The 72089-nt window shown below is 43.9% G+C and overlaps 2 protein-coding genes across 4 annotated transcripts in view; both read left to right on the top strand.

Annotated features, from left to right (window-relative positions):
- Positions 1–23989: 23989 nt before the first annotated feature.
- Positions 23990–41253, top strand: Pop4 (POP4 ribonuclease P/MRP subunit). 2 transcript variants are annotated; one of them, XM_040279290.2, is made up of 7 exons: positions 23990–24247; positions 27148–27200; positions 28773–28996; positions 30419–30496; positions 30675–30736; positions 32484–32585; positions 35057–41253. In XM_040279290.2, the coding sequence occupies exons 1-7, from the start codon at positions 24241–24243 to the stop codon at positions 35158–35160; spliced, it is 630 nt and encodes a 209-aa protein (XP_040135224.1). In that variant the 5' UTR covers positions 23990–24240; the 3' UTR covers positions 35161–41253. The 2 variants fall into 2 exon arrangements, with proteins under 2 accessions (XP_040135224.1, XP_005330705.1); XM_005330648.5 differs by lacking the exon at positions 35057–41253 and adding an exon at positions 33461–33976 and having other exon boundaries at positions 23992–24247.
- A 29956-nt stretch (positions 41254–71209) lies between these two features.
- Plekhf1 (pleckstrin homology and FYVE domain containing 1) overlaps positions 71210–72089 on the top strand; it is a 9203-nt gene continuing 8323 nt past the window's right edge. The window contains exon 1 of one of the 2 annotated variants that reach the window (XM_078032233.1): positions 71210–71364. The gene's annotated coding sequence lies outside the window, so the exon portion shown is untranslated. Of the gene's footprint in view, positions 71365–71858 lie in introns of those variants that run through there. The other variant, XM_078032236.1, reaches the window with a different exon arrangement.

Below are 72089 nucleotides of genomic sequence, written 5' to 3'. Positions count from 1 at the left end.
TTAAGAGGCCACCCTCCTCTTCCTGATGCTTGGAGAATCCTATTAGACACGGACACAGCTGGATTTCCCCCAAGAACGGAGCTACTGTCTCTTGGGGGGGGGGAACAATGTTTTTTCACAAGCAGCTGTCACCAGAAGTGGCAGCCTTATTGGATCTCTTTCAGAGATGTACTGAGATATGGAAACAAAAGCCAGTGAGCCTTGGGTTGCCTGAGCCAAAGGCAGCCTGTGAACCCCTCGTGCACACAGATAAACCTCTGGACAAGGGCGGTGACATGCAGCATATGCCGAACGTTGAGTCAGCCACAGAGAGTGGAGCGGCTGAGCCATCCGACAGGCGGTGCTGGGAGAGAAGGCGCTGCACTGAGTGAATCAGAGGGCACCTGTCATGAGGGAGACAGATGTGGGGGGTGAGGCAGGCATGCCACTAATCAAAAAAAAAATAACAAGGAAAACTCCAGTCAAAGAGAACTAAAGAAATGTCGGCTCTTACCTTCACCAGAGTCAGGCTGTTCTGTGTCCAGAGACTCACCCAGGAAAACAGAACCAGGGCTGCTGTGCAGAGGTTTTGCAAATTAATAGGAAGCTCCAAGTCCACAGGATGCATTCCTTGACCATGTAGAAAAGTAAAAGCAGTCAAATAAATGAGAAGTGTGCCATTCCCCTGCCCCACCATCAACTTTTATGAGACAGGGACTAAGAAAAGGATCTATGAAGCAGGAAATATTTTAACAATTGGTTTTTACTGAAGAGATGTATGGTGTTTGCCAGGCTGCAGTGTACACTCTTTGACAAAATACAAATCACAGTAAAAAAAAAAAAAATGTATAAAGCCACAGAGAAAGTTAAGAGATTTTGTCCTTGCTTGTTACGATGAATAAAGTTCTCACATGCCCAATTCATTCTGTTGTTAAAAATGAAAAGGGGAACGTTAACTGGGAGACCATATGCAAATGACTCTGAGATGATGACCCAGGCATTCCAATCTGGGGCATCCACTACGTTCCCACAGTCTGGGTTACTTTGGCACTGAGGATACAGAGATGTGACCTTTAGGAGTGCTGTGACTTTTTATGCCATGTACGACATTCCCTCAGCCCTCTCTGACTTCAGCCACTCTAGAGTAGAAGTTACCAGACTGAGGCACCTGTAGAAGGGAGAGTCCTCAAGGGTGTGCCCTGAGTCTCTCTGCTTTTCCACTTAGGGCTTCCTGTAAGCCACAAAGCCTGACCAGCACAAGAAGGGGCACAGCAGAAGCATGTTGGGGCGGAGCAGTGGCCCAAGAATCCTGGAAGGTGACTGTCCTGCTTCCCCACCTTCAGGAGGATCATCCCTACCTCACCACGTGCAGCAGCCACCTATTTAACACATCCTTTATTGGCTCTTTCTTTTTCTTTGTCTAGGCTCACTCTCTGTGCTCCCTCCCTCCTTTCTGCTTTCTGGAACCACCCCCATATAAATCACTTCCTCCGAAGTCCTTGCTCCAGGACACAGATCTTTGCTGTTTTTAGCTGCCCCGTGTCTTCCTTCCTCATGACATTAAATTGGGCATTTCCTTGGGAATTACCATGCTTTGGGTGTGTGCACTTTTGTGGGAGGTAGATTCATGTGGGTGCCAAAGTGACCAATGATCCCTCCTTTCCTCACCCTCGGAGAAGTTCCAGGGACAAACACTGACTAAGGTTTAAGCCTGGGGCTTCCAGAAGGGAGTAATACAGGGGTGAGAAGAACACCTTGCAACCATTCCCAGGTGGCAATAGTTTGAGATGAGCAGCTGTCCTTCCCGTGTGGTCCTGACTGTGGCCTCTTTGACCTGGTTCACTTAGCTCCCTTAATGCTATCTACCTCTCATGGGCCCCTTAGTGCCTTCTACCTCCCATGGAACCTTCATCAAGAGGTTCTCTCCCACTGCAGATAAGAATGAGATTCTTTTAATGCCACCACAAATCCCAGTGGACAGGATTACCTGGGATCTCTATCAGGATGCAGGCAAGATTCGTGGAACTGAAGGACAAAATTTCAGCTTGTCCCTCAGGTTAGGGCTAGAACCAGAACATAAAAGCCATTTGCTACAATCTGAATGTTTTATGCCCACAAAATCCATGTGTTGAAATTCTAGCCCTCAAAACGACGGCATTAAGAGGAGGGGTGTCTGGGAGGAGACTAAGTCATGAGGGTTCTCCTGGGACTAGTGCCCTTCAGATCCTCACCACTTGCTCCACACGTGGAGACAATGGGAAGGCTCTATCAGTGAGCTAGAAAGAGGGCCCTCATCAGATACCAAATCTACTGGTACCTTGTTCTTGGAATTCCCAACCTCCAGAATTGTGAGAAATAAATTTCTGTGGTTCATAAGGCACCCAGTCTATGATATCTTGTTGCAACAGCTCAAGTGGATCAAGAAATCAACACAATACATCTGCTTCAATCTTCTTTCTCTACTAACTGGCTTCCTGTGCTCAAGGTCTTGCAGCTGTTTAAAAAGTGACCCACTCCTGAGTATATATATTATATACATCCAGCTGCCTAAAGAAGAGTATGTACATATTCCTATCTATCTCTCCCCCACCTGCCTCTTTTCCTCCCTTCTTTTTCTTCCTTTCTCTTATATATGTGCAAGAGAGTCATGTATCTAATATGGCTTCCAGCCCTACCCGCTGTGGCTACTGATAGAACTGTGTGCCAGTATGACCTGGTTAGACACTATAATGATGTCCCTTATAGCAGGGCTTCTCAAACATCTCTTTGCATACAGATCATGGGAGGATCTTATTAATTGCAGATATTTCTCCACTGGGTCTGGGGTAAGACTCGAGAGCCTGCATTTCCAACAAGCTCTCAAGAGGTGCTGATGAGGCTGTGCAGAGTCCATGCTCTGAATGGGAGCTAAGGGGGACATACTCATCCCCTCTTCAGTCTCATTAAGTAAGCCCATCCCTCCCACACCCAACAAGAAAAGCCTATTTCCTCAGCAAAAAGATTAAAAGGAAGCTTCTTTCTAGCTGAGATATGATAAGGAGTGAGTTGTCAATGACATTTTGATGGAGCTTTTTTTTTTTTTCTTTCTTTTAACACAGGGACATTTAACATAGCCTACAAACCAAACCATTAAACTTTCAGCCAAGTAATTACTTTCCCCAAGTAATGATCAAGTCAGATCAAATCAGATCCCAGCCCTGAGCCTCACTTCATCATCTGCCAGGGACTGTGATGGGGACACCACTGATTAATTAAAATCAGTGTTTCTACATCTTGACAGAGCACTTTTAGCTCAGTTGCATCAACTGGCCAGATCTACGTGGGCTGCTTCATCTGTTCCCCTTGTTCAGTCCCCAGAGTTCCTACAGCTATCCATCCTGGGACCCAGCTTCCTGTAAACCTCCTCCCTGAACAGCCCAGGTATCTCTTGTCTTCACCTGTCATGGGTTCTGATCTGCAGAGAACCACCCTTGTGCCTTTCCCACCCACACCCTCTTCTCTCTCTCTGCTTTTGCCCTATCCTGTCCTGTCCTCTCGATGCCTCAACTGCCACCAGTATCAGACTCTCTTCCTTGAGCTGCTCTTTCTCTCTGTGGCCAATCTTGTCCTTTGCAGACATTGTCTTTTTACTAACCAGTCAGCGGACAGCCAAGGGCTCTGTCCAAGTCACCCACAGGGTGTGGGGAAGTACCCATCTAGGATAGCAATGCAGTCTCATTGGAGACTCTACAAATTGTCTGTCTGTGAGGCTGCCAGATGGCAGGGATGAACTTGACTGAGCTTCCCTCAGAGCCTCCAAAACAGAAATGCAGGGGACAGTAGGGACAGAGGGTCACATTGCATTGTTTCGGGAATGGAATTTACAAGAGAAACCCTTGTAAATTCTGAGATAAGGATTTGAGCAAAACCCAATTTGTTTGGAAAGTCATAAAATATCTGTAGGGTAGGCGCTGGGGTTGTAGCTCAGTGGCAGAGCACTTGCCTCCCATGCATGAGGCACTGGGTTTGATCCTCAGCACCACATAAAAATAAATATATAAAGATATTGGGCTCTTCCACACCTAAAAAAAAATATTTAAAAAAAAATATCTAGGGTAGAGAGAAAGTGATACAGGGAAGGGAACCTATCAAGGGTGTGTTATCAGACTAGTTCCTATGGAGGAAGACTGGAACTAACCCAAACACAGAACTAATCCCATTGAGGAACACTGGGGAGATTGGAAGTCATCCCACTGGAAAATCTCACTGGGGAACTCCAGTCTCATGGGAGATCGAAAAACATACCTCAGAGCTGTCCTACCCAAAGGATGAGGGGGCTGGGATATTTACACACCAACTCTTACCATTGTTGAAAGCTGTTCCTGGGGCTGCTGATTCCCTGGCACTTCTGGTTTGCCCTTGGGCAAAGATATGCAGGTGTTGGCCATTGGAAATAGGACAGATATTCATTAAAGTGGGGAGGGTGAGAGAAGATGAACAGGGAGCCAACATGTGCTACACCGATTTCCAAAAAACCGAATACACTAAACTACATTGTCATGAAGGTTCTAAGGTGATCTGAAAATCTTGTAATTCCCTAGGTGTATATAATTTTCCACTGTATCAAGCCCTTGACAAAAATATGATTAGTAGAGATTTTTGGTAGTTAGACTGTTGAGTAAAGTCATTTTGGTTTTAAAAGTTAGAAATCTCTGCTAGGAGAGTGATACTTTATTCCTCTTTGATACTATTCTCACCAAGAATTTCAAAACATTTTATAAATAACATGGTCTCTAAGCCACCCTGAGAAGGAAAGACTGAATTTCAAGTTGTTTTTTTTTTTTTACTTTTCTTAAGTCAATTTCTTTTTAAAAAAGACTCACATTGGTTGCATAACCTGCTGGTGACAGTCACTGACAGATTGATTTTTGCACTTTTAACTCAATTGTTCTGACTTTTGGCAAGGTGCCACCATAGCAAATGTAAACTTTAGCCTCTCATGATTACCTTGGATAGTCCCCAGAGCTTGGTCCCCAAGTATTTTCATCCTAAGGAGATAAAACTGGGGGTTAAAAGAGGAACACTTTTCTCCCAGGAGACCCAATCTATGGATTCAATCACTGTACTTAAGAGTTATCTCGGCTGCAGGCCACTCACCCAACATTCACAGAGCACTTTACTATTTAATTTAATGTACATTATTCCACATGACCCTGTGAGATGGGGAGCATAAGGATCATGAGTTCCACCATATAGCTAAGAAGACGGAGCCTCATCCAGGCAAGGGAGATGCTGAGGTCACTAGGAGAGAGACCAATCTAGACTACACCCACCAATTCATAGTGAAAAGGTCGTTCTACCTCACCCCAGAGTCCCAGATGTTTGACTTCTCATGAATTGTAAAGTTGTTCCATTGAACCACCCAATATTGCCATTTTTCTTGGTCAAAATGGTCAAATAAGAGCAAATTTGCCATTTTTATAGGTCAAAAACAGTTGAATATTAGCAATTTCATATGGTTCAACCTAATACAAAACAATTTGGAAAGCTAATTTTAGTGAGCAGGAACATTGAAAAACTCCATTATTATTAACATTTCAAATAGAAAAGACATTTTAACCAAAAAGGCAAAAAGGTCACATCTCAGAATGTGGGACACAATTCTTTACAAAGCACTTGCTATACTGTCCATACTGAGCTCGCTGGACTAGCTTTGGGAGCCAGAGGGCCACATCACAATGGAGTCTCCAGGGATGACTTTTCACATTGAGTCAAGGAAATGCCAGGGAAGCCCATCCCGGAGCCACTATCATAGAAACACTGTGCCCAGGGATGGAGCTCTGATTCCACGCCCCTCCCCCACCACACCAACCCAGCAGCCAGTCCCATAACCCTAAGAGAGGAAAGGGGGTAAACATTATGGAGCTCTCAGCTGGTCCTCAGGAAAGGGATGGTAAAGTGCCAGGAGGTGCAAAGGTAGCAAGGGATGTGATCTGCCTGTGGAGCCACCCCCGCTCGTGGTGAGATGAGCAGAGTGGGTACCACAAGGGAACAGCTCCTCCAATACATCTCACAGCAGAAAACTGCATGCTGAATAGAAGTGATGACTCACGACCCACAACTGTTTTGAGACAATTCCTTTTACATTAAAAAAAAAATAGAAATATGTATGTTTATTCTTTCTCTGTACTGAGCTCGATATTTAAATGAAGCATTTTGGAGAATGGGCCCCACAGAGCATCATCTTCACTGCATTATTTCTAATTGCATTATTGCTTAATTGCAGAGCAATAGAGTGTGTAATTTGGGAGCTGTGATGCCTGGCGGGGGGGGGGGGGCAGGGATGATTTAACTTTCTGTGCAAAGCCCATAACTGGGGAAACTGGCCTGAAGACAGCAGTAAAGGTCCAGCCTCCTTTTCCAGCTGCTTCACTGGATATCTCATTTCTCTCCACATCTGAGAGACAGCAGAGAACAAAGACACCTTGGATCACATCTCATGCTACCCTTGTACAGAATAGCCTCATGAAGAGATGTAAAGATCAGGCTTAATGGATCAAGCAGTTACCGTACACCTGACACCAGGCTGCATGAGCACCAGGGATGCAAAGAGGAACCTGGTTTAGTTCCTGGCTGCAGGAAAGCCAGAGTCTAGTTCATGAAAAACAAACATATCAAAAGAGCCACATACAAGGCATGAAAGACATCTCGTCTCCACAGCATCTGTATCTGAAGCACTAGGGTCCATGTAGAAGAGGTGAAACCACCTGATTTTTACAAAGGAGATATGTACAGGTGGATCTCCCGTGGTTGACAGAATTTGGCAATCCAAACTGGCTCAAGCCAAAGGAGAATTTATAGGGCTGAATTCTGCTATAGCTGGATCTGCAATTCATGGCCTCTTTTCTTCACCTCTCAGGTCTTCCTGATGCACAGGTGACTACATACAGGAGTAAGCTTGTGGCAGCAGTTTCACAGACTCTTCAAAAGTCCCATCATGATCCTGGTTGGTATGACCTGGATCATGTATTCTTCCTGAGCCAATCACTGGGCCCAGGGAGAAGGAATGTGTGGGTGGTCACACAGGTTGAAAGTGGGATGGCGATCCTTAGGTGCTAAGATCGAGGAAGTTATTCCTGGTAGGATGAGCAGATGCTGGGAAGTATAAATAACTACTGTCTCCTCCAAAAAACCTAAAGGGGCTCACTCCCAGGCATGAGCCCTGAGAAGACTTCTCCAGGAATGGAAAACAATGGAACAAGGAGACATGGCCTAAACATACATTTGAGATAGAATTTAGTCTCCATAGGGTGTTCTATGAAGGAGAGAGACAGCCTGCCACAAGCTTGGGAAGTGAAAATTTCATTCTGGAAACATTGTTTTGTTATTGTTGTTTCATGGTGCCAAGGATTGAAACCAGGGCCTCATGCATGCTAGGCAAGTGCTCCGTCACTAAACTACATCCATCCTCAGTCCACACTCAAAACATTGCATTTTTCACACAGAGCATCACGTATGCTTAGAAAACAGTTTTCATTAGCTTTTTCTTGACCTTCCAGCTTGCTGCCCCTTCCATTTTGCTTCAAATGAACCCATAATTCCATCTCAAAAATTCAACTGGAACTAATTCCTTTATTAAATAAACTTCATTTAGGGGCTGACTGCCTTGGGCCCTGGGAGAAAATGCATCTTTGCTTTTGCTGTGACCAATCTAGGTCAGCAAAGCAAAAGCTTATTTTTTTAGAGATATGAACCACAGCCTCGATGAAGGACAGAGGAAGCTTCCACTCTGAAGGTGCAAAGTGGAGAAGAAAGAGTAATTGCAGCAAGAGCAGCTCAGGAGGCCACCTGCTGATTCCTGACCCTCTGCCTGGACAGCCCTTGGAAACAGGGGCAGCTATGTACTCACAAACAGAAACAGCAACATCTCCAGGACAGACTCAGAACTCTCCTTACTGCCAGGGGTCTGAGGCAGAGGTGACCAAAGTAGTTCCTGCCCAGGCACCCAGCTTGTTCAGGGGGGAAAGACAGGGAGATTTGGGGGGCTATTATTCTTCTCTTTGATACCAGATGAGAAACCCTGAACCAGAACTACCCAGTAAAGCCACTCCCAAATTCCTGACCCAGAGAAATCAAGAGCCCTTTGTCTGTTTATTAGCAAGAGACAGCCCTGCTGTAGGCAGACTCCAAAACGATTCCCAATGATCCATACTACCTGGTATTATTGTCACCTCCCATAATGAGTAGGACCAGCCCATGCCACTAATCAAAGAGTGCAGAAGTGATAGCATCTTTGGAAGGCAGGTCACAAAAATCACTGCAGCTTCTGTCTTGTTCTCTATTGGACCATCAACTCTGGAAGAATCCAGCTGACATGCTGTGAATATACTCAAATAGCCCTGGGAAGCCAGGGAAGTTGCTCAGTGAAGTTGCTCGCCTTGTGTGCAAGAGGTCCTGGGTTCAACCTCCAGCACCACAAAGAGAGAAAAAACAAATCCCGGTATTGTAGCACATGCCTGTAATCCCAGTTACTTGGGAGGTTGAAGTAGAAGTATTACAAATTCAAGGCCAGCCTGGGAAACTTAACAAGACCTGATCTCAAAATAAAAAATAAAATTTAAAAAGTCAGCTCTCTGGAAAGGTACACATGATAAGTAACAGAGACCCTCTGCCCACAGCCATGTGGGTGGATTATCTTGGGAGCAGATCTTCCAGCCCTGGCAAAGCCTTCAGATGAATGAAGTCCTGGCTGATACCAGATGAGAAACTGTGAGCCAGAACTACCCAGTAAAGCCACTCCCAAATTCCTGACCCAGAGAAATCAAGAGCCCAAAGCTATCTCCTTCTTCCAGAAATAATTCCCTTCCTCAACTCAAGATGAGAGTTACTAGTGACTACTTCAGTTAGCAGAAACCACTACAACCCAAATTTCAACTAGTTTGGTGTGACTTGGGAATGCTTTTTGCAGAGACAATAGCTACTTGCAAAAGAGTCCACAAGTCAATACAAATCAATTACAGGAAATTGTGTCTGGCAGGCAACCTGAATATCCCAGGAGGGATCTCACTGTCGCATAGTCACAGGCTCTGAACTGCCCACCCAAGAATGGGGTCTTGGCCTGTGCCCACTATATTCCTGCCACTCCATCAAGGAGTCTAACTTAGGGGCTGGGGATGTGGCTCAAGCGGTAGCGCTCGCCTGGCATGAGTGCAGCCGGGGTTCGATCCTCAGCACCACATACAAACAAAGATGTTGTGCCCGCTGAAAACTAAAAAATAAATATTTAAAAATTATCTCTCTCTCTCTCTCTCTCTCTCTCTCTCTCTCTCTCTCTCTCTCTCTTAAAAAAAAAAAAAAAGGAGTCTAACTCAGAACCCTATTCTCAGGGAACTTACTGTCAGCTAGGGGAGATGTTCCATGGAAAAATCAGCCCCACTTCAATCTGAATTTGCCAAGGATTCATTGGAGCGTCATTGACTAAAAACAATCTTGAGGGACTGGGTATGTGGCTCAAGCGGTAGTGCGCTCGCCTGGCATGCATGCGGCCCGGGTCACATGCAGACGAAGATGTTATGTCGTTGTGTCCGCCGAAAACTAAAAAATAGATATTAAAATTCTCTCTCTCTCTCTCTCTCTCTCTCTCTCTCTCTCTCTCTCTCTCAAAAAAAAGAAAAAGAAAAAGAAAAAAAAAATCTTGGAGAACTAAGAAAGCAATCTTCATTTAGGAAAAATCACCAGCCCCTATTCTCAGGGCTCAGGGCCTCAAAGAGTCCATGGTCTAACAGAAAAAGCTTAAGCAGGATTTTTAAAGGGTTAAGCAAGAAGGAAGGAAGGAAGAACAATCCCTTCTGCGTTTAACTATACTCAATTTCGAAACATTTTTGGTCCCATTAAAGATAACACCTGATATTGTAATGAAATTTTCGCTGAAAACTTCCCTAAATTATTTTAAAGTCAAATAGGCAATTGGAAAAAGGAAATGTTAAACTGCACCATGCTAAGGGCTCAAAAGACATTATTCCACTACAATATTACATCAGCCAAATATAGTAAACAGCTGAGCTGTCCTGGATAAGGGACCTCCCCAATTTAGTGTCTGAGAATCCAAAAGTTTCAGTGGAAATCTGAGCCTAGAAAAGCTACCAGAGCAATGGCCATGCCAGACTACATTCTTTGACCCAAGCTGCCCCCGATCTGCTGCGGCAAGCCTCCTGTCCAGAGCTTTATTGCAGGCCAAGCAGCAACTCAGGGCACACAGCACTGACTTAGATGAGTGAGGATCTTATAATCAGCTTTGTGATACTATAATGAAATACCTAGGATAATTATAAGATAAAAGGTTTATTTATCTCAAAACCTCATATTTCTGAAAGTTCTAGTCCAAGATCAAGGAGACCTATTGCTTTAGGTCTCTGGTGGGGGTGCCAGATGGCAATGACAGAGACCACATGGCAGAACAAACTGATCACACACCTCCCACTGAGTCTCACCTCCTAAAGGTTTCACCACCTCCCAGTAGCACAACCTGGGGACCAAGCCTTTGCATATGGGCTTTTAGGGGACATTCACATCGAACCCGAAGCCCAGGCTTCCCTGATCCACTGATCAGGGGTCAAAACACTATGCATCCAGGGCTGGGTTTATAACTCAGTGGTAGAGCACCTTGCCTAGCACATATGATCCTCAGCACCACATAAAATACATAAATAAAGGTTAAAAAAAAAAACAGTGCATCTGCCCTCCAACTATATCAAATGCTTCTCAGGAAGCTGACAATGACTTAAGTCCATCTTAAAGAAGACACAGACACACACACACACACACACACACACACACACACACACACACACAGGCATTATAAAATGCAATTGGTCAACATCTGATCTTGGACTAGAAATTAAAACGCTAGAAGACTTTGCTGTTGGACCATTTCTGACTCTTTCTATATTTGATTGAGCCAATTGTCATCTTTCAACTTAAGGTTTTCTCACAATGGTAACAAATATAGAGTTTAGGGGAAAATAAAGGAGTGCTGGGTGAGGAGCAGAAGGAGGCTCCTATCTGGAGCAGAAGGAGCAGAGGCTGCTCCAAGCTCTGCTCTGTCGTTTTTCCTTCTCACTACAGCCCAGGGAGCATCAAAGAGCATTAGTACCAAAGGACTGGAACAGCTTTCAAATCCCTATCTTCAGGGTCCATCTACCAAGTGCAGTTTTTCCTCTTTGTTATCTGTTGAATAGGTTAGTGAAATCAAATCTCCTGGACCCCCTTTGAGGGTGTGGCTGTCCTGAGTCTCACCCAGTGATAGATCACACAGCTTTATCCCTTCCAATTAGTGCCCGGTGCGGGAATTGATGTCCTGAAAATTAACATCATGATCTTCATCCAAGAATATAGTCAACAAGGCATAATTTTTTTCCTGATCAATGTTACTGATCAATTACCTAATTAAAAAAAGAAGAAGAAGGAAAGGCCTCCCCCCGGGCATCAGAGTGAATTTATGTGACTCCTGTGTTGCTCTCATACCTCAGGGCTGGGTTTCTGCTCAGGATTCAGTGCTAATAACAGATAACCTTTCCAGCACAATGAGAAATTTGTGCTCTGCGATTCCAAAGAAAGCTTGTGGGTCTCCAGGAGGGAGAAAAGTATAACACCTCCCAAACAAGGAACTGGAGGCAGAAGAGCTCAATCCCTGCCCCAGCTAGGTAAGCCAAGTGGCTTGGGCTCCCCCTGCCCTCGCTGCCCCCACCACACCTTTGTGCCACAGTTTATTGGGATCCTTGGTGGGAGGGAAGCCAGGCAATAACAAGAAAAGGAAACAATTCTCTTGTCCCCAGTTACACCAAGATAAATGGAGCTCTTTGGGATCTGTCCACTTGAAATGACCTTCTAACTCCAGGTTCCAGGGGAAAAGGTGAAATAACCAAGTGTCTAGTCAGCCTGAGCCCACCTCCAACCCCTCCCCTGCTTTGGATCTCCTCCCAGAACTCCTCTTGGCCCCCACCCCATCCTGACTACATTAGCCCTGGCTCAGTTTAGGGGACTCCCCTTCTCACACTATAGGATTTATTTGTTGCTCTCACTAGGGGGCATTTGCATTTCAAAACAAACTCCTATAGAAAGTAATGCTTCACCTAAAGAAATGACTGATTCCATTGTTTGAATTTCAGGCTCCATTGTTTGAATCTCAGGCACTGTGTTTTCTTGGAGCAGGAATTTGCTGGTTCCTAGGTGGATGAAGTGGGGGACAGGCATCCTGTGGTACCCCTGGCATCACATTGCTTAGGAAGCCCCCCTTTTTGCCTAAGCCAGAGGCCAGCCCTTCTCAGAGCTTTTCAACAGCTCTCAGCCTCTCGGTCACTCCTGTTCTCTCACATCGTCTGTGCGCCACCGTGTGCCAGCTCTGTGGACACACATGTTTGTGACAGGTAATAATAATGAGGCCAAGCATCCTGTTCCTGCTATCCCCTCTGCCTTTGGCCTCTCCTCCACAAGTACCTGTTTTCCTATGATGAGGAGGAAAATTGCAATTCAATGCTTCCTAACCCAGATGTCACCAATAAATGTCAACAGATAGTCACTAACTGTCAAATAAATAAATAAATAAATGAAGCTTAATTGATAGCAATTTCGCTAAGTAACTTCATCTCTTTTTCTCTCAGTTTCTACCTTGGTACAGAAAAGGACACTTGTCACATGAAATTCATGAGGTCATGTCTATACATCACTGCCTAATGTTGTATTATTTACTCTGCAGAGATGAATGTCTCTTTCCGTGGTAATAGCAAGGTCACTGGGCAGAAAATCATTTCATAGAGAAAAGAAAAAAGGGCATCTCAATATATATATATATATGGAAATCAATCCCTCGTCTTCCTCCAAGCATCCCTGTCTTGTAAAAGGTTACAATCTACCCCCTGAATCCTGCCATCTGGAATAGCTCCTCTCCTCCCCTTCCACCTCACTGATGCGCCATCAATTCCTGAATGTCATCCACAATCACACCTCTTCCCCAGGGTCTCCTAATTTCTCTCTCCCTTTTAACCTCTTTCTTACTTAAGCCATTGACTCTGCACTGTCTGTTATGGAGGTGTTGATCCAAATCCCGTCACATTGTTTACAGACAAATAACTCGGCTCCAGGATGTCTGAGGTTTCCACTCACAGGGGCTGTGATTCTTTGAAGTAGCCTGTTAAACTGGAATTTTGACAGGTATGGAGGAGAGAAATAACCCTGAGCCTTGGGATGAGGGAATTTCATTCCTTATGTTACACTGCCATCTAGTGACACAATAAGGTCTAATGCTACAGACTGTGGGCACCTTTTGTCTGCTCATGTCTTTTTGTCAAGGATTTTGAGATCTCCAGGGGGAAATTTTGAGATTCCCCATTTCATGGCCTAAGAGCTCTGCAAGAGCAAGTATGAATTAGGACCATTCCTCCCCACTGCCACACTCTGGAAGGAGGGATGGAGCCTCATTGAAGAGCACTGACAATGGCACTGAGAAGATAGATGGACACGGATTCAGAGCTCAAACTAGAATTAGAGCCACTTTCAAAGTTGGCAACCTCCACATCCCCAACCCCAGACATGGGTTCCAAAGAGGTCTCAGGCCTTGTAGAAGACAAATATCTGTTTATCAGATGATTAAGAGGTATATTCTCAGTAGTTGTTTTTAAAAAAAGTTAAGTTTGAATATTCAGACATTTACCACAACAGAGAGCAATGAAAATATTTTTCATCTCTAGAATTCCCATATCTCTGCTGAAACTCCTGTTCACCCATTGGGTCCATTTTTCCCTCTGTGTGAGGTGAGGTATTCATCTTTGTATTTTAAAGTCCTTGTCTTCTAATTCAAACATCTAGGGCATCTATGGTTCTGTTCTAGTGATGGTTCTTTTTTCATGATATAGGTCATGGCTTCCTGCTGCTGGGGTTGTCATGTGTAATGCTTTCTACATCTTAAGCTGGATGTTGTACATTAAAGAACAGAAGATACTGGAGAAAGCTAAAAGGTATTTCCATTTCCCAGAAAGGACTCACTTTTTCCTCTATCGGGCAGCTATGCTGAGGGTCCGACCTCTTCACTGAATCAGATTTCAATAGTCTCAGGTCCCTCCACTTCAAGTATTTTAAAAGTGGCTATGTCCCCCTCCTCCAGCTGGGCTTTAGGATTCACGCACCACAAAACCAGACGTTTTTTGCTTTCTATCTCTATCCCAAACCCAGTTTGAAGTGACTTTATTTAAGTTTCTTTCTCCCTCCCACTTTTCCAAATTTTGAAGGAGAATGGATTCATACTTATGTAAATACACAGATCTTGGGCCTGGAGCCAATGTCTGCGTCCCCAAAAGCTCAAGTCAGAACAGGCAAGGGAAAGTGTGGGCTGTGTGCACACACGCTCGTGCAATCTGCAGGAACTTTCCTGCAAATCCTCCCGGTGCCTCAGGAATTAACCCCCACACCCATCAACCCAGTGAAGCTCTCTTAGGACCCCAAAGAGCCTCATGTTCATTAAACATCCCCTCACCAAAACCAAGCTTTCCCCCAACACAGTGGCGAATGCCTGTAATCCCAGTGACTCAGTAGGCCAAGGCAGGAAGATCGCAAATTCAAGGCCATCCTCAGCAACTTAACAAGAACCTGTCTCAAAATAAAAATAAAAAGGACTAGGGATGGAGATCAGTGGTAGAGCACCCCAAGTTCAATTTCTAGCAGTGAAGTGTGTGTGGAAGGGGAAGATTTCCTGTGGGTTAAGTTTAAGAGTGAAACTTCAGGGAGCTGAAAGAATCTACTTTAGTTGTATTCTATACATCTGGATGTAAGGCCTTGAACAGTAAGGCCTTGAACAGTTTGGAGGTTGAAAAACCGAGGAACTTGGATTTTGAAAGTGATATTGGGCCATATGTGTCACGTATCATAGACCCTATGTTCAGAATTCCAAATGGTCCGTCTTAAACTGACTTAAAGTAGTCACTGCCTGCCTCTGGGCTTGAGGGATGACTTATGGTTTGGCTATAAGGGATCCACCAAAAACTCCTGGGTTACAAATATTCAGAGGTTAATCCACTGGATCGTGAAAGCTATAACCTAATCAATGCATCCTAATTTGAATAGACTAACTGGGTAATAACTGTAGGCAGGTGGAATGTGACTGGAGAAGACGGGTCACTGGGAACATGCCCTGGAAGGGTTCATCTTTCCTGCAGCCCCTTCCCCTCTTTCTTGTTTTCTGGCTGCCAGGAATAGAGCAGCATTCTTCCACAACACCCTTCTGCCATGATGTTCTGCATCAACTTGGGCCTAGATCAATGGAGTCAGCCCACCATGAATTAAACCTCTGGAACTGTGAATCAAAATAATCTTTTCTCCTTTAAGTTGTTCTTGTCAGGTACTGTGGTCACAGCAATGAAAAGCTGACTGACAGAGAATGTACATGAGGTCTTCCTGTAGCATCAGGAGCCCCTGTAGCCTATTGACTCAGCAGGAAAGGGTTTGCCTGGCGGAGATGTCCAATGTTGAGCTGAGGGTAGAGCATTTGCCCAGCACATGAAATGTGCTTGAATTGATCCAGCAAAACACATACACACACACACACACACACACACACACACACACAAACACACTCCAATGTCAGCATAGGCGCTTTACTGTTAAGTTTCTTCATTCTCTGTCAGAGTGGGTAGTCTCCTACGGCACTATTGAACCTGAGGAATGCTTGATTACTGGCACCATTCTGACCAGGTTCCCTGTTCCCACATGTCCCCTCCCCTGGTCTCCTTGTCAATGCTCTATATTTGGCCAGTGCAAAGCAGGGCCAGGGAAGTTCATAATCTTGTGCCTCAGAAACTCTTCGATCTTTGTGAGGATATAAATCATGGTGGCTATCATCTCTCAAATCTTATAGTCTCTGCCAGGCCATTTTAATGGGTGCATCATCTCACTGAGTGCTCCAAGTCATTCTAGGAAGCAAGTATAGGATCATCCCTTATCCAAAATCTGAAATGTTCTGCAATCTCAGGGTATGGGCTCAAAAAGTTTTGAATTTGGGAGTATTTCAGAGTGAATTTTTTTTTTTTTGTGGTGCTGGGGATTGAACCCAGGACTTTGTGCATGTGAGGCAAGCACTCTACCAACTGAGCTATATCCCCAGCCCTCAGAGAGCATTTTTTGAGTTAGGAATGTTCAAGCAGAACGATCTGTGCAAATATCCCAAAACCAGAAGCCTCCAAAATGTGAAACATTTCTGGTCCCAAGCATTTCAGATAATGAATATGCAACCTGCACTATTTTCAACCTACATTACAGGTAAGACCTGATCTCTCTCAAACACACCAATTTATTTATTTTAATTATTTAAAAGAAACACAGAAAATAAAAAGTATGTGTGTATGTATATGCATATGTATGCATGTATATACACATACATACATATAATATGTAAAATAATATTGACTTTTTTAACTTGGTAGATCACAACTTTCACTAAAACAAAACCTTCTACATCTTTGTTGAAGGTTTCTTTTGAACAAATACCTTTTCTTAAAGTAATGCCAGGAAATAATACTAGAAATGTTTATCTTTAATCCAAAATTATGGACTGAAGGGACTACAGAAAAAAATTCTCCCACTGTACAGCCAAAGGCTATGAGATAAATGAATGCTGTGTTTATTTACAAGGAATGTCCTAGTTTTCATAGATATGCTCTTATTTAATAGTTGAAACTTAATGTTTTTGAGCTTATACATGAAATGTTTCTTTAGTACTCAGCATAACAACCTAAAATGTCTTTTTTCTTTTTTCCTCCCCATACCAGGAATTAAACCCCAAATGCTATATCTCTGGTGTTTTTTATTTTTTATTTTTGAGATAAGGTCTCACCAAGTTGCCTTGAACTTTCCATCCTCCTGCCTCAGCTCCCACAACACTGGTGGTGCAATCTGAATGTCTTAATAGCAACAATCATAAGAAAACCTGTACAGGGCTGAAAGTGTAGCTCAAGTGGTAACATGCTTGTCTAACATGTGAGGCACTGGGTTCCATTCCTCCATAAGTGTAAGAACCCTGTACAGATAGAGAAAAATGTTAAGTGCAGAATTTAAGAACATATAGGTGTTCACTGAAGAATTATTTCCATATCTGAAATAATTTTCTACATTCTGAAGTTTTTCATAATAAATGTTGAGGATAGGGGAAGTCATTGCAATGATGCCATCAAACTGTGACTTCCCATGGAAATTCACAAGGCTACTAGTGGGAAAAAATGTATACATATCCATGTTTGAAAGTTTATCATTTATATGTAAAAAAATTAAAGTCTTCTTTTCACCAAATGAAAACTTAGAAAATAAACCAAAAAACTCCTGAATCCTTTCCTAATGAGCTGTAAATCTCATGTATTTAAATAATTCTTTAGTATCCGCACCAGCTTCATGAATGAAGTTCAGTTCGAGATGTGAGAAACCACTAGGAAGTTTTGAATTAAAGAGACTCTAATTACCTTTAAACTAGCTCCAGGACTGCTCCTCCTAGCTCCAGCCTCCAGCCACCTATTGTGGTAGCAAGGTTTACTGAAGAGGCTAGTGAGAGAGAGAGAATATGCCAGAGAATGGACTTTTATTGGGGAACAAAAAATTCTGGGGAAAATCCCATTCAATGAAGATTAAGGGGGGCAGCATCCCAAGGTAAGGGGCGATGATTGGGTCTTCGGGGCAGTGGCCAGACATGCCTCCACACGGACAAACCCTGGGACCTGAGAAGGGTGAGGAAAGGTCTCACACAGCTGTGCCTAAGCGTCTCTTGCCCAGCCAGAGAGATAACTCAAATCACGTGCAAGGATGGCCTCCCACATAATTATAATTATTTTTCTGCATATATTTGGCTTATCTATATTTGTAATATTTTTAAATACTTTTTTATTTGTTGATGGACCTTTATTTATTTGTATGTGGTTCTGAGAATCGAACCCAGTGCCTCACACATGCTAAACAAGCACTCTACCACTAAGCCACAACCCCAGCCCCTATATTTTGTCATCTCTTTTTTAAAAATTGTGAACTCAAACCTAGAAAAGGAAGAACAAAACAACAGCAATTGTAGTAGAAGACAAGAAATAATTAAAATTAGAGCAGAAATAAACAAAATTGAAACAAAAAAAAACCATTGAAAAAATTGATAAAACTAAAAGTTGGTTCTTTGAAAAAATAAATAAGATAGACAAGCCCTTAGCTATGCTAACAAAAAGAAGAAGAGAGAGAACTCAAATTACTAATATACGGGATGAAAAAGGCAATATCACAACAGACACTACAGAAATACAGAAGATAATTAGAAAGTATTTTGAAACCCTATATTCTAATAAAATAGAAGATAGCGAAGATATCGATAAATTTCTTAAGGCATATGATTTGCCCAGATTGAGACAGGAAGACACACACAATTTAAACAGACCAATAACAAAGGAAGAAATAGAAGAAGCCATCAAAAGACTACCAACCAAGAAAAGCCCTGGACCGGATGGGTATACACAGCGGAGTTCTACAAAACCTTCAAAGAAGAATTAATATCAATACTTTTCAAACTATTTCAAGAAATAGAAAAAGAAGGAGCTCTTCCAAATTCATTCTATGAGGCCAACATCACTCTGATCCCAAAACCAGACAAAGACACTTCAAAGAAAGAAAACTACAGACCAATATCTCTAATGAACTTGGATGCAAAAATTCTCAATAAAATTCTGGCGAATCGAATACAAAAACATATCAGAAAACTTGTGCACCATGATCAAGTAGGATTCATCCCTGGGATGCAAGGCTGGTTCAATATATGGAAATCAATAAATGCTATTCACCACATCAATAGGCTTAAAGACAAGAACCATATGATCATCTCGATAGATGCAGAAAAAGCATTTGACAAAATACAGCATCCCTTTATGTTCAAAACATTAGAAAAACTAGGGATAACAGGAACTTACCTCAACATTGTAAAAGCTATATATGCTAAACCTCAGGCTAGCATCATCCTAAACGGAGAAAAACTGAAGGCATTCCCTCTAAAATCTGGAACAAGACAAGGATGTCCTCTATCACCACTTCTATTCAATTTAGTTCTTGAAGTACTAGCCAGAGCAATTAGACAGACAAAAGAAATTAAAGGCATAAAAATAGGAAAAGAAGAAATTAAATTATTGCTATTTGCGGATGACATGATAATTTACTTAACAGACCCAAAAGGATCTACAAAGAATCTGCTAGAGTTAATAAATGAATTCAGCAAAGTGGCAGGATATAAAATCAACACGTACAAATCAAAGGCATTCCTGTATATCAGCAACAAAACCTCTGAAATGGAAATAAGGAAAACCACTCCATTCACAATATCCTCAAAGAAAATAAGATACTTGGGAATCAACCTAACAAAAGAGGTGAAAGATTTATACAATGAAAACTACAGAACCCTAAAGAGAGAGATAGAAGAAGATCTCAGAGGATGGAAAAATGTACCCTGTTCATGGATAGGCAGAACTAACATCATCAAAATGGCGATATTACCCAAAGTTCTCTACAGGTTTAATGCGATGCCAATCAGAATCCCAAAGGCATTTCTTATAGAAATAGATAAAGCAATCATGAAATTCATATGGAAAAACAAAAGACCCAGAATAGCAAAAGCAATTCTAAGCAGGAAGTGTGAATCTGGAGGTATAGCGATACCAGAGCTCAAACTGTACTACAAAGCAATAGTAACAAAAACAGCATGGTACTGGTACCAAAACAGGCAGGTGGACCAATGGTACAGAATAGAGGACACAGAGACTAATCCACAAAGTTACAACTATCTTATATTTGATAAAGGGGCTAAAAACATGCAATGGAGGAAGGATAGCATCTTCAACAAATGGTGTTGGGAAAATTGGAAATCCATATGCAACAAAATGAAATTGAATCCCTTTCTCTCGCCAGCCACAAAAGTTAACTCAAAATGGATCAAGGAGCTAGATATCAAAACAGAGACACTGCGTCTGATAGAAGGAAAAGTTGGCTACGATCTACATACTGTGGGGTCGGGCTCCAAATTCCTTAATAGAACGCCCGTAGCCCAAGAGTTAATAACAAGAATAAACAAATGGGACCTACTTAAACTAAAAAGTTTTTTCTCAGCAAGAGAAACAGTAAAAGAGGTAAATAGAGAGCCTACATCCTGGGAACAAATTTTTACCCCTCACACCTCAGATAGAGCCCTAATATCCAGAATGTACAAAGATCTCAAAAAATTAAACAATAAGATAACAAATAATCCAATCAACAAATGGGCCAAGGACCTGAACAGACACTTCTCAGAGGAGGACATACAATCAATCCACAAGCACATGAGAAAATGCTCACCATCTCTAGCAATCAGAGAAATGCAAATCAAAACCACCCTAAGATACCATTTCAATCCTGTAAGATTGGCAGCCATTATGAAGTCAAACAACAATAAGTGTTGGCGAGGATGTGGGGAAAAGGGCACACTTGTACACTGCTGGTGGGACTGCAAAATGGTGAGGCCAATTTGGAAAGCAGTATGGAGATTCCTGGGAAAGCTGGGAATGGATCCACCATTTGACCCAGCTATTGCCCTTCTTGGACTATTCCCTGAGGACCTTAAAAGAGCGCACTATACGGATACGGCCACATCAATGATTATAGTAGCACAATTCACAATAGCTAGACTGTGGAACCAACCTAGATGCCCTTCAATAGATGAGTGGATAAAAAAATTGTGGCAGCTATACACAGTGGAGTATTATGCAGCACTAAGAAACGACAAAATCATAGAATTTGCAGGGAAATGGATGGCATTAGAGCAGATTATGCTAAGTGAAGCTAGCCAAGCCCTAAAAAACAAATGTCAAATGTCTTCTTTGATATAAAGAGAGCCACTAAGAATAGAACAGGAAGGAAGAGCATGAGAAAAAGACTAACAGTAAACTAAGACGAATGGGGGGAGAGAAAGGAAGAGAGAAGGGAAAACATATGGAAAGGGTAGGAGACCTTCAGTGATACACAAAATTATAAGAGGTTATGAGGGGCAAGGGGGAGGGGGAAAAAGGGGGAGAGAATTGAACAATAGCAGAGGAGGTAGAGAGGGAAGATGGGAGGGGAGGGGAGGGGAGGGGGGATAGTAGGGGATAGGAAAGGTAGCAGAATACAACAGTCACTAATATGCCATTATGTAAAAATGTGAGTATGTAACAGAAGTGAGTCTGCATTATGTATTTGGGGAGTTCAAAACCCAATTGAGTCAAATGTATGAAAGATGATATATCATGAGCTCTGTAATGTTTTGAACAATCAATTAAAAAATAGAAAAAAAATTGTGAACTCAGAATACTTTTTTAAAAATACAGATTCTTGGGACTTATCTACTAAATAAAAATCTCCAAAGATGATACTGAGGTTGAAAGGGAAGTGACCACAACACTTGGAGCGACTAAGAGATCTTTATTGCAGCAGTGCAACAGAGGAGAAAAGAGAGGAAAGAGAAGGAGAGAGAGAGAGAGAGAGAGAGAGAGAGAGAGAGAGAGCGCAAGAGAGAGCAAGAGAGAGAGGCCCGCAGGAGGGAGTTTTTATAGCCCAAATCTAATGGGGTCTCTGGGTCTGCAAGCTGCCTTGTTGGCACACAAGGGGGTTAAGTACTTGGCCTTGAGTGTCCGGTTGAGTGTTCAGCCTTGAGCAGGGGGGTGAAGTGCTCAGCCTTGAGCGGGGGGTTTGGGCATTTGGGCTTGAAGCAAACAGGTGATAAAAGAACCAGACAGAGCGTTTGAGTGGCCAGGTCATCCTGCAGCTAGGCATGCCCTGCAGACAGCTTACTCAGCTTGTCCTGCACCTAACAGAGGTATGGGAATTTTTGAAGCCTTCCCTGTGATTGTAAAACATTTAAACTAAGCTATATAATAAAGTAGCACATACTTTATTTGCTTAGTCCACTGCTGTCAAATATTGAGCTGTTTCCAAGTTTTTGCTATTTTAAACAACAATCACAAATATCCTTACAGGTATATCTCTGTATACAAAACATAATTATTTTCCAAGGACAATAAAGTGATTTGTTTATTTAAAAAAAAATTAGTGAGCAGGAGGAATGCCCTCCACCCCAACCCGGCCACAATCTGAGATTTATGTGGAAGACTGGCAGATATCAAAACTCCCAAGGTTATTTGAAAAGGAATGATTGAGAGTTAGACTCCTAAAACCCTAAAAAATAAACAAAAAGAGATCAGCCTTCTCTATCTCCATAATCACAGAAGTCATGTTCTAAGGGTCCCCTCAAGTCTTTTTTGTTTGTGCAGCACTGGGGACCAAACTCAGGGCCTCATTCATACCAGGCAAGTGCTCTACCACTGATCTACACCTCCAGGCTACTGTATTTTCATGCTATTTTAAAGTTCATGTTGTGGGGAAGGGGGTGTATTTCAGTATAGAGCCAGGTGCCAGGGCCCTGTTTTAAATCACCAGCACATTCACTCACACACACACACACACACACACACACACACACACACCAAAAAAAAAAAAAAAAAAAAAACAACTCCCATTTGTCAAGCATGCTATGATACAATATGAAAACTAAGGTTAATAATACAGTGTATACTTGAAAATCACTGAGAAATTCATATTAATTAGCTCAATTTAGTTATTTCACTGTATACATATTTCAAAACACAATGTCATACACCACAAATATATAAATTTTTATTTGTCAATAAAAAATAAAAACAAAGCTTACATTTGATTATTTACAAGGAATTAGTCCCGAGCACTTTCTCAAACTCAGTCCTGTAGATCCTAGCTATTCACAGGCATCTGCAAGTGCAAAACATTTTGACCTAAATGTTGTTTCCATTCTGAACCAGGTAATCTACCTATCAAGTAAATGCATTTGAGCTCATTTATACGAGTCACCTTCTTGCCACTAAGTTTCAGGGCCTGCATTCTTATTTTCAACATCAAACTGGCACAAGGTCATCACCCAAAGAATCCTTAAAGCTGCTGTTTCTCAAACCAAGACCCTCAGACTTATTTCCAGTTCTGGGAATTTCCCCCTTTTAGAAAGGAATTTACATAGCCCTCAAAGTTGAGAGTATAAGAGTCATACTGCTATTCTCTCCCACCCAGCACCCAGAGCAGGCCCAGTATTCAATCCAAATTAAGGTCAACTCAAATTAAGGACACAAAGTTCTGGATAGCATTCAGACACTCCAGAGGGGTCGGAGCCAAGCCTTCGTTTCACACTGGGACCTTTCCCCAAAGCAATGAGAACCACCTCTGTGCCTTTCAGTGTATTGCTGGAAACCAATGTTCTGGGTTTCAAGAATGCTTAAATGAACTGGGCGCTATGGCGCCTGCCTATAATTCCAGCGGCTCAGGAGGCTGAGGCAGGAGGATCACGAGTTTAAAGCCAGCCTCGGCAAAAGTGAGGCGCTAAACAACTCCGTGAGACCCTGTCTCTAAATAAAATACAAAATAGGGCCGGGGATGTGTCTCAGTGGTCGAGTGCCCCTGAGTTCAATCCCCAGTAATCAACCCCCTCAAAAAAAAAAAAAAAAAAAAAAAAAAAAAAAACCTGAAACCAGCAAGACCCACTTCACTCTACAGGTAGGAAAGAGGCCCAGGCATGGGAAACGCCTTAATCGAGTGCACAAGACTAGTTAGTAGCAGAAAGAGAAACAGATCCTGAGCCCCCGTCCCAACCTCACTGCCTGCACCGACAGCTGAAGCTGCCTCGGCTGATTGTTAATAACCGTGGTTAGGAAACGCAGACATCATTGCCGCGGGTAGCACCACCATCCCCGTCCTATTTGCGCCCTCCACGGTTCCCAACCTCCCTCGTGTCCTCTCCAAATGGGTTTGCCTAGCCATACTCCAGGTCTTCACCAGTATTCCGTATGCCCTAAACCCAACCTGAACACTTGGCCTACAGAAGACCCAAACTGAAACCGCCCAGCGAATCAGAACCCAGCGAGTCAGCCCCCAAGGCGCCTGCGCAACCCCGGCCGGCACGCGTTGGTGACGTCACGCGCGGCGCCAACTCCGCGCTCCCAAAGTCTCCGGAGGCCGACAACGGAGTATCCGTGGATTTCTCACACCGCGCAGCTTCGGGCACAAGGAACCTTTTCCGCCGAAATTTTGCAGAGAGAGCCTCCTCGTGGCTGAGAGCTGCAGGACAGAGTGAAGAGAGGGAAAGAGTGAACGACGCTGAGGGAGACGTCATCAGAGAGCACCGGAAGCGGCCCGACAATGAAGAGTAAGGGGTTGAGGGCCGCGATGTTGGTGTGGGATGGGGATGTAAGGGTCGGGGACTTGGTGCTAGTGGGTGAAATAAGTCAGGGCTACCTGACTACAATGGGAATTGTCACACCTTACATAAAAGGTGACTCGGTCTGTGAGCTAGGATTTGACTTCAGAGTAGAAGGCAGGTGCTCCCGGAGACTGCTCAGCGCCTCGCAGTGCTGGAGCAGGAAGGCCCAAGAGATTGGCCTCATCTAGCCACTACCTCTCTGGGTGACTGCGGACCAGGCCCTGCAGCCCTTTATCACCTGTTGACCCACCTTTGTCTGGTGTAAAGTGCTGGGAGCTGCTGGGGAATCATCACGAACCCAAGGCTTTAGGATTTGAACCGAGAAGAGATATACCAGGGAGGGGAAGCAAGCACCGGGGCCCGTTTTAGGCAAGAGGGCATGGAGATCAAGATCAGAATTTTGATTTCCACCTCTGCCGCCTCCTACCTATGTGTTCAAGTTAAAGTGTCTCAACATATCTGAGCTTCAGTTTTCTCGTGTGCATAAATGGAAATAACAATTTTAAAAGAGTGCTTAGGCCGAATGTAGTGGCACATCCCTGTAATCCCAGCGACTCAGGAGGCTGAAGCAGGTGGACTGTAGGTGTAAAGACAGCTTCAGCAAGTTAGACCCTAAGCAGCTTAACAAGACCCTATCTCAAAAAATAAAAAGGCCTGGGGATGTAGCCTAGTGGTCAAGGGAATCCCTGGGTTCAATCCTGAGTCCCCCACACCTCCACGCCCCGCAAAAAAAAAAAAAAAAAAAAAAAAAAGGATTGCTTAGAAAGTGAATTTATACCGGTGATAAGAGTCAGGAATGAGTCCCATTTCCCTGGTGTGAAGATTAAACACCCAAAAAACTCCAACACAAGTGTACAACGCATCTCAGAGCTGGGTGTCAGAGGAAGTCAGGGTGTCCTGCCCCTTGCATAGATTTTTAGATTTCCTTTGTTCTCATGCTCCCTTTCTTCCATTATCTTGCCTATGTGACTGGGGACCAAAAGGTGGAGTGATCCAAGAGTGAGAAAGTAGCCATCTAGGAATACAGGCCCGAAGAGAGTAGCCCAGGAGGCATTTGTTAACTATTGCTTGCAGGGAGAAACAGTTCCCTGGAGGCAGGTAACCTTGGCAACCTTGAGGGTGCAGGGGAAGTGTCCTGAAGGTATTAGTATTTTATTTCAAAATAAAATACTTTACTTTCAAACCAGCCTCTATCTTCCCTATCCAACCCAATCATTTATTATCTACATTGACTGTTCTTCCCCCCCCATAATGAGACATAAAATATATGTGCCATTTTATCAACTTCCTAGCAAATAATGAGTGTTTGATAACTATGTATTGTTGCAGAGAGACTTCCAAGTCTAATGCTAGACATTTATGACAGTTGAAATTTCCAGGCCCTGGAAATGCCTACAAACAATTTATAATTTCCATCTCCCATTTGAGGGATAATTGGACTCTATATAGAACTTAAAATCTCCTTGATTTGCTTGGGGCTGGAGTTGTGGCTCAGTGGTAGAGCACTTGCCTAGCATGTGTGAGGCCCTGGGTTCAATCCTCGGCACCACATAAAAATAAATAAATTAAACAGGAGATCCATTTACAATTAAATATATATATATATATATATATATATATGTTTAAAAAATGTACTCAGGGAAGCACAGAATGCCTGGTTGAAATTATAAAGTGTAGCATGAATTTAGTTTTCTAGTCATTTGGCTCTTTTATTTTATTTTATTTTTTTAGTTGTAGATGGACACAATATCTTTATTTTATTTGTTTATTTTTATGTGGTGCTGGGATTCAAACCAGGGGTCTCACTTATGCAAGGCAAGTGCTCTACAACCCCAGCCCTCATTTGGCTCTTATGCTAGACCTTTATCCCAATTTTATTCCATTCACACCTGTTCTTTGTTCCCAATACACAGTTTTCTTTTTCAGACAAGGAAGAAAAAGGAGTGTAGAAGCTTTTAGAAGTTGACACCACATTGACCAATATATAGAGTGACGAAAGACCACTATATTTTATCAGTTCAGGATATGATCAATTATATATATATATATATATTTTTTTTTAATTTCATAATACTAAAATGTGAAAAATCTTTCTTAAACATCAAGCAATCAGCAAAATGTAGTATTTCTAACCATGCACAACCCGGACAGCTATATCACATTACTTTTAAATGAGTTGCTTATTTAGACATAGTGAACAACTGCTCAAAATTCTGACTTGTGTTTTTTTTTTTTTTAAAGAGAGAGAGAGAGAGAATTTTTTTAATATTTATTTTTTAGTTATCGGCGGACACAACATCTTTGTTTGTATGTGGTGCTGAGGATCTAACCCGGGCCGCATGCATGCCAGGCAAGCACGCTACCACTTGAGCCACATCCCCAGCCCCCTGACTTGTGTTTTTAACTAGACAACTTTAAGGGTGGTCCAATAACATGCAATATCATCTGCATACTTGTTAGAAATGTAGAATCTGGGAGTAGGGACCCAAAATCCATGTTTTAATAAGATCCCACACTTCTTAAACACATTAAAGTTTGAAAAGCACTCTTTTTAAATCATACCCTTGGAATATCTAGGACAGACATTGCCAAAGGGAAGCAATCCAAGAAGGGTGGGAGGTGCTTGCTCCATGGTGGAGCACTTGCCTGGCATGAGCGGGTCCCGGGGTTCAGTCTTCTACCCCACCTCCCCCCCCCCAAAAAAAAAAAAAAACAAGAAAACAAGCTTTGCTTCACATCTTCAACCTCTGAATGAGCATAGTTATTTTCATAATTAGAAAAACCTTCAATCTTTGAGCCATATCTAATAGATCATTTCTTCTTTTTTTCCCCCTTTCATCCCCCAGGTGTGATCTACCGTGCTTTTTCTCAGAAAGAGGCAAAAGAGTACGATGTTCAGGTACAGTTTTGGGGAGGAGGTCCAGGAGCAACAGAGGCAGTGGTGAAGAAGTCTTGGTTGTTTCTAAGCCTCTAGTGCTGGTTTAACTGTACTTGCCTGCATTTACTTCTCATCTTTCTGGTAGACATCTTTGACTACATCAAGGTCTGTTGTGCCAATGTTTCCATATGCCAGCCTCCTTTCCTGTTGTGCCAAAGTCAAGTTTAATGAACTTGGACTCCTTGATCTTTTGTCATCTCCCACTACGTAGGGAGTACTAGGCCATGCCCATCTCTTAACTACCCTGATGAGCACTATCATTTGACCTTGTCACTGTACTCCCTTCACTCCTGAAGAAGGTGTACAAATCACATTTCATAAGAGGAATTTACAGATTATATTTGGATGTTTCAACATGTTTGGTTATTTAGGCAAAAGCTCTATTTTGTGGCTCATAATAAGACCTTGAAATCAAGATTTTGAAAGACCACTATACCTTTATTTTGCTGCTTTATGAAAGAAAGACCACGTAGGTATTTAAAAGAATTTTTTTAAAAAAGGATCTTCTCATCTTTAGTAATAATGATAATGAATTCATTTCTAGTTAGCGTCTAAAAGTATAAAGCTGAAACAAATGTTATTCCTGCCATCCTTACTGTGAACCACCTCTCCATGAAGAGATTTTGACACATAAGTTTTCATCTTTCATTTAACCTCGTCTAGTATTTATAATCCAATTCGAGCAAGAAGAGCCAAGCAAATGGCCAAACCAAAAGGCAGGTCTTCAGTAAAGAGTACTGTCCAAGACTATAGCAGACCAGAGGGCAGAGACACCCACTGCCCGATGAGTAATAGATTGCTGGAATTCCAACTTGAGAGGCAGTGACAATTGCAGTTTTTTAAGGAATTATACACAATTATGGCAGAGGACAAAAGTCCTCTCTAAGAGCAAGTGCTCATTCATAGTACCTTGACTCTGTTGCCTCATTGGAGAAAGTGAGCCAGGAACCTGAGATGCACTGGACACCTTTCTTCAAGGAACAGATCACTTAAAGACTAGCCACACTGAACACAGGGCTGGATACCCAAGGAAAGAGGACTGTGGTGTGGGCTCAGTATGAGAATTCCTACTTCCTGGCCACCCTGAGGTTCTTAGTTTTGCTCTATTCCCTAGTTTTAGGTTCCTCTCCCTCACAACATAGCTTGATTCTACTGAAGTCTCCTTCATATGGTTGGGACTGAATAAATATCATTGTCATACATTTTCCAAGCTTTGCTCCCTGCTGAGGATGAGAGAAGTCTTTTTCTAAATAAAAAGGCTTTTTAATCCTTAACAGAATAACCTCAGAGAAGCAGGACAGGAAGTCAGTGTTTGACATGATGGTTAAGTGTGACAGACTCACAAGTTGGCATATGGATGTGACATCTTGATGACTGTGGGTAGCAAACACTTGGCAGATAAAGATTGTGTGAGCCTCAGTGGGTAGACAGATGGGTCAGCGAAGATGGTGGCTTTCGGGAGTGATGGGTGAGAGTGTCTGGCGTCCTGGCAGCCCAGAATGATGAGTACTACACCACCCTGTCTCTGTGCAGCATCAGGAAGCAAGTCAGGCAGAGGCCTTTGTGAGGGCCTTCCTAAAGCGGAGCATGCCCCACATGAGCCAACAAGCTTGTGAGGATCAGCTGCAGCGCAAGGCTGTTGTTCTGGAGTACTTCACCCGCAGGAAGCGAAAGGAGAAGAAAAAGAAATCCAAAGGCCTCTCCGCCAGACAGAGGAGGGATCTTCGGCTCTTTGACATTAAACCAGAGCAACAGAGGTGAGCCCTGCCTTTGTTTTGCTGTCCTATCCCTGCCAAGTCTTGAAGTAGGCAGGGAACGCAGTGGCTGGCTAAGCAGCTTCTGCCCCACTTAATTCTCCATCTTCTCCACAAGGGGGCAGCCTTCCTTTACCAATTCATACTGTGTTTGGGTTTTGCTTTTAATAGCAAGGCATGGTGAGACTGAGGACTCTTCAGTGTTTGGCTTCTCTCCTAGCCTTAACTAATAAGATCAGTGCCATAAGTGAGTCTGTTGCCTGTGGCAACAGGCTGTTTGTCTTTTGGCTTTCTTAGAAAAGAAGAACTGATATTTCTTAATATATAACTCTTTGTAGCTTTTAATATCACTCTACAGAATCACACATTGGGGTTTTATTGCCAGAGAAAGATTCTGCCTACACATTTTGAAAATTTCTGAAAGGAATGTATCACCATCTTGTGGGAGGACATTTTCCTCTGGCTGACACTCTGTCTCCCTTTGGCAATAATTCTGAGTTTGTGTGTCTTGGGACTATTTATAGGCTTTTGCTTGGAGATCTATAGCCAAATAGCCTCCCACATTCCAGAAGACAATTTAAATATGTCATTTTGACCATGGCCCCTCTCAAGAAACCAGCAGCAGGCTGTGGGTGAAGGAGGTGATTGTTACCTGCCCCAGGGTTACCTCACTGCTGTCCTCACAAGTAGAGGTCATTTTCGGCTTTCAGTTTGTGGTTCTTGTTTCTCTAACCCATGGCCTCATTCATGTAAGTAGATTCCCCATGAAACACCAAGACAAGTGATAATAGCCTTGGAGGGAGGCCTTTGGGGACTCTCACCTGTTCTCTTCCCTTCCCACCACTTGCTCCATCGCCTTCCAGACAGACCTGTTACCTTACAGGAGTACCAGCATGACAACTAGCAACTCCTGTACACCGTGGGCTCCCTAAGTTCAATAATATGTGACAGATTAGCTTTCAAATTCAGTTACTTAAATAATACTGCAGTCATTTCTCTCTCATGAGAAGAACAGATGAATGGCACCCTGGTAAGGCAGCCAGTCTCATAGCCATCAGGGACCCAAACAGCACATTATTGCCTGTAGATGTTCCTCAGGGTCTGGGATGACTGCTGAAGCTCCAGGTGTCATGGCTGTTATCTAACCAGCAGGAAGAATGACAGGGCAAAGAAGGGCCGCTCCTTTCTTTTCTCATTAGCAGAAGCAACCTCAAAAAGGTCTACCTTCGAGGAAACCAGTGTTCAAGAGATAAAGGTATCTGATTTTAGTTAAATTGTCAGCAGTGGAATTAGGATTTACACCCAGTCCCTAATGGTTCCAGGTCATCATTATTGGCATGAAGTCAAGCTCTGTGTTATTTGAACATTATAACAACAAGCTAATGATATTGCCTAACTTTTCACCTGTTTCTGACTTGATCACAGATACAGTCTTTTTCTCCCTCTGCATGAACTCTGGAAACAGTATATCCGGGACTTGTGCAATGGTCTCAAGCCAGACACGTGAGTTGGTTTTTGAGGATTTACCCACTGGAATAGATCCCAAATCTTAGGGTAATTGTCAGTGCAGCCTTAGGAAGCAGCTGTCTGTGTTGCCTGGCTGCAGAAGTTTGTAGACCTGTTTGCTTTGTTCAGAACTCTTCATCATGGTATAAATTCAGGGCTTCTGTTTACCTTGTAGGCAGCCACAGATGATTCAAGCCAAGCTGTTAAAAGCAGATCTTCACGGTGCTATTATTTCAGGTAATTTGCTTAAGAGCACCTGGTCATCCAGATGTTCATACTATCACTCAGTAGCAACATAGCTCTTACATTGCCACATGGGTTCCTCAAAATATCTCCAGATTATCAGCATGGTCATAGATGGTTATAGCTATCTGGGCCTATTCTGATCTTGTTGGACACATTCTGCACACACTCTGTGGGAATTTATACATGGCCAAGAATCTTGAACACAGAGTCCCTTTCAGCCTGTCACACGGTTTCCAAAGTCTGCTGTGACTGACAGATGGTTCTGAAGTTGACATCTCCAGCATAGACCTTTTCCCTGAACACAAGGCCTGGTGTCCAGTAGGAACTTCAAACTATGTATTCAAAACAGAACTTTTAGTCTCCCCTCAAGTCAGCCCCACCCTGGTCTTTCCTATCTTAATTAATAGAACTACCATTTACTCTGGCTGTTCAAGCCAAACATGTAAGAGATATGCATGTTTCTTCTTTTCTAATTCTCTTCTAGTCTATCAGCACATCCTAGTAGCCAAATCTAAACCACCACCATCTGTCCTGCATTTCTTCAGGAGCTGCCTAACCCTCTCCCAGTGGACACACTTCCCCAGATCACACAGCCAAAGGTTTTATAACAGAAATCAGATCATGAAGGGCTACAGGTATCGTTCAGTGGTAGAGCACCTGCCTAGCATGCTCAAGGCCCAGGGTTCCATCACACACACACAAAGGAAAGGGAAAAAAAGAACACATCAACTCATGTCTCTTCCCTCCTTTAAACCTCCCAAGAGCTTTCCATCCTTTTTGAGTAAGTCTGCCTCCTTACTATTGTCTGAAAGGCCCGGCTTACTTCCCTTGGGCAGTAGTCTAACCACACTGGCCTTCTTTCTGCCTCACTTCTTTGGACTTGCCTCTGCCTTAGGGACCTTGCCTTTGTTCTTTCTCTCTGCTCAGAGAGTTATCCTGTGTGTTCATCTACTGACTGCTTCTTATTATTTAGGCCCCTTCTCAGATATCACTTCTCCTGAGGGTCTGCCATTGCTAAAAGTGGCCCCTCTACCTTCTTACTCTGTCCTTATTTTCTTCAGAGAACTTATTACTGAGAAAATATATTTTTCTGTGTTTTGCCACACATTCCCCACCACCACCACTGTTAGAACATTGAATGAGAGCAGGATCCAGAATCATCTCATTCAGTGCTGTGCTCCCAGCACTACCTACAACTGTACCAGGAACATAGTAGATGCTTAGTGAATATCTATACAGCACCAAGTCAGTGGTCAGGACAGGTGAAGACCCTGCTGCCTATGGTGGTGACTCGCCTGACATTGCTGACTGCTCTACAGCAGGACTCCCATTCCAGTCAGAGTTCAGGAGATCCTGGGGAATGCACAACAGGAAGGTGTTCATTCAGATTCTGCCAATGACAATTGGCTCCATCAGAAAAACAGACATTGGGCATTGGTGATGCTGAGCACCTATGACCTCTTGTCTCCAAAACCCTTCCTCAGACCCTGGTGTCCACATGCATTCCAAAGGGCATCTCATAAGAACAACCCAGACAAAACAAAGCTCCAGGGCAAGGATTTGGGAAATCTGACTTCTCACTTGGGTAAGCTGTGAAGCCTCTACCCTCTGGGTGCTTCCTTTATTCTGTTGCTAGGTCAGTAAATGGAACCAGCACCCCCAAACCCTTGAGGACTGGCTGACTGGCTTTTCCAACACCAGAGAGGCCTGAGGTTTCAGCTACCTTTCTCATTTGCAGTCACAAAATCCAAATGCCCTTCATACGTGGGTGTCACAGGAATCCTTCTACAGGAAACAAAGCATGTTTTCAAAATTATCACCAAAGAAGATCGTCTGAAAGGTATGTAACCATGTCTCTAAGGGTATTATGGACTGTGGTCTCCCTACCTGCTACCTTATCTCTTTGAGGCTCCAGGAGTTCCATTTGTCCTATTGAGTCAGGACAGATTGCAGATACTTAGCAACTCTACATTCCTAGCCTGCAGAGCCCACCCCTGCCCATTGGGCCTCCCAGGAGGCATTTGTGTACCTGGCCAGCAGCCCCGACTGCTTGTTTCTGTCTAAGTTCTGTGTGGGACCCTCCATCTTCCAAAAGTTGCTACCTTCCAAAGGAGTAAACAGATAACGGAGGACCATGTGCCTGGAGAACTCCTGTGCCTGGAGTTCTGAGGACCATGCTTTTTGTGGTGACACTTAGGATATCATTATGGCCAGCATTGCTCAAGCAGGCACATTGGGTCTGCCAGAATTTCAGAGATCCCCACCTCCTTCTCTCTTGTTTTTCCAGCACACACTCTACCACTAAGCTACACCCCCAGTCACTGTTCCTTCGTATGTTCTGCTAAACATTATAAACTTCAGAAAGTGGTGTGAAAGTTTCTCCACTGAGCATAAGGCCAAGAGCCTGTCTGAAGGTTATGTGGAAAAACCTGTTTCTGCAGTTGTTCTGGGAGCTTCTTGTTCTGAGAATTTGGTTCATAGCCTTTGGCCCTGAGAATTAGGTGTTGAGTTATACTTAGAATGTGAGTCAATTGGCTGTATGACAGAATAACCACAGGTAGTCATGTGCTGCTACCTTGGTGGGTTTCCCTGTTTCCTATTTTCTTAGCTTATTTTTTTTAATACATGTGTTTTGTGAATAACATTCTACATAAAATTGAACTTACCACTGGATTTTTTTTTCTCATCCTTTTTCTTCTCCCCACCCTAACCCAGTTATCCCCAAGGTAAACTGTGTGTTCACAGTAGAAATTGATGACTTTGTTTCCTACATTTATGGGAGCAAATTCCAGCTTCGGTCAAGTGAGCGGTCTGCCAAGAAATTCAAAGCAAAGGGAATAATTGACCTGTGAATTATTTGCCACTTTTGACAATTGTTTGTGACACCTGAAACTTGGAAACACCCTACAGACCACCTGTCAGTGAAGAGATTCTGGTAGTAGACCACCTCCACCCAAGGGAAATGAGAGTTAAGAACATGGAGTAATATGGGAATATGCACAATGCACTGAGTAAAGAAGTCAGGGGACAGAGGTCTATTTCTAAGTGATCTTAATTTTATATTACTCTCATGGAGAGAAGAGAATAGCAGAGAACACACCAGGATTAACCCTGCTTTATTTGAAGAGTGGAACTATTTGTTTATTTCTTTTTCATATTTTTGTGTTTTCTGAATGTTGTATGATGATCACTTCTTCATGTTGTAATAAAATATACATGTATGCATAAACATTCCTGGGCTGGGGCTGTAGCTCAGTGGTAGAGCGTTTGCCTTACACGTGAGGCACTGAGTTCGATCCTCATTACCACATAAAAATAAATGAAATAAAGATATATTTTAAAAAAGAACTATTCCTGCAACTCACCAGGTTGAAAGGGAGGGGAGCCACAGAGTTATGCCATCATGCCCTGCCTTTCACATTGGTGCAGCACATCTTTGATACATTACTTTTAAAAGTACCTGTCATCAAACTCACTGAGCTAACTAAGGTTTATGTTGCAGTTTAAAGAAAGTTATGAGAGGGCTAGGGATGTAGCAGACAAAAAAAAGGAGGGGAGAGAGGGAAAGTTGAAGAGGAGTGAGTGATGAAGTTGCTAAGTGTCTTAAGGCTCATTTCTTTAAAAAAAAAACTGGTGTTTTTTTATTTGTTTTAATTAGTTACACATGACAGTACAATGACCTTGACATATCATACATTTGAATCACATGGGTTACAAAATCTCATTTTTATGAGTATACAGGTTGTAGAATCACATTGGTCATGCAGTCACATATATATACACAGTAATAATAATATCTGTTTCATTTCTTCAAGGATTAGAAGAGGAGTGGGTTACTGAGACAAAACACTAGGTCCCTCTGTGCTTACTAGCAGTTGTTCCAGTACAAGTAACTTAAACCTACAGTTTGCATTCTCCCTCCTGAGTCTCCTGGGCTCCAGAGGCAGGTTAACTGCATCACTTTCCAAGGTCTCACCTAGGAAAACCGAAGTCCCCAACACATGGCACCTTTCCATATCTTAATACCATTTGCTGTTGAAAGACTTGGCTTTTCAACCTGACTCCAGCTCTCTGTGGCCAGTAGACAAGGCCCTTCTACGAAGGGCCAGAGGAAAAACAGGCCGGGGGGCAAAGTACCAATGGTGTGGGGGACCAGCCTTCCAGTGGCTGGTGCTGGGAAAGCCACATGGGTCAGAAACATGGCTCGGGGTGACAGATTGTTCCTTCCCTTTAAGAAGCAAGTGTCTGTTGACCACCAAGGTGAGGGCAGAAGCATCCCTGGTGACATCCAATTCATGTGCTTTTTCTTAGCCCAGGAGAAGCAGCGATGCCAGAAGCTTTGCCTTCTAGTGTCTTCCACCCAGACCACACTGGAAGAGAAACACCAGGGTGGAGAAGGGAAGTGTAAACACTGACTCTGTGACAGGAGAACAGAAAGACCTAGCTCTGTGACACTGCACCTCCTGGAAGCTCAGTGCATCTGCAGTTCCACGGGACCAGCCTCGCTGCTTGGCCCTGCTTCCATCCAGTATGTTGGGCCCACTGCTCTCCAGGATGCTTCTGAGGCAGTGCAGGTGCTCTCTCCAGTTAGCACACAGTCTTTGCTGCTATGGTGCATGGACTAGGGGACAGAGCTCAAGTGCCAGTATAACCTTGGACAGGGAACCTGGCATAGTAACTACAAGGCCTCACTGACTGAGAGCAAAAAAGCTGGGATTTGAACCTAATAGCCTGGCTCTAGAGCTGTATTTTTTACTGTAGAATGGCTGCAAAGAAGAGAAAGAGAATGTGCTAAAGTATATAATATACTGTCTTTACTACCTGCCTTCCCACTAAGGAAATGTCTGCCTTCAGTGCAAAGTAGCTTCTGTTCTTCCAACCAGCTGAAAGTGCCACATTTGTAACAGCGGCATAGGTGCTATAACTCCCTGAGCCATCCTGCCCGTTCCCACCCCTCTGCAATGTAAAAGGCATCCAATGTTGTGTAAATACACAGTTGCTTTCCAGAAAAGTTGTTGGTACCACTTGCCATGTGAAATCTGTTTTTCATTTGGCGCAGACTCAAGTTTCTGTGTGAGTGGCTGTATAATTTGTAGACTTCTCTCCCACTCTGCCAAAGGAGACTTGGTGAGAACCCTCACCTGCCACAAAGCTGTGGCTGTGCTTGCTGGTTTCTGGGATGTACTTTTGTCTTCTTGGCCCATCCAGGGGCTACCAGGTCCCAGGCACTAAGGTCTACATCCTCCTCCCAGGCAGAAGAGGGCCAAGTCAGGAAGGGCACAGGTCTTGATGAAGCTACACAGAGCAGGAGCATGGATCAGGGATGGCCATGTCCCCACAGGCTGTGACTCAAGCCTTGTCGCAGTGGTACTTGGCAGTCTGATCTGTGTCTAACCAAGGAGCAGGACCCTAGTAGAGGCTGAGGCCTTGAAGTGCAAGCCCATGTTCCATATAGCTTAGTCTGCCTCTTGTAAATCATGCACCAGAAAAAGTGCCAGAGAGGCCAATGGGGAGAAAAGGTGGCTACCATCTCCAAGTTAGGACTTAGGAGGCTTCTAGATCAGGAGGTGTCAGCCCAGAGACCCACTGTTCTCCAGAGTGAGCAGGCCCTGAGGCACTTTTCTAGTTCCCAGAGCCATCTCTGAATTGAGGATTAGCTGCAACACAGAGCACCCAGGGGACAAGCCAGAGCCTCTCTGTGGGGAGAAAAGCAACTGGAGGGTGCTATCAGTCTGCTCAAACCTCCATAACAAAATATCATAGACGGTGCTTCAGCAACAGAGTTGTTTTCTCATAGTTCTAGAAGCAAGCAGTCCACAATGAAGGTGCTGTCAGGATTGGCTTCTAGTGAGGCCAGAAGAAGTCTTCGTGGCTTGCAGACAGCCAGCGCCTTCTCACTGTGTTCTCATGTGGCCTGTCATCTGTATGCAAGGGGAGAGAGGTCTCTCTAGTGTGACTTCCTCTAATTAGGACATTGGTCCTGTTGGATTAGGGCACCACCCTATGACCACATTTAACCTTAATTGCCTCTTTAAAGACCCTATTTCTTTCTGGGCATAGTTGCTTAATGCTTTTAATCCCAATAATTCAGGTCTGAGGCAGGAGGACATCAAGTTTGAGGCCATCTTAGCAATTTGTAAGACCCTGTCTCAAAATTTAAAAATAAAAAGGATTGTAGATATAGCTCAGTAGTAAAGTGGCCCTGAGTTCAATCCTTAGTACCAAAACCAAAAACAAACAACAACAACAACAACAAACTAACCCCAAATACAGTCATATTGTGAGTTTTAGGGCTTTAATATACGAGGTGTTAGGATCACTAGCCAGTTCAATTTCTAGACCCTGAGCTCCCATTTCCACTGAGTTATATTACTTGCTCTTTCAATAACTTAGATTCAGGGCTGCTCCCTATAGATCCTAAAACCCTTGGTTTGCTAAGTTCCCCTTTATTTTTGCAAATGCCAAACTCTTTCTCCCTTATTGTGGGAGGAAATGTATACCAAGGTGGGCAACGTGAATGAACCAAGGAGGCCCCTGGGAGGATGTAGCTCCAAGCTTGGGCAGCTGTGGGATCTGAAGAATGTATTCAAACCCAGGTTCAGGACAAGAGGCTTCAGGATCATCACAAATTACCCAGGAAATCAGTGAAAGGTTCATGGGGGGTCTGTCCACTGATGGGAAGAAGGTGTGTGGCTGCCAGTCTCAAACCCATAGAAGATGCCTAAGGTTCTGCCCAACTCATTAATGGAAGGAGATAAATAGCAAGAACTGCTAGGAAAGTTTTAATTCATGGGGCAGATTGTGAATTCTGCTGATCCATTCAAGTCCTGAAGTCTTTGGGGGTCTTAGGGTAACCAACTGCTAAGTGGGGCCATTCGACTAGATCAAATTTTCCTAAAATGAGATCTTGGAACTTCCTGCATCCAAGTCTGCAGAGTGCAAGTCAAAAGCAGCCAGATCCTGTGCTGTACCTCAGACCTACTGCATCAGACTCCAGGGACAGGACCTAGATAGTTGTGTGTTTATCTAAGACCCCAGCTGTTTCCTTCAATCATTGGTGTTTGAGGACGGTGGACTCCAGATGGTGTCTAAAGTCTCTTCCAGCTCTGATGTCTGGACTGTGATTTAAGATTTGGAACTCTTGGGCCAGCATTTTCTGGATGACAGAAAAGATCATCAAATGACTGATCTCCTAGGTTCTGAAAAGTAAACATGAACATTCCTCCAAAAAGCCATAAATTATGATAAAAAGCTTTCTTTCTGGACAATGGCTTTAGTGTTAATTTAGTTTGCATTTCTTAGCTATAATGCCTCATTAAGACATCTGTTAAATGTCTATAATATTAATTTAATAGAGGGGGTTCTAATAGAACTGTATTGGAATTGTCCATTTAATTAACCTCATGGGCCTTTAATGGATGTCTTAAATAGACATCATTAACAAGAGTGTTAGACAAATTAAAATTAGAGTCAATAACATTCTTGGTAATTTTTCCTGAGCTGTGAAGGACGAGCATTGCTAACTAGACAGGCGCAGAGATGGGCTGCACACAGAGTAGCGTCAGAGCTGCCATCCCTGGGGGAATTTGAATGGACAGGCCCCAAATGGGGTTCACCATTCTGTGCCCTGGTCAGCTTTGCCTAAAGAAGACGATACTCTCCAGTCATAACAGGAAGCTCTCAGGAGAAAAGATTTGCCCTCCCCTCTCCATATGCCTTTCACAGAAAAGGTTTTCTCTCCTGGTCCATCAGGCTGAGCTCCTGGAAGAGGAGGGGTTTGGTGAGGGAGGAAGATGAGGAGGCTATAGGAACTTGCCTAGAGATTCTCACTAAATACCAGATGTCTACAGTATCATGGATCATGAGGTGGTATCATGGAGCAGGTGAGATGGCATAGACAGGGATAGGGTAGAATTGATTGGGGTGAGTGGGTTCAGTAGGATGAGATGAGATGAAATGGAAAACATCACTTTTCTTTTGCCTCTGCCCCTCCATTGAACAGCTCTCACTCAATTGATTCGTCTTTCCAAAGTTAGTAGTCAATTCTCCATCTTGATCTTACTTGGCCTTTCTCATCAGCATCAGTCATCATTAATTGTTCCTACACCCTAAAACTCCTCTGAATCCCCATGCTCCCAAATTTCACTCACTTCCCTGACTGCTGCTGCTTAGTGTCCTTGGGTGGATTCTCCTCTTCCAAACTTCCAAATATTGGTATGTGCCCTGAGCTCCATATTTGGAGTTTTTGTTATTGTTGTTTTTGCTTTTGTACTAGGAATTGAACTCAAAGGTACTTCACTATTGAAGTTCTTATTTTTTTATTTTGAGACAAATTCTCTAAGTTCTGGAGGCTGGCCTCCAACTTGCAATCCTCCTTCCTTGTCCTCCAGAGTCACCAGGCACACAGGTATGCCTGCTTTGGAATTCTTTTCCACATTCCCTCCATAGGTGGTCACATTCACATTTCCAGCTAGACTTAAGACTCTCACAATCATGTTGTCAACTAGAGTTGAATATGTAACTTTGTTTATTGTCTTTGTTCCCCTGATTAGTATATAAGCTTCTTAAGAATAATGACTTTATTTTGATCAGTGGATCACCAATTATCTGGAAACATATCTGACCTGTAATAGGTTTTTGAGGGAATAAAAATTCCGTTCCCCTGACATCTGCACTTGGATATCTAACGAGCATCCCCACTTGAGGGCCTCACCCAGAGTCGTGGACTTCCCCCTGCAAATCCACACCCCTCCATTCCCACTTCAGAAAATGGCCTCATCATCTCTCCGTTACTCAGCTGGCAAAACCAGGAGGCATCTTCCAATCCTCTCTTGTGCTCATGCCCCCAATCAATCTTTGGAGGTCTTGGTGGCTCTCCTCCCAGCTCTTCATCTTCCCTGCACCAGCCCTCCTCTGCCTGCCATCCCACTCCCAGCCACAGTCCCTCACTGGCCACGCCACATGACCTTTGGAAACATGACTCAAATCAGGCCACTCCTTTGCTTAAAAACCATGAGCAATCTCTCACAATTAAGTCATGCCCCTGACCAGGGTTGCTGAGGCCCTCGCCACCTGCTACCTAGGCCATCTTGTCCCCCTCCTCCCCTGCATTCTCTTGCCACACTTGGAAGCCTCCTTCTCAGGGAGGCCCTTTCCCTCCTAGTTCCCCCCCAGCAACCCTTCCATATCATATTACACCATCTTACACCTTCTGAAGCCCTTCTCAGTAGCTGACAATTTTACCTGCTTGTTTAATGTCATTTTCTCCCACTAGGATATAGTAAGCTCCATGAACGCTGGGATGTTGCCTACCTCATATTCCATTGTAACCATCATAAACCCCATGTGATGCAGAACATGGCTTTTCAAACTTTGTAAATGTTCAGTAAATATTTCTTGTCTGACCAAAAAGGAAAAAAAAAATAAGACAAAGGTTGGTTCTGATAGTGGATAAGGGTTGGTGCACACAGAAGCCATAATGCCACCTAGTGACCTCCATCTGGCCCAGTCAGAGCCCCAGGTGGCTTGTCCACTGCAGAGTAACACCATATCCTGACATCAACATGCTACCCCACCTTTCCACGCTGGCCAGCACCCTTGCCAGCAAGAGTCCCCAGGTGCCAAGAAAGCCTGCATCATTGGAGCCTTCCTCTGCTGCTATTCATACTGATCAACCTATACTCTGCAAACAGCTGTGACATGTGACCAGTGCTTCTCTGTCCTTTTCAGTTTCACCCACTGAACCCCAGGGTGCAGGTGTGCTGCCAACACTGAGTCAGGAAACCCCAGTTCAAGGCTCAACTTACTCTTGACCTTAGTTCCAGCAGCAAAGATGCAAAGAAAAGGGTTGTGGCATTTATTGTGGAAACATTTAATCTACACAAACTAAACTTCACCCTCTGCTAAAAAAGAGAGAGGGAGAGGGAAATGATGTTGCAGCTAATGCTGCTAATGGCCCTGCCTTCTGCTCAGTGGAAGCTTGCTTTGCAGTGAAGGTGAGATGGGAAGCACCCTTAGTTGCCCTTGGTCTCCCCGAAAAGTGTGTGATTACAATGCTTTTTATGATTACATGGGCCTGAAGCCAGTACTATACTAGAGAGGCTTACACCAGCCAGCCAATAGGTGCATCTCTTCCCAACTCCACATCAGCAGCTTGAACCTACCATGGCAGTATTTACACCACAGCAGATACCACGTGCAGAAGTCAGGGCTTGTTCAGTATTTACCACCACACCATTGCCCGAAACACACAGAAGCTACTCTATTCACAGCAGAAGCAGTGAACAGAGTAGTTCCCTCCGCGGCCCAACTCCTGGTGGAACTTGAGGATCTGTCTCCCCAGTGCCCTTCCTGCATAGGACTGGAGCCTAAAGGGCTGTCATTGTCACATGTACCTCTGTGACCTGGGGGCTAGAAATATGAGTGCACTTGCTGGGTGAAAACACAGCACTATAAACTTTGTATCCATGTGCTTGTATGTTATACTTCAATTAAAAATGTTATTTGTAGCAGTGGGTTGTGGCTTAATGGTAGAACACTTGCCTAGTACCTGTGAGGCACTGGGATCCATCCTCAGCACCACATAAAAAAATAAACAAATAAAATAAAGCAGTTGTGTCCACCTACAACTAAAAATATTTTTAATGTTATTTGTAAAGAATAATTAAATCTATTTTGTGAATGTTTTATAGGTATCTGAAATGATTTTAGCATTTCGCTGGCAAATCTTGTTCTTTAACAGCAGGACCCAATTATCATAATGGCCCCTGCCTAAGAATCGCAGATTTAAAGCAAGAAAACTCAAAGTCCTAAGAAATGCAGTATGTCACCAAATTCACAATTTTATTGTCTCCCCCAGCCTCTCAAAATAATGACTTTTTCTCTGCCCTGGACCTCTGGGGACCAAGAATTCAGCAACACTTCAGTCACGAGGGTGTGGTTGCCACAGATCTGCTGGTTCCCACCCATGTGAGGCTCACAATTTAGTGGGTAGGATGGTGAATGGCGGCTGTGGGGTGGGACAGGGAAGGGAACAGAGCTTAAGTCAGTGGTCCCTGGCAGATGTGGAGATGAGCAAGCTTCCCTCAGGACCTGACCTTAAGACAAGATTTCAGAGCTGAGCTGGAGTCTGGTGGGCAAAGGAACCTTCAGCCAGGAATTAAGGTTGGGGGCAGGACCCAGAGGGGAGAGCAGCTGAGATGCAGCTGGACGTTCAGGCACTGGGCAGGGCAGCAGGAATCCAGGGCAGAGGTGGAGAAGTAAACCAGCAGAGCCAGAGTAAGGGCCAGGAAACCTCCAGGAGGCACGGCCTGTGGAAGACGCCCGTGGCCTGCAACAGGGTTGACATTATATACACAGAAACATGATCAAGGCCTCAGGGACTCTGCCCCTGTCCCCTTGAGCCTCCATCTATCACAACCAAGTGGTCTAAGGAGGGCCACTAGGTGAGAGGGGGTTGGCACCAGCGATTTGGGCTGTTAGATGGAGGGGCAGGAAGCTGAGGCTGGCAGGGCCAAGGAGCGGGGCTGAGACTGCTGCTGAGGTCTCCTTGGAGAGGAGTGGGTAGGTAGGAAAGTCCGAGGGGAAGGAGCCTTGGGCAGCCAGAAATTAGAAAAGCAAGCAAAGCCAGGACCAGGGAGAGGGATGCATGCAGGCACACAGCTGGGACGCTGGAGGGCTGGGTCCTTGCCTGCTCAACTTTGTGACCTGAGGCAAGGCACCACCTCCTGATGCCATGTTCTCTCTAGCATCGTGAATAAAGCACAAGGATGAAGGTTCACGTGTGTGGGGTCACACAAAAACTCAGAGTGCCAAGATGACAGTATCATCTTCCGGACATACAGGACCAGGTGTTTTGCCAAGTGGTTCCCTCCATGTCCCAACTCCTGGTGGAACTTCAGAATAGTCCTGAGATTTGGGCATTAGTGGCCCAATTGCTAGCCAAGGACATGAATTAATCCACCCAGGATCACGTAGCCAGCAGGTGGATCATGTGGCTTTGCCCCTCTCCCCAAATCGGCCCTCCTTCCAGGACTTGAGGAAGGCTCCCTTTCCCTCAGATGTAAAGCCCCATTGCCAGGATGAGAAAAAGACTATTTTTTTTGCAAGGCACGAGCCCCTGCCAACTTCTGGCTCCTGGCGGTGTTTGCTGCAGAATTTAAAGACTGCAATAACTATTGAACACCCTATTATCCGGCTGCCTAATTAATGTAAATGATAGTTACAGTCCGCTCACGAAAGGCTTATGTTTCTCTGAGGAGGCCCTGCCAGCCACCTGGGCCCCATTCCAGGGGCTTTATGGTGGCAGCCCCATTCTGGCTTTGTTGAGTAAAAGGTAAGTCGTGGCCCTAAATAATGAAGACAGAAGGGCTCGGGGGCTCCACAAAATAGGACAGCTCCGACTGCAGTTCCCAAATCAGACGACAGAGTCACTACCACACAGGCTCCTTCCCTTCTGACCTGGAGGCTCCAGTGCTCCCTGTGGCAACATCTCCAGGCCTCCCACAGGTGTTCCTCCCAGTCCCCGGAGCATACAGTAAAATCTTATCTGAGTCCTTCATGGACTGGCCTTTGCCCCGCTCAGCCCCACCTCACATCAGCCTCCCTCTCGTCCTTTGGCTCCTGGTGAGGGGACCAATTTGACCACATTTTGCGGGAACTGTCCTGGTTTTATCACAAGCCTGGGCCAACAAGGCAGCTGGGCATCTGTTCCAGCCCCACCAGCCTACAGTGGTCCCAGGAAAGTTGTCCAGGATGGTCCCCCCCCATTCTATGTCTGTGTCTTTATTCATTCAAGTTGCCAGAACACAAATACCACAGACTTAGGCACCTTATCAACCACAGAAGTTTATTTCTCACAATTCTGATGCAGGGAAGGTTATGATCAAAGTGCTTATAGATTTGGTGTCTGGTAAGGGCCCTCCTCACAGACAACCATCGTTTCACTGTGACATGAAAAAGGGGTGAGCCATCTCTCTGGGGCCTCTTTTATAAGGGCACTAAGTCCATTCACGAGAGCTCCACCTCTGTGATCTCATCATCTGCCACAGGCCCCGTTTCTTAATGTCATCTCATTGGAGATTGGATTTCAGCATGAGTCTGAAGGATCTCAAGCACTGAGTGTACAGAAGGCTGACTCCTGGCCCTCCTCTGAGGACAGACTGACTGCCGCCTTCTGGAGAGAGACTTTCCCAGCCACCCTAACTCGGTCACCCTCCTCTCCCCAGTGTTGAGGAGCAAAGCTGGCTCTCCAGGCCTTGCACTGACTGCCCAGTCCTGCTCTTCTCTACTCCCTGGTGGCTCTTGCAGGAAGGTTGGGGCTGGCCTTTCTGAGGAAGAACCTATATCCAGCTCAGTGCAGCTGCATTCTGGGTGCACATTAGAATCACCTGGGGGGTTTTCAGGACAATATCAGAGCCCAGACTTCAACAGCCAGTCCGAAACTTAGACCAGAAACCCTGGTGGGGGAGCCTGGCATCTGTATGCCTTTAATTAGCATGACATTGGGCACATCCTTCACTCTGAGAATCCGTTGTAGGGACAGCGAGGCACAAAGTAAGTGCTCATTGAATTTGCTCTGTCTTGGCTCTTTCTGTTGTTGAATGGATAGGATAATCCATGACCTCCAAGAACAAGTCTGAAAAACTTGAGCTTTGAAAACTGTAGTGCTTCAGCATCCTGATACATCCCCTGGGTCTCCAAGGTGATCATGGTCACTCCTGGGGCCACAGGCCTGGCCAGATGCCCCTTCACCTAGAGACCTGGGACCTGTATTTGTCATGATCCTTCTGCGCTGTGCTGTAAACCTGTGTCTGCCTCCTTGTCTTTGAACTCTTGAGAAATTCACTCTGAGACCCAGGGCTCAGCACAAAGGCTGACTCAGTGCAGGTGCTCAGAGAATAAGTGAATCAGTGAACATCCCCACAACTGTGTCATCAGGCACTTGTGAATCATTTCAGGGCCACCTCTGGCAAGACTGTGCTTCTGAGACATCTCCCTTGACTGCCGGACCCACGGTCTACATGCATGCCGGGTCCACGTCTCAGCACGCCTTGCAGTTACAGTGCTTTGGGCTAATGTTTCCAAATTGTGCATCACAACTTCACTGGCTCTTGTCATTAATGTAGCTGGAATATGACCTTGAATAGACTACAAAATAAAATACCAAAATGAATTGCACATAGGTCAGGTCATTTGTTTTCCCAAATTTCATTTCAGTTATATGTAAAAATGGAAGTCTCTAGACATCAGGGAGCAATGAATCAGGTTTGTTCTAGAAAGTTCTCTAACAACTTCAGGCACTAGGGACAATGATAAGTGAAAAAATAGGAAAATGGTGTTCAGAAGAGGGAGGGACAAGCCTGTCAAGTCACAGGTTGACAGGGTTGGAGCCGGACTCCAGGTTTTCTTACTCCATTACCCTCTGCAGAAGCCCATGATATATCTGCTCTGTCTCAGGAGCACCAAGGTGGCCTCTTTTACACTGTGGCCCCATGTGGACAGGTCTCTCAATTGCTCTTCCAGGAGACACTCACTTACTTTGACCTGTGGCCACTGGGTAAATCAGTTGAGACTGTTTGAGTTGCAAGAAACAAAACCCAACCCAAGCTGGGAGAATTTTAAAAACCCCAAAATTAAAGGGTCAGAGTAGAACTGCCTTCAGGAATGGTTTGATCCAGAGAATGAAACAACATCCTCAGGACCCCTTCTGTCTCACCTTACCTTTGATCTGTTTTTGCCTCCTTGTTCAGACAGGTTCTCCCTTCATAGCTTGAAGATGTTTGCTCAAACTTTGCATTCCCTCAGTCTATTATTGAAGCCTAGCTAAAAAAAAAAAATCCTAGAATGTCTTTGTCCTGCTTTTACCCTTAATGTCAGGTCCCCATCCCTATGGTGACAGAGTACATCACAGTGTACCCTGGTTAATCATCCAGGGTACTGATTCACCAGGCCCAGGTCACATGCTTCTGCCTTCACAACAACCTGGGTTGGTTGTCAGGAAAGGGGATAGACCTCTAAAGGAAATCATGGTGCTATATTTAAAAGAAGGGAGGAAAGATAAAACCATGAATGAAGGAAAGATGGATACTGGGCAGCAATAATAATGATAATAATAACAACAACAAAAACAATAACGATAATTGCTCACTTGAACACTTGAAGTAAAGAGAAACACTAGAAATGGAGGAGGGAAGTGACACAGAAAAGGGAAGGTAGCCAATAAAGGGAGTGTCACCCACCAAGTTCCTGGGGGCAATGGAGCTGGATTCCACTGGAACTTTGGGAGACTGCATACAACGCCCACCTCAGTTATCCCTTAGGAAAGGTGAGGGAGCTGGGGATTTATCCACCAATGCCAGTTGGTCCCAGAGGCGTCGATTCTCTTTCACTTCTGAATCACCATGCAGATGGACACAGGTGTGTCCTGGAGTTTTCAAGGCTGCCCTCAGGTAAGCAGAGGCAGAGAGTGGCCGTTGAACTTCAACTTGCAGGATCAGGGCCAGGAACCAAACTGCCTCCTATAGCTGTAACATTGATTGAGCCACTACTGGTGCTCTATGGGTAATTCCTTCAAATCTTTGCAATTACAAACATCCAAATCTACCCATGAGCCTCAGGAATTTGGCTTCAGCTGACAAGATGGGATAGCAGGAATTTGAACCCCGATCTCTGACTCCGAAACCACCGCTTTCCCCACAAATCTCTACAAATTCAGCAGGGTAATTCTAGACCACTGTCAGGCCCTGCCAACAACAGAAGCCACATTAGAGCCCCTCCAGCTGCCTGCCTTTGCTGATGGTCACTCCCTGAGGCCCCTATCCTGGTATCCCTTGGGCCCAATGTGGCTAACAGTCAAAGCCTCCACTTTTGCCACCGCAACCTTTTGCAGGGTCTCTTCTCCAGAATGTTTTTCTGCAGATGCTAATGAATGACCCTTAAATATTCCGGAAAAGGCTGCCTCTTTTTGAAGTGGCTCAAGATCTCTGCTCCTGATTACAATCTTTCAAGAGCTGATTTTGGCCACTTGGCTCTTATTTCTGAGTGATGATGGGCATGAGAGGAGAGGAAAGCCAGGAATAGAAGAGTGTTTGGGCTCAGCTCTCCTACTGAAATTGCAACCCCAGGAGGCAAGTTTTTAGGCAATCAGAATTGTAGATAGGGTAGAAAAGAGAACTCTGTTTTCTTTTTAGTTCTATGAACAAGTTATTCCAGTTTGTACCCCAATATAAGCCACGCTCGTTTCTGCATAATCAGGACTTGTCATGTAAAGGTTTGCCACATTTTCTCAGTGATTTTACTTTATCCATCGGAACAAAATTATTTCTAGAAGTCTCATCCTTAATTTTCAAAATTAAAGTCCCATGGGAAAATGTGATTTTGAGTTGAAGAAGTGTATATTACTTGAAATTTTAAAGAAGTCCTCGCTTCTAAAGTGAGACACACCTAGCTAACTGGACAAAGGCATAATTGCAAAGTGGATAATGAAAGACCCATGCAGCAGCTGAAAATCTCACGGTGTATTTCTAGTTTGACTTTAAAAATGTACTATCCAACATTAAAATAAAATTAAGAAATTTTGTTCATTAAAACTGTCTTGCCAGACATGGTGGCACATACCTGTAATCTCATCAGCTCCGGAGGCTGAGACAGGAGGATTTCATGTTCAAGAATAGCCTTAGCAATTTAGTAAGGCCCTAAAGCAACTTAGCAAGCCCCTGTCTCAAAATAAAAAAAAAAATCAAAAGGGCTGGGGGTGTGTCTCCGGAGTGGTTAAGCACTCCTGGGTTCAACCCTTGGTGCCAAAAAAATACAATAAAACAAAAAACCAAAAGGGTTGGTGAGGTGGTTCCGTGGTAACCTGTCCCTGGGTTCAATCCCCACTACAAAAGAAAAAAAAAAAAACACTGCCTTATGGGGCACAGTGGCCCGCCTTTAATTCTAGGTGCTCAGAAAGCTGAGGCAAGAGGATCATGTCTCTGAAGTCAGCCTGCTCAACTTAGCAAGACCTTGACTCTTAGGAAAAAGCCACAATCGAACAAACAAAAATCTCACACTGCCTTAAATGAGAAAAAGACAAGCCACAGAGTAGACATTATATATGCATATATGCAACAATAAAATCATACACATAGTATTTTTTAAAATTCTCACAAATAAATAAGGAAAAGCAGTTAAGACAATAGAAAAAAATGGGCAAAATATCCAGATAGCCAATAAGCATATAAAGAAGAGCTCAACTTTATTTGTCTTTGAAGAAACTCTAATTAAAACCATCATACATTATTAGTATAAAACTTCAAAAAATGGCCAAAATGTAAAAATAAAATAATGTCAAGGTCTAGGAAGAATTTGGAGGAACTGGAACCCTCCTGTGCCCTATTTGGGTATTCAAATTGGACAAACACTTTGGAAAACCATATGGCCATCTCTAGAAAAGCAGAAAAAGACATCTTCTCTGGTTCAGCAATTCCACTCTCGGATAGTTACCCATAAGAAACGTACCCATATGTTCCCCCAAATACAAGTATGAGAACGTTCATAGAGAACTATTACCAATATCCCAAACTGTAAACCAGATGTTCAGCCAGGACAAATGGACAAATAAAGGAGGGTAGAATATTCATATAATGGAAATCTACATAGAAATGAGAAGGAATAAACTGTTGCTCACTCAACGTGGTTAACTCTCACAAACAACACTGAGAGGAAAGAAGACAGGAAAAGACACAGTATCTGGTTCCTTTGATATAAATCAAAATACAGGCAGAGCCAGGCCTGGCTCATTGGTGAGATGGTTGTGGGGAGGGTGCTTGAGTCAGGCCCTCTGCGCTTGCTGAGAGGTTCTGCTTCTTAATCTGATGTGTAATCTTAATCAATACACCTGGGCATGGTGGCGCACACCTGTAATCCTAGATACTCAGGAGGCTGAGGCAGGAGGATCTTGAGTTCAGGGCCAGCCTGGGCAACTCAGTAAGTCTCTGTATCAAAAGAAAATCATAAAAAGGGCTGGGGATCAGCTCAGTGGAAGAGTGCTAACCTGGTAAGCCTAGGTGAGCGCACACTGGGAGAGCACAGAGGAAGAGCCCTGATTTTGGATTCAGAACTGGGAACCGCACTGTGGGCCACCCCTGATAAACCTTAGGGAAGCATATGGCTTTCAGTCTTTAGAGACTCACCTCAGGGAAGGCGCCGAGCCTGTGCCTTTAGTCCTGTCATACTTGAATTTCCCCACCTCCCCTGCCATGGCACTTGGGTTGTTGCACAGTTCAGAGCTCTGCTCATTCTCACCCAGGCCCCCTCCGGGTTCTGTCGTCCTCAACTGTCTCTTACTCCCCATGCAGCTAGTAGCTAGCTGCGTGACCTTTACCCAGTGAGAAACCATAGGGATCTGGATCCTTCCAGAACATTCTCCCTGCTCTCTGCAGAGTCCCACGGGAAAGAAAAGCCCAACAGATGATAAGAAAAGCTTGTATCTCCTTCTTGTTTGCTGCAATCATGCCCCAGACTCCAGAGCAGAGAAATCTGTCAAACTAGTCCTTGAGAAGACAATGCTGATGCTCATCTGGTGTGCACGAGTGTCTTCTGTGTGCTTTATCAGTTGTTGTTCAGGTTCTAGGGACCTATTGACTGAGAGGTGAGCAGCTCCCAGTCAATAGGTCCCTAGACATACAAAGTGTCCCAACATACAAAGTGTCCATCCATACACATCACATACACAGGCTAAGGCCTGCTCTGTGCACATGCACACACGTTCATGTACACAAATATCCTTCACAAGTATGTGCATAAGCTCACAGACACCTATGGAAGCATACACACACACACACACACACACACACACACACACACACACGTACACACACTCAGAGATGTACAATATGTATACAACACATGCCAGGAGCTCTTCTGAGTACTTTCCATGAATTAACTGATTTACTCCTTACAACTGTGTAATGAGGTTGAGTTATGGGGCTATCATTAGATAAGAAAATTGAGGCCCAGAGAGGTTACATCACTTGCCCAAGATAGTGTTGGAACCTGAACCCTGTCGTCTTGGCCTCTGTGTTCAGAAAACAAAGTGTCTGTTTTTCCTCTGCCCCTTACACTGCAATCAACACAGAGGACTTCTGGCACCAGATGTGTGGGGATTTCTCCCCACCAGCAAGTAGGTAATCAGTTCATCAGTTTTGCATGGACACCAGCTGGTTATCCTCAATCTAATTTAATTTAATTCTGATACTAACCACCTGGAGATAGGGTCAGATCCCACAGGTTGGAGGCTCAGTCCCTCAGTCCCCAAGGTCAACCTCCCCACTTTAGATCCCAGTGTCAGACCCATGCTAACTGTGTGTGTGTGTGAGTGTGTGTGTGTGTGAGTGTGTGTGTGTGTGTGTGTGTGTATGTGTGTTGGTGGGTTTTTAGAGTTTGTGCTCTTCTATGCTACTGTCCATTCACAAACAAAGTCACTTGTCTCCTTGGCACCAGTGCCGTCTTCCTCATGCCCTGCAACAGAAAGGGAATTCCTGGCTATTATATGAGTCTGTTGTCCAGTCTGATCCCCACATCACCTTGTGAGACAAACAGAACCAAACCTCTTTGTTCAGTTGGGAAAACAGTCCAGAGAAAAAAACAGTGGCCCAGAGTTGACCTGGGCTTATTAGGCAGGGCAGGGCTGTGGGTGTCCAGGCTCCTGGATCCTGGCTAGATTCTCCTAGGAATCAGAATGTACCCTTGCAGGGCACAAAGAGGCACTGGCACAGCCAGGAGAGGCACACAGGACCTTCCATGTGTTGGCACTAAGGTTTCTGTAGCAACCCTGGGCAGATAGGGAACTTATGGCCCCATTCTGAAGGGTCTGTCACAGCCCAGAGCAGTCATGCTAAAACTGGGAGTAAGGGCTGAAGGATGACATTGCTTAACAAAAGCCAGGCATCCTGCCCTGCTGCATTCCTCACTCTAGGCGCTCAGAGGGTCTGGCCCTGCAGGATGGCTTTCATTTAATGTCAACCCAACCCAAGTGGCACAGCCACCAGAACTGTGACTCTCAGCTTCCTCTCCAGACTCCTGGCTTCTCCCTCACCCTTTGTGTGGATCCAGGTTTTATGAAAAGGCAAAAAATTAAAAAATGAAATTTAAAACAAAAAAATAAATTACTGGGGAATTTGTTTTTAATTAAGCAATAAGGCTCGATGGGGCCTGGCTGCCGCCTCATAAAGCCACTCCCGGGGTGCAGGGAGGCATTTGGTCCAGATGAGTGCCTCAAATCAGCCTGGAATGTGATTAGATGATTACTCCCTGGAGTTAATGCAAGATGAGCCTCCCAGAGTTGTCTTATTGCTGGTATAAAAAGTCTGTGGGCAGGAGGGGAGAGTTGCTGCTTTGCTGCTTGGAGAAGATGACAATGCTGATTCTGGCTGTCAGAGCCTGCGCCGCCCCTACCTCCCTCCACCACACCTGCTCAGTGGTGGAACCCACGGGTGGCCCACCACGCTGAATAGGGGCTAACGTCTTTAAAAATGAATGGGACCCTGTGCACAGGGAACAGGATGTTTTAGCAAAGATACAAGAGGGACGCATACCAGGAAATCTTGCTTTGAACTATTTCCTCCCTTCCTGCCAGGAGCAAGAAACCACGCTCGCTCAATTCATCTCACTGATGCTACAGAGACTCAAAGTATTCATGTCTAAGAATTTTCAACCCCTCTTCACCCCCTGGTTTCCAGGAAAAAGGATTTTTGCTTTCTGGGTCATATGCTGGCCTGTCCTGGGTTGGGATAATAGACGAAGGACAAAATGAAACTCAAGACACCAGTGGGGTAAAACTGATCTACATAATCAAACTGCTGAGATGGAAAAATATGAGAAAGAAAAGAAATAGGAAATCTGCAAGGGGGAAAGGAGTCCTGCACAGCTGCTGCCAAGAGGACTCGGCAGTGGTGGAGAGAGGGAGTTGGAAAGTTTGCTAAGCCTTATGAATGTTTTGCACTTGTGTCATTTCCTTAAAAGACTGAGTAGAGATTTAACAAGTAAGGCTGTTTAAACTGTTTCAGGATGTATTTCTGTCTTTGACCACAATATCCATAGACTGAGCTACTGGCACCCCAGGCATATTTGGGTTAAATTAACAGAGAGGAAAGCAGAATCAGGGAAGATTTAGGGAATGGAAGAGGGCTGGGCATAAGAGTCCCTACGAAGCAGGGCGTGGTCGCACAGGACTGTCATCCCAGTAGCTTGGGAGGCTGAGGCAAGAGGATTGAGAGTTCAAACCAGCCTCAGCAAAAGCAGGCATTAAGCAACTTGATGAGACCCTGTCTTTAAATAACATACAAAATAGGGCTAGGAATGTGGCTCAGTGATCAAGCGCCCCAAGTTCAATCTCCAGTAGCCCCCCTCCCCCCAAAGAAAGACCCTATGAAGGGGCCTTGGATTGGCATCCATGCAAAGACAGAACAGGAATGACAGTACAGGAACTTGCCAGAATGAAGCAGATACAGACCCAGGTAAGACCAAGACTCCTTAGTGCAAGGACTAGCCAAGAGCTGGGTAACTTGGGAAAGTCCTTCAACTCTCTGAGCCTCACTTTTCTCATAGATGAAATGAGATTGATCATGGGATTAATCATAGAACTGAATTAATTGGGATGTTGTGAGGCTTGAGTGACCTATCTGTAAAAGCACTCAGTGCACTGGGGAGTGTATAGTGAATGCCTAATAAGCAATCACCAGTATTGCTACTCTTAATTTAAAGCCATAGATGCTTTGAGATGATCAGACTCAAATGCCATGTTTAAAGGACCCAAAACTGTAGGTACAGAGTCAAGTTTATGTGAAATCAGAGCCCACAGATCTGTTCTAGGAAGAGTTTTCTCTCCTTGGCTCTGTGCTCTGTAAAACCAGAAACTGGGAGTGGGAATGAAGATGGTGGCTTTTAGGTGAGAAACTCGCCGTATCTTTTTGTAGTAGGAGAAAAAAAATTCAAAACGAAATACTGGGGAAATATTGCACAGGTCATCCTTGTGTGATTAAACATTATTCAGCAGGCTGGGGGTGTGGCTCAGCGGTAGAGCGCTCATCTCACACTCGGGACCTTGGGTTCCATCCTCAGCACCACGTAAAAAATAAAATGAGTGAAATAAAGGTCCTGTTTCCAACTATAAAATAAATATTTTTTTTTTTTAAAAAAAAGATTATTCAGCAAGCTGAGTACAGTATGCAGGCTACTTGGGAGGCTGAGGCAAGAGGATCCTAAATTGAAGTTCATTAGGGGGAACTTAGCGAGATTCTTTCTCAAAATAAAATTTTAAAAGGGTTGGGGATATATCTCAGTGGTGGAGCACCTGCCTAGCATGGGCAAGGCCCCCCTGGGTTCAATTCCAGCACCATACTGCAAAAAAAAAAAGATAAATAAAATTATTAATTTTTCATCAAGCAGTAACAATTGGGGGTGACAAATGTAATGATCTTAACACATGAAAATATAGTTGAAGGTAAATGCATTTAAAAATGTTTCATTTTGATAAAATAAACAACACAATAAAAAATAGAGCAGTCAACAGTTGAAGAGATCAACTAGATTAATGACATGATAGGTGTTTCAAAAAAGAATGATTTGAATCTCAATGAGTTAAGAAAAAAATTTTTTTTAAAGCGAGAGAGTGAGAGAGGAGAGAGAGAGAGAGAATTTTTAATATTTTATTTTTTAGTTCTCGGCGGACACAACATCTTTGTTGGTATGTGGTGCTGAGGATCGAACCTGGGCCGCACGCATGCCAGGCGAGCGCGCTACCGCTTGAGCCACATCCCCAGCCCCCAAGAGTTAAGAAAATTGATCAAATGATTACATGTTTTTGCAAAACTGACTCATGATCATGGAGCAAGAATCAAATGTGAGGAAGAGAAGAAAATAGGAATCAAATGTAAAGAGAAGGAAGTCATATCAAGCAATCACACCTTTTGTCTGAATTTCTTTGCCCTTCTCCATATTAATATTTTTTTTATTTTTTAATTCTTTTTATTTTTATTTTTTTATTTATTTATTTTTTATTTTATTTTTTTATTGGTTGTTCACAACATCACAAAGCTCCTGACATATGATATTTCATACATTAGATTGAAGTGGGTTATGAACTCCCAATTTTACCCCAAATGCAGATTGCAGAATCACGTTGGTTACACATCCACAATTTTACATAATGCCCAATTAGTAATTGTTGTATTCTGCTACCTTTCCTATCCCCTAATATCCCCCCTCCCCTCCCCTCCCCTCCCATCTTCTCTCTCTACCCCATCTATTGTAATTCATTACTCTCCTTGTTTATTTTCCCATTCCTCTCACAACCTCTTATATGTAATTTTGTATAGCAATGAGGGTCTCCCTTCATTTCCATGCAATTTCCCTCTTCTCTCCCTTTCCCTCCCATCTCATGTCTCTGTTTAATGTTAGTCTTTTCTTCCTGCTCTTCCTCCCTGCTCTGTTCATAGTTGCTCTCATTATATCAAAGAAGACATTTGGTATTTGTTTTTTAGGGACTGACTAGCTTCACTAAGCATAATCTGCTCTAGTACCATCCATTTCCCTGCAAATTCTATGATTTTGTCATTTTTTATTGCTGCATAGTACTCCATTGTGTATAGATGCCACATTTTTTTTATCCATTCATCTATTGAAGAGCATCTGGGTTGGTTCCACAGTCTAGCTATCGTGAATTGTGCTGCTATAAACATCGATATGGCAGCATCCCTGTAGCATGCTCTTTTAAGGTCTTCAGGGAATAGTCCGAGAAGGGCAATAGCAGGGTCAAATGGTGGTTCCATTCCCAGCTTTCCCAGGAATCTCCAAACTGCTTTCCAAATTGGCTCTCCATATTAATATGATTCAATCTTTGTTCATTTGAAGAGTTTTCGGTAATTGCAAATATAATCTAGGTTTTTAAGATAAAACAAATCTTTTCATAACTTCATTTCATTTTGGAGATCAAGCCATTCTTTATTTTCATTCTTGATATGTCTCCATCTCAACCTTAGTTTTGTTTTCTCTGATAGTGGTTATCCTGTTAATGAGGACCCTCTGCATGTGCAGTGAAGGGAGGCACGCATATATCCTATCGTTCAATTTCATTCCCCCACAGAAAACTTCAAAGGGAAAGAGACATAATCGTAGACAGATGCGAGCCCTTTCTGAGGCATTTGTGACGCCAGCGGTCAAGAGCCATTTCTCTTAAATAGAAAACAGCTTAGGAGATTAACAAGTGTGGGCTGAAACTTCAGGCAGAATCCAACCCTCTTAGTATCAGAACGTCCTCTCATTTCCCAACTCTTGCCTTTTCTCCTAAAGAGACTCAACTGGAGTCAACAAAACACAGCATTGAGTAACTACTGTGGGTGGGCACCATGGGGACTGAGCCCAAGTTCATGTTCTCCGGCCTCATAGTCTCCAGGGAGGCAGAATGAGAGAGAAAATCATCATGCCCAGCCGTGGAGGAGTAGCAACAACAGCCTTGGATATTTGGGGAGGGAGTCAGAAGTACACACAACTGGGGAGTGACAAGCCATAACTTGGAGATAAGGCTGTCTATCTGCCCCCTCTCACCTAAGCTGAGTGTTCTGTGCATTGACCTTGAAAAGAAGAATTCCCTCTGGGCTTGAAACTGGGTCATGGCCCCAACCCAAAGAAAATAAGTTCATTCTGGGTTTTAATTTGGTGCAATACTGCCCATTGAGAGATATTCCGCATGTCAAATTCTAGAAAAATGTACGTTGAGTGAGGAGATTTGGACTCCAGGTATTCAAACAGGTTTTGGCAACGTGAACATTGTCTTTGATGGACACTGACTATCGCCACCGTTCTCATGATGGTCAAGAAGGGGTGGGAGGAGGAGAAATTTACGACCATTTTAACACCAAAGAATGAAAACCCGAAGGATCCTGCTTCTCAAACGGGAAATCAAGATTCCAAAATCACTCCCTGATCATAGTGCAGGAAGCAGTAATAAGAGTATGTTTTAGTCAGCTTTTTTGCCGCTGTGTTCAAGGGATCCGACCAGAACAACCATGGAGGAGGAGAGGTTTATTTAGGGGCTCACAGTTTCAGAGGTCTCTATTCATAGACAGCAGGCTCCATTCCTCGGAGCTTGGGGTCAGGCAGGACATTACGGCAGAAGAGGGTGGCAGAGGGAATCAGCTCATGTGATGATCAGAAAGCAGAGGCAGAGGTCTCCACTTGCCAGATAGAAATATATCCCCAAAGCCATGCCCCAAGTCCCACCTCCTTCAGCTACACTCTACCAGTTCAGCTACCACTCAGTTAATCCCTCTCAGGGGATCAATTCACTGATTGGGTTAAGACTCTCACAACCCCCAATCATTTCTCCTCTGAACCTTCTTGCATCGTCTCACATGTGAGTTTTTTGGGGGACACCTCACATCCAAATCATAACAGAGTAGCTAGAACCTATGCACCGACAGCCCTGTGCTTGCTTTGCCTTTGATCTTCCCATCATCGACACAGTTGGGCCAGCCTCTCCCTTGAAGAAGCTGGGGATTCAGTCCTCAGCCCCTGGGCCTCAGGGAGCTCAGAAAGCCTCAGTCCTGCCTGACACTGACCACAGGTTTTTAAAACCCTATCCAGCTGGGACAAAATAGCTGAGATTTAAATAGCCACTTCAAGAGAGCAGAGGAGAGGTGAGGGCAGGATGTCAAGAGGAGACTTTGGGTACTGTTTTGCTTTTTTTTGGCTTTTCTGGGTTTTTTTTGTTTTTAAACTGCACATTCGATTTGATGAAACTTTTTTTTTTCTTGCTGTTTTGTCTGTCATTTGTTTAGAGTAAATATTTTAAAGTTCATAGAAGTAGAATGAAAACTATTACCATAGTGCAACTAGATTTTCTTTTTTATTTTTCTTTTTCCTGGAATTGGATTCCGAATCCGGCTTTGAGGGCAGACTGCACCTTCATTTCAGAGACACATACACTTAAAGAATGTTTGGGTAATTCCAAGACCAGTCTTGACACTGGCTAGCTGAAGCTTCCTGTGTAATTTCTTCTGTTGACACGAGACTTTGTGGGTAAGCCCTGAAAGCCATCCGGACTTGCTGCAGTTTGAATAAGTGTTAAGATTAGGTCCCCAGCCCGTGGTGATACTGGGAAGTATTGGAACATTTGGGAGGTGGGGCCTAGTTGAAGTGAAACTGAGCTCCCTTTAAAAGGAAAAAAGCAAACTTCCTGATAACTGCTTTTCTCATCTGGAGTTTCTTCCTGCTGAGAATGGAAACTGAGAAATGGCTTCCAAAACCCAGGCAGTGCCAGCAAAGGCTTTTGTTTCTATAAATCAAATAACTTCTATAGGACCACTAGAGACAGGCTAGCTGCTTCTCCTCAGTTTTGGCCAAAACTACAAGTGAATTAATTTTTTTTTAAATTTAGTTTATCTGTTACAAGGATAGGAGACTGAATCCAGCAACTAAGACCTAGGCAGCTTTGCTGACTTGGCTGCTGGGAGCAGAAGGTGTGCCCTTTTAAAAGAGATACTGGGACCCCTACCCTTCCTGTCTTGCTCTTTTACTTCCTAGCCACCACAAAGTGAGCAGGCATCTTCTGCCACACGTTCCTACCATGATATCTTATGCCACCACAGGCCCAAAGCAATAGGGCCAAGCCACCAAAGACTGAAAACTCTGAAATAGTGAGCCAAAATAAACCTTTATTTCCTTTAAGTTAATTATCTCAGGTATTTCATCACAGTAACAGAAAACTTACTAACACAATCCTGGTGGCAGGAGATGAAAGGAGAGTTGGCATCATCCGTTCACTTAGATTTGTTGCCTCTCCTACTACAGGGGTTAGGCAATAGCGTTTAGGTGACACTCCTGGGCACACTGCAGTGCCTACTTCATATCACAATATTTCTGGGAAGATCAGGAGGCCCATCATCAACAGGTGGGGCAGGAAGGCCCTTGGTACTCACTTTGAAATGAGAACAGCTTTTGCCTCTGGATCCTAGATCTTCTTCACCGCAGTCAATGGAAATCAGTCTTATGCAGCCTGAGGTAGAGAGACGTTCTGACTCGTTTTCAGGCCAGACAGCAGTCATGTATCTTCTAGATGCCTGTATATGGCTAGAGAAAATTAGAGCAACTGGCCACATAATCGTGCTCTGTGCCCTCTAGCTGAGCTCTCCAGCCAGAAAACACCAAAACAATGGGTTTTCCTACCTCCAGAGAAAGCCTGGAGATGGTCGGGGTGTGGAAGACATTTCTGTATCTGTTCTCAAAATCACTGATAACCGTCTATTCTCCTATCCTTCCGATAATTAGAAGATATTCCCCAGTGCTGTCTTCTGGGTCTTTCTTCTCCTTTACAGTCTAGGGGATTGAGGGTGAAGGAGGGGTCCAGAAGCATTGAGAACCCAGGCGTATTTCTGCAATCTTGTTTCTCTAACTCCAGTTGCACCTTTTTGAAAGATTTTTGGCAGGATTTTGGCCCTCACGTTTGTAGGGTAATTTCTATGCCTCTGTTGTGTAATTTCCCTCCTCTAGTTTTATTTCTTTTGTTATGTGAGATTTGGGGGGATTTATAGTTTTGTTAAGGTTTGGGAGAGGGAAGCTGTGGGATTGAGCTTCCTCCCTGGGTCCTCTCAGCCAGGAAATTCCCTTGTGTGGGCTTTGGAAAGAAGGGGAAGTCATGACGCCTGGCATCTTAGAAAATAGCGGAAGAATCCCTAGGAAGATGTAAGGAGGAACTTTACCTAGAGTATATGAGGGCGGAGTTTCAAACAATGGAAAATTGTGCTTTCCCCCCCCCTCCCTCCTCTAGAAACAATTAGGTAGTTTGAAAGTTTTCCAAACCTTCTTTAAGACCTATGTAGCCATCAAACTCTGACTCTTGGATTTCAGTATTTCTTTTAAAATTCTAACACAATTACAATTTTCTAACACACACACACACACACACACACACACAAATCCCAATTTATAGGCAACAATGTAAAAAGGAATATAAAAAATATCATATTGAGAAACTGAGGTGACTCCATTTTTGAAAACAGCTTCTACCTCAAGGCCTGTCCAGAGGGAGGGGGCATGCATGACCCTTGTCCTTGGAAAAACCCACAGAGCCTTCCTAGACACATACCCACCCTGCTGAGTTGTTTGTCTGCAAATAACAGGAGAGATCTATGGCACCAAGTGTTCCTGACTCAGTTAGGCTAGGTGACCCATAGCAACCCCCCTAGCAACCACCAATGGGCATGAGACAGGGAGGATGCCCGATGACCCCCCAGTAGTCTAAGTGATTGATAATATGTTAGGAAACCATGTAGTTTAGCACGTACACCCCTCACGGATTAAACCAATCCCTTCAAACGAATCTTCTTCTTGTACTAACCAATCACCCCTACCCAACTTGTTCCCGCCAGTGAATGTGCTAATCAATGTTAAGAGTTGTTGTTTGATTTTCCCGCGGTGTGAAATGATTTGCTGTGTGATTTGTGACACATTTGTACCCAAAAAAAAACCTATAAAATCTCACTGAACAAAGAACCGGGGCTCACTCCTCTGGTCCGCTGAGTTGGAAACGGTTGTGAGTCCAGGCTCGAGCTTACAATAAAGACTCTAGTGTGATCGCATCGGATCCGGCTCCTGGAGGTCTATTGGGGTCCCGTGAATCTGGCATTACAATATAAGCTATGAAATTTTTAATTACAAAAAGTACATTTTAGCCAGGAGCAGTGGCTCATGCCTGTAATCCCAGTGACATGGGAGACTAAGACAAGAGGATCACAAGTTTGAAGTGAGCCTCCACAACATAGTGAGACCTGTCTCAAAACAAAAAATAAAAAAAGTTCAGTGGGTAGAATACCCCTGGCTTCAATCCCCAGTACCAGAAATGAAAATAGACATTTTATTAGTGTTTGTTTTATTTTTTAATTTGAAATACATCATATTCTTTTAAAGTGTAGTTCTATGTGTTTTGGCAAACACGTGGAGGAGTGTAACCGCTACCACAAACAAAATACAAAAGTTTTGTGGAAGAGTAAAATATCCCACTCCAAATATGTTTCTGTGGCACATTTCAAATCGGTTATTCAGAGAAACCACAGACCTCTGCAGATATGAGAATGACTCTGAAAAGCTGTCCTTTGGTAAAAAGAAATCCAAATCTATTTATATTAATAAATAGCAAATGCAGACGGAGGCTTTTCTCTCTGACATCTGCCCCAGCCCTTTCTGACAAGGAAAGATCTTTCTATAGAAGAAGAGATTGAGGGCCTGAGTTGTTGCCAGCTGACACAGATTGCTAAAAGTGGCTCTTATCTGGAGACTTCATCTGCATAACAAGACAACCCTTACTTGTGGTGCACAAGCCCTCTCCTGTAGACCTGGCCATCTCCCTTGGCCCCAGAAGCCCAAGGCCCTGGCCCTTCCAGCTCTCTACAGGGGTCAGCTATCTTATCCCTCTTTGCCTTAGGCATGTAATAAATTTTGTGTGTCCTTTTCCCCATCATCTCTCTATCCTCAGTTTATATCACAGACTGAAAGTATCAAACCTTGAAAGAAAAGAATACATTTTAAATGGCTACAGTTTCCATCATTCTCCAAACTCTCCCTGTGTTGCCCTCTGTAGCTTCCCTTTCCTAACCAGAGGCAACCTCAGGACTGTCCTCCATCTTTGCATGAAGAATGACAATTAAACATAAACACAGTGTATGCAGCCCTTGGCGTCTGGTGTCTTTCTTTTAACATGATGTACGAGACTGATCCTTGTTGCTGGGTCTTCCAATAATTTGTTCCTTGCTCTCGCCGAGGCCTTTTTTATTTCATTGTATGGATAGAGTCTATTTTGTCCATCCATTCGCCAATTACAGGACATTTGGGTCATTTCCGATTTTTCGATTTTTATGAATAAATCCATGCTGAGTTTCACAAAGATTTCCTCCAGTAAATTTTATAGTTCAATGTTTTAGATTTAAGTCAATAATCTTTTTTTGTTGTTGTTTCTTTTTCTTTTAATGTTGGGGATTGAACCGAGTGCCTCATGCACTTGAGGCAAATATTCTACCACTGAGCTATATCACCTTATGATCCATTTAGAGCTAATAATTTTTGTTTTGTTTTGTTTTTGGTACTGGGGATTGAACTCATGAGCACTCACCCACTGAGCCACATCCCCAGCCCTGCTTTTTATTTATTTAGAGACAGGGTCTCACTGAGTTGCTCAGTGCCTTGCTTTTGCTGGAACTGACTTGGACTCACAATTCTCCTGCCTCCTTCTCCTGAGCTGCTAGGGTTCCAGGCATGCACTATGCACCCGGCCATTTAGAGCTAATTTTTGTATAAGGTATGACATAATAGGTCAAGGTTCACTTCTTTGCATCTGCACATGCAATTAATTATTACAAAATCATTTGTTAAAAATACTGTCCTTCCTCCGTTAATAGTGTGTGCGCCCTTGTTAAAGTTAATTGATCATATTCATGTGTCTTTGGTCTCTGTCCTGTTCTATTGATAGATGTGTGTATGTTTTTGGCAATACCACACTGTTTCTGTGACTACGACTCTACAGCAAAAGTAGTATGAGTGCTCTTCCTTTGTTCTTCTTTGACATGTTTTAATGATTCTACTTCCTTTGTCTTTTTGTGTTAATTTTAGAATTAACTGGTTGATAATATTTAGGAAAATATTTTCTGGAACTTTGATGGTTAAATTTTATTGAATATACAGATGAAGTTGGAGAGCATATAAATTTTAGCAATATCGAGTCTTCTAATCCATAAATGTATTATAGCTCTTCATTTATTTAGCTATTCTTTGATATCTTTTATCAATGTTTTGTAGTTTTCAGCATACAAACCCAGAGTGTGTTTTGTTAGGCATATCAAAGCATTTCATCTTTTGATACTATTGTAAATTGTACTGTTTTAAAATTTTTTGATTCCCAGTTTTTCATTGCTAGTATATCGAAATATAACTGATGTTTGCATATGGATCTTAATCCTGTGAGCAATGGGAGATATAGATACTTTGAGATTTTTCTATGCAGACTCTCACGTCATAAGAGAACAGAGAAAGATTTATTTTTCTTTTCAATTTGTATGCCTTTTGTTTGTTTTTCTTGCTTCTTATACTAGCTAGGATTTCTAGAAAATGTTTAGTCTATCAATACAATGAATTACATTGATTGATTATTTTATTGTTGAATCTGCTTTGAATTCCTGGGATGAATCCTACTTGGTCTGAATGTGTTGTTATTTTTTAAAAAATATATTGCAGAATATTGGATGCTAATATTCTGTTGAGTGTTTCATATCTATATTGATGAGGGATATTTTTCTGTAGTTCTCTTATACCATCCTTTTCTATTTATGGTATTAGAATATTCTGGTCTTATAAAATTTTCTGAAAGAAATTTCGTGGGATTGGTATTATTTTTCCTTTTTTGTATTTTTGCATTGATGACTGACATCATTACCATCGCCATCTGGCATTATGGAATTTTCTCAATTGGAAAGTTATTGACTACAAAGTAAAAATTTTTTTAACAGTTGTAGTAGTTTTCAGGTTATATTTGTGTGTGTGTGTGTGTGTGTATGTGTATGCGCAAGTGTGTGTGTATGCACAAGTGTGTGTCCTGAGGGTTGAACACAGGGCCTTGTACATGCTAAGAAAGTGCTCTACCACTGAGCTTCACCCCTAGCCATTATTTATTTATGTATTTAATTTTAAGACAGGGTCTAAGTTGCTGAAGCCAGCCTTGAACTTGCAATCTTCTTGCCTCAGCCTCCCTGTAGCTAGGACTACAGGCATGTGCCACAGTTCCTGGTCCTTTTCTTAAGTAAATTTTAGTTTGTGTTTTTCAAGAAATTGGTCTTTATCATCTACATTGACAGTTTTATGAGCATAGATAAGATTCCCTTATTATCTTATTAATGTCTATAGGTCTGTAGTGATATTCCCTCTTGCATTCTGATACTGGTCATTTATGTATCCTCCCCATAGAAGCATATCAAGTTTATTGACCTTTTCAAAAAAACTCATTTTGGATTTGTCCAATTTTTTGAAATTTGCCAATTTTACTCATTTTGTTCTTGTATTATTATTATTATTATTATTATTTCCTATCTTTTGATTGATTTGGGCTTCATTTGCTCTTGTTTTTCATTTCTTAAGGTAGAAGATGAGATTTGAGGACTTTCCATTCATTTCTGGTGTTTTTCTTTTATCCTATGAAAAATGGCAAAAAAAATATAGTTGCTGAAAAGTGCTTGGTGATTCCAACATTTGGGTCATCTTGGGGTTGGCATTGGTTGATTGTCTTTTCCTTACGAATTAGTCACATTTTCCTGGGTCCTTATATGTTCAGTAACTTTGGATTGTGACCTGGATACTTTGAATATTGTGTTCCATATCCAATTCTGAGCCTTGTAGTTTTCAAAGTCCTTGGATGATTACTTTTTAATTTTTTTGGCCAAGAGTTTTAGTTGTAATCATGAAATATATAGGTATATTTCAGGAGGTTTACTTCACTTTGACCAGCACCCAAAATCTCCTTTTTACCACTCCTATTACAATTTCCCAAAACACAGTAAGCTGTCAAACTTTCAAAGTGAGATTGTGCACCCCCACAAACCCCAACTTCTCTGGCTAAAAAGCTGATGTTCTTTTTTTAATTTCTTTTTTTTTTTAGTTGTAGGTGGACACAATATCTTTGTTTATTTGTTTATTTTAAAATATTTATTTTTTAGTTGTAGTTGGACACAATACCTTTATTTTATTTACTTATTTTTATGTGATACTGAAGCTCAAACCCAGTGCCTCACACATGCAAGGCAAATGCTCAACCACTAAGCTACAACTCTGACCCCATGATATTCTTTTTTTTTTTAAGGGACAGTCTGACCTCAGATTCTAGTATTCATTTTTAAATAATATTCATTTTCTAAATTTTAAATACATCAAGGAGATGATTGTTTTCTTCTCTGGAAAAATTTCTCTAATATGTGAAGCAATGGTGAATTAAAGCTCTTCCGTCACCTCAGTTGGAGAAAGGGAGAGAAATGAGGGTTTGGGAGACAGGAAGCAAGGGAGGGAAGAGCAGAGGTAGAGTATATAGAGAGTTGAAGGTGTCTAAAGATTGAGGTCTTGAGAGGTGGGAGAAGGTACTTCTGTGTCCTGGGTGGGTCACCCAAGAAGCAGACAGGATCAGACATGCAGAAGATTTATGGAGGGACACTCTTGAGGGGCAAAGTAGCCAGAAAATATATCTGGATATTAAGAGTATACAGAGTACACTCATGCCATGCCAGTCTGAAATCTGGAAAGAGAGGAAGAAAGAAGAATTCTGTAGGAAAAGTCTCAAGCTGCAGTGCAATTCTAAGAATGTATTATCCAGGCCAATGGTTGTTCATAGATGCCAGTGCACCAGAATTAGCTCCCTGCCATGCTCAGACTCTAACTGGGAGCAGCCTGCAAAAAGTAGGGCCTTGGCATGAACTTGGGCATGGATCCAGAAAGGCAGTCAGCCATGCTTCCACAGCTGGGTGAGGGGCTGAATTTTCACACCTGCTGCCAGTCAGGGGACTGGGCACAGTGTAGGGGAGAAAATCCCAGTAATGGTATATGCCCTTCTCTGACCCTAGCCCAGACTCCAGGGATTCTTAGGGGAAAACACACAGGCCCCAGTTCAGGGGAAAAGAGGAAACATCATACAGGGTACCTCTTACAGGAAATGGAAACTACCTTCAGAGACCCCAGGCCAGGCAGTCAAGGGATGTGACAATTGGGGACAGAGGGAACCATGAGGAGATGGGTGAATGTGCCCTTTAATAGCACTCAAGCTCAGATTTGGTGAGGGGGGGGGGTACTTTTATTTTACACGGCTATTTAGTTACCCATTATATTACTGGTGAACATTTGAGTCGGGTTTAATTTAGATATTGTAAGTAAGGTTTTATGGGCATTCTTGCACATGTATTGTGCTGAACATGTGACCTTTTTCTCTTGGATTCCTACTCTTAGGAGCAGAATTTATGGGCCATAAGATAGTGTGTGTTTAGCTTTAGTGGACACTACCAAACGGGTTTCCAGTAAATTGTCAATTTATATATTCTCCAGCAATGTATTGGAGTTGCTCTGTGTCAACGCTTGGTATCACCAATATTTACAATGTCAGCAATTCTGATGAGTGTCAAGTTCAGTTTTGAAAATCCACTGGGCTGGCCAAACAAAAAGGGGTCTATGGGCCTGCAAGCAGCTAGTTTAAAATTGTGCCTAAGGCCTTTGGGAGACCTGTACAGGTGCCCTCCAACCCACAGATCTGGAAGTCACTTCCCCATTTCTTTTCCTACTTAGGTGGAATCCCTCCTTAGCTAAACCAGGGATCATTGCTTATGCAGTGAATCCCATCTCTTCACCCCACATCTACCCAGATGTAATATTCTCAAATTTCAATCACTCAAAGTCATAATATGTATCAGATTAATATTGTAATTATGAACAATAGCAGCATTATTTAAATATGTACAAATGCAAAAGGGGTGTGACAATGGCGGACAGAGAGACTATGAGGAAATAGAAAGAGTTGTATTAGTATCTGTTGATGCCTAACAAATTACCTTAAAATTCAGTGACATGGAATAATAAGCATTTGTAATAGCACATGATTTCTGTGGATCAGAAACTTGGGAGAGGCATAGCTGGATGGCTCTACCACAGGGTATCTCATGAGGTCGTAGTTAAGATGTTGGCTTGGGTGGCAGTCACCAGGGCTTTCTGGGGCTGGATGATCTTCTAAGGCGGTCCACTCACTTAGCTGACAACTTGGCACTGGCCGTTGGCAGGAGACCTGAGTTTCTCCCATGTGGGCCTCTCTTTAGGGCTGCTGGTCCATTCTCATGACCAAGCCACAGGCTCCCCTCGGAGCCAGGAGAACAGGCAGAAGCACAAAGTCTTTCATGACCTAGCCTTAAAAGTTTCACCCCGTCATTTTCATAACAGCCTATTGATTACCCGGATTAATCCTATTCTGTGTGATAAGCTAGGTCACAAAAATCACAGAGGTATACAGTGAAATGTGAATCTCCTATTCATAGCCCAGGTCACTCCTTTTCCGTTTCAGAGAAAGAACTATTACCCACTTCTTGAGAATTCTTCCAGCAATATTTTATTGGCAGAAACACACACACACACACACACACACACACAATCACATACACTAATGTAGCTTATATTTTTATTCAATATCTTAGAAATTCTTTCACATCAGGAATAAAGATTCCTTTCTTTAGTTAACGATGGTAGACCATTTCCCTGTATAGATGTGCCATAATTTATTTAACCATCTCCCATTAATGGTTATTTGGGTTGTCTCTCTCCTGTAAGCAATGCTCTGTAATGAATGAATGTATATAGGTTTAAGAGTACATTCCTAGAAGTGGACTAGCTGGACAGAAGGGTCTGTGTATTTATTTATTTATGGTGCTGGGGATCAAACCCAGGGCCTTGTGCATGCAAGGCAAGCAGCCTACCAGCTGAGCTATAGACCCAGCCTTGGGTCTGTGCATATGATGTAATATGTATTGCCATGTTGTCCTCCAAAGAAGAAATAGTTTATGCTCTCAACAGCAAGGGAACAGATTCATGAAATCTTTGGGTTAATATCCCAAATGCTAGGCATTCCCTAAGAAATTCAGCAAGGAACTTAAAATAAAATATCACTCATCCCTGTCCTTTGAAGCCTTTTGACAGCCAACCCAGCACCATTCCTCGACTAGAGAGCTTCCCCTGGCCCTCACGCCCACTGTGTGCTGAGCCTTTTTCTCTCCTGAACTTGCTTGTGCCTGGCCCCTACAATCCTTGTTCTTTCTTTAAAGATAGCAGGTTAGGAGTTCTTTGCCAGTCAGGTACCCCTGATTGTCTCTCCAATGCTGGCGTGATTCTCTAAGATGTATTATCCAACCAGGACAGATCTCTTCTGAGAGGATCCCTGCCCTCTACTCAGAACAAGCTCTTTGTTAGTCACTTTTCCATGGATATAATCAAAGTACCTGACAAAAACAACTTAGTGGAGGAAAAATTTATTTTGAGCTCATGATTTCAGAGGTTCAGACCATGGTTGGCCAACTCCATTGCTTCTGGACCCAAGATGAGACAGAACAGCATGGTGGCCATCATAGCCAGGCATGCTCACCTCGTGGTAGCCAGGAAGCAGACAGACAGCACAGGAACCAGGGACAAAATATATAATCCCCAAGGCATATAAACCTCCAGTGATCCACTTCCTCTAGCCATGCCCACCTGCCTATAGTCACCACCTAGCAATCCATTCAAGTCATTAATCCCATCAAATAAACTAATCACTGATTAGAATAGAATTTTCACAAAGTAATCATTTCACCTCCTGCATTAACACGGGAGCATTTGGGGGACACTTAATATCCAAACTATAATAGTGCTGTCGATTCTTAAGGGTAAATATGTGTTCATGGGTTTGCCCCTGTTCAACTGTGAATTTCCTACCCAAGGACAGAGACGGCCTCATTCATCTATTATTTAGGCAGAGGCACCAAAGGCACAGTGACCAATTGTTGAATGAATGAATAAGCCAGGTGGAATTTGGTCAAACCAGTGCTGTCAAAGATCCCTCTATTTGAGAAATTAGATGTGTCTAATACACTCTGAAGGTCATATTTTCCTGCAATGTTTATTTCATCCATCTGGGGCATTTTTTAAAAAGCGTTCTTTTCTGTTTTCTTGTTCCCCCTTTGACCTGGTTAGAGTCTCAAGGGGGAAATTCATGATGGGAAATGGCCACAAACATGAAAAGGATGTGCAGACAGTTGCAATGATAAACACAGGACAAGCACACAGAGAAAGGAATAAATGTTGACATTGCAAGAAGACGGGGTGGGTGGGGGAGGGGAAGTCTGCAGTTTCAAGGTCTTGGGAGAGGGTAGTTGCAATCTGGCTTTCAAATTAATACAGTGTACCCCTTTAGCAATTCCTTGCTCAAGATTTTCTTTTGAAATCCCAGTTTTCCCATCTGTTTTGCAGTTTTCTCAGGATTTCCTCCTTTAAAGCTCATCTTCTTAACCATTTCAACAGAAATTTTCCCAAATCCCACATTTTAATGGCTTTGAGACTCAGGGTCTCAATCTATGATTGATCAAGAAGGCAGCAGAGAGTAGTCTGGGAATCAAACATATTTAGAGTCAACTTCAAGATCTGCTTGTTATAAACAGTGGGACCTCTGTTAACTCCCCCACCCAACCAACTTTTTGTTTTGAAATTTTTCAAGCCAACTGAAAAGTTGCAAGGAATGAACAGCCAGAGATGAGGGTTTGGCAAGCACCAGTCTGAGGCCTGTTTTTTGTGTAACCCGTGAGTGGTTTTTGCATTTCTAAGTAGATGGAAAACAATTTTTAAAAAAGGAAAAATGTTTCATAACACATGAACTTTATAGGAAATTCAAGTATCAGGGTCCCTCAATAAAAGTTACCCACTTGTTGATGCACTGCTTTTTATCTGTAATAAGAATTGAGTAGTTGTCAGAGACCCTGGTTTTCTAAGCCCAAAATACTTTTTTGGCCCTTCGTAAAATACGTTTGCCAATGCCTGACCTAGACTTACCAATTGTTAATATTTAGTCCCATTCGTTTTTTTCTCTCTTGCTGAAACATTTGTCTTAGTTTTGAAACTTCACTCCCCCCCCCAAATACTTTTGTGTTTGTTTCTTAAACTGAAAGCTGGGTGAACAGGTTGAAGGTGGGGAGAGACACAATGCTATAAAGTGTTCAGCACACAGTGCTTGGCACATAGACAGAACCTAATAAACAATGCAATAAAAATTCCTGGCATTTCTCACAGATGGGGTTGCCAAAACTCCCAAGCTGAGAATCCTGAGCCTCGTGAAGTGCTTTCGTGAAACTTCAGTTGCCACAGCTTGGAGGCCAGCTTTTCCTCTGAAAGAGCTTCTTACCAGAGGAGTAAAAAAAAAAAAAAAAAAAAAAAAAAGCTCCAGGAAATCTCATTTTTTCCGTAGCTTGTGGCTTGGCTGACTCAACTTCTGCCTTTCCCTGAGTCACAAGTTTTTCCTCTTATTTGTAGGAGCAAGGCCCTCCACCCAGGTCTCCCCACCCATAGCCAGTCCCCGTTGGGAAGAGGGTGGACAGCTGCAGGATCCGTTTATGCTGCCTCCAGGGGATTTCCCAGAACTCCACTCAGATCCACAGAATGTCAGTTGGAAAGGAGGATAGATGAGGAGACTGAGGCCCCAGTGGGCCCTGAACCACTAATGAGGGGTCTCCTGACTCCAGGACCAACAGGTATGCACCTTCCCTCTAGTTTTCCAGAATCATGAAAAGCTTGCCTTTTCTAGACACTCCCTCTGTGGCAGGCACAGTGTTAGGTGCCACATACCATTATAAACAAGGTAGCCCTGTCTTCACAAGGGACCAACTCCCTCTATTCTCATGGCCACCTCCACCCCAGGCACCTTCACCTCTCCCTAAGGACACCCTTCCCTTGCAAGGGAGGTGGGGAATCTGAGCACCGAGGCAGCCCTCCAGCATGGCCTCGAAGGCTAGCCTGAAGTCCCCTCCACACAAGCAGTGTGTATATTTGGGACAGCACATCCTCGTGTTTCAATGTCCCAGCTACCCTCCTGGTTATAACCCAGGCTGAAGGGTTTCAGACATTGTCTCTTTCTCCTCTGCATGGTGGACAGGTCCAGCTACATCACTAGGACTCATGAATTCAAATGCTTATTCACAGGGAGTACATGAGTGGGTAGAGCAGGCCGAGGGGGAAACCACAGAGGTTGGTAGGACTGTTGTGGATGGGGGAACACAAACCCCATCTGGGGACAGCTTGCTATGGAGATGACAACCAGCATTTTTAAACCCTCTCATTTTAGAGAAGATGGAAATCCTAATTTTTATGTGAACTCTACCAATATGAAATGGCAATGAATTTTAAAATGTTTAAATATTTTTGCAGGACAGAAAGAAAGGTTATTGGATCACGATCATCCCATGGTCTACCTACAACGCTACGGCTTCTTTTGGATGCTCAGTACAGGCTGCACTTGCTGATGAAGGTAATGGCAAGGATGGAGGGCAGGGGATCAATGAGGGAGCTCTCCAAGGCCACAGCTGGTGGCTTTCTCACTTGCTTATCACCTCCTTTCCTCCTCTTTCTCTTGACCTCCTCCCTCTTCCTCCCCTCCCCAGTTTCCCTTCTCTGGGCAGCACTGAGCCTCCCTCACAGCCTCACCCAGATCTCCAGGGAGAGCTGGGCACCTTGCTCCTGCCTGCTAGCTGCCCTCAAGGTTGGAGGCCCAGCTGAGAAGAGAGTCTGGCCACGCACCAAGGTCCTGGAGCCAGATCAGCTCTTTCTCCAACTGTCACCTCTTGCTCTTCTTCCAGGTGCCTAGGCTCTGTCTTATTTGACAACACAAACTAGAGGGAAAGAACGGACATTGAGCCTTCCAACTAAGGGCTGAATCTCAGCCCCGGAGAGAGGAGTGAACAAGGTGTCCCTGGGGCTCATAGCCAGGTAGGGAAGACAGTCCACAAACATGTAAACAAGTGACCCCCAAACATGACTTCAGGTTAGGGAAAACAACAACAACAACAAAATAAACACACACAGACAACTACCTGAGGTAGTGGACGGTAATGGGTGAAGCAAGGAACTGCGCTGGGAGCCAGGGAAGCTTCTCTGAGGAGGTGCCAGTTTGAAGTAAGACCTGATAGAGGCAGAGGAAGCGCAAAGGGCCTTGGAGGTGGGAGAACCCTGAGGCTCTGAGGAACTGGAAGAAGCCAGTAGGAGGGGTGAGTTGGGAGGAGGCCACCAGCAGGCTGAGAGACGTGCCTCTTGAGGCCTTGTCATTTCATTTTGAGTGTCTGCAGAGGCCAGGAAGCGGGATAAACAAGGAGTGGCCTAACTTGCTAACGTTCAGCTGCGTGTGATGGGTACACGGAGACCACCATTCCTTCCTTCGGTGTTTGAAATTTCCCACTAGAAAAAAAGTTAAATTTTTTTAAATGCTGCTGGTTTTTAATATTATGGTCATCTCTCAGGGTTACTGGGGAAAGACGACTATATACAAGCTTCGAAGCGCAGAGGGCGACCAGCGGCATCATGATATTGCCCAATCGAGCTTCTCACTCATTCGTGCCACCAGTGTCCCATCCCTCATTACCCAGCGATGAGGGACCCTCTACATCCGGGCGGGGAAGCCCTGGACTGAGTCTCCAGCAGGGTGCCAGCTGTCTGAGTGTGGAGCGAGGCGACACGAAGAAAGGGAAACTGATGAAGTGGGGTGCAAACAGGGAAGCCGGCCCCCAGGACCTGCCTGCCGCTAGCGCTGACCGCAGATAAAGTTGCACACATTTCTCGGAGACTCGCGCTGGCTCCGCCCTCGTCTGTGCTCCGTGGCTCCGATAGGTCGAGCTGCCCGCGGGAGGGCGTGTCAAGGGAGTTGGAACGCCGAGGCGTGGGCAGCGCGGCAATTGGCCGGAGCTGGCCAGCCCAACCCAACCGCAGAGAGGGGACTGGCGGGCCGGGCTGCTGGGCCATCTCGCTGCAGGGCGCGGGGTGTGGGGCGCGCGGAGCCCCGGGCCGAGGAGGTAAGCCTTCACCCAAACCCCGGCCCGGTTATGGCTTGCGGAGTAGGTGGGCTTTCTTTCCTCCAGTCGCCTTCACGCTGTTTGATTCCCGGGGCTTAAGCGGGCGGGGCACGGCGCGCATCCAGGGCTCCTCGGACTCTGGCCTGGAGCAGAGGCTCACTGTTGCTTGCAGGGCAGGGCTTGTAGCCTCTCCACAGTTGAGGGTGAGGGCAGGTAGGGTACGGGTGGGGGGGAGGCGGCGTTGCGGGAGGCATGAGAGTTGGGGCGTCCCAGCGCACCCTGGTATTGCAGGAAATCTCGGTCTGGTAATGTTTTGCGAAGTCGTGTCCTCAAGCCGCCTTTGCGACTGCACTTCTTGACCTCGATCTGAGGGTTCGGGAGACGTGGCTGGGACTGCTACAGGGGTGGACGTCGGGGTGGGATGGGAGGAGAGCAGAGTGACAGTGCTTTCCAGACGGTCCGGGTCCTCGCTGGCCTCATATTTAGGAGACAGCTGGCCCCTGACGGGTTTGAGTTTGTGACTCTTGGTGGGAATTGTCAAAGGAAGTTATTGAGGCAGACCCACAGAGGCAGAAATGGCCTGGGGAGTCTGCTTTCCTTTCTGTAGAACCCGTGAAGGATAGGGGAGATGTGTCACCAGCCCTCTTTGCAGGTGGGAAAACTGAAATTTGGAGTCACCCTGGAACTTTTTCTCCACTGCCTGGAGGGAAAGGCTTTTGGAATTT

Source organism: Ictidomys tridecemlineatus, chromosome 15 (assembly GCF_052094955.1).
Source record: "Ictidomys tridecemlineatus isolate mIctTri1 chromosome 15, mIctTri1.hap1, whole genome shotgun sequence".
Taxonomy (NCBI): Eukaryota; Metazoa; Chordata; class Mammalia; order Rodentia; family Sciuridae; genus Ictidomys; species Ictidomys tridecemlineatus.
The sequence above is the reverse complement of the archived record's forward strand: the minus strand, read 5'-3'. Positions and strand labels throughout refer to the sequence as shown.

Excerpts from the sequence above, each read along its gene's own strand:
- Pop4 (XM_005330648.5), top strand. Across the intron at positions 27,201-28,772 it reads CAAAAGAGTACGATGTTCAG|CATCAGGAAGCAAGTCAGGC; the intron begins GTACAGTTTTGG and ends GTCTCTGTGCAG. Across the intron at positions 32,586-33,460 it reads CAAAGAAGATCGTCTGAAAG|TTATCCCCAAGGTAAACTGT; the intron begins GTATGTAACCAT and ends ACCCTAACCCAG.